Here is a 50579-nt window from a genome sequence, read left to right as displayed (position 1 = left end):
TCTGAAATTTCTAACGTATTTACTTATTTACTGTCAGTGACCGATTTGCCTTCATTCAAACAGGCTCCCATTTGCAAGTGCATCCGCCCGAAGACAGCCTATTTCAGGCATCATACATGAAAAGGGGGTTTTCGTCATTTTTATTGGAATAGGTGTGATTTGTAAATGAGGTGGTTCCAGAATACAAAGACCGTCCGGGGATAAACAAAAAAATGTAAATTCTGTCAAAATACTTTTGACTGGACCTGTAAAAATAGATGTGATGACCACTTGAAGTCTAAAGCCCATATGAACAAGGAAAAGCACTGGGTTAGCCAGAGCATGCCTCCTCAAGGGACCATTACTAGTAGGCTACAAGGACATCCGCAGATTCAAGACAAGGACTTATTCAGAACTTTGTGGCTGTGTGTGCAGAGTCTGCTATCTCCTTAGAAAAGCTAAGAAAGTACAACTATTTCTTGTGAAGCATACAAGCAAACAGGGGGAGCGTTGAATATGAGTCTGGAATTTGGGAAGAAATTTCATGAAGAAAAAAAAAAAGGAGGAACTCAAACTGATTTCATAGGGCTCTATAATCTTCTAATGTGTGCTAAGAATACATTTTTTTGAGGTTTTCGAGAGTAAGTACAACAAGCAATTTTTTTTATGGGATGATATTGTTGTTATATTGACTAAAATTGTATTTACAACCAGTCAAAAAACCCTGAGAAAAAATATGAAAAAAAACACCTATGGTTATTCTTGTGTCATATAAAGAAATAATTGTTGTTGTGTACACAGCCCACACAGCGTAAGAGGCCGTGAGTAGCACCAATAATATGCTGGTGTCCTAAGCACCCGAAAGTACTCACATCAACTCTTAGCCATACTGCTATAAGCCACTTACAATTGATACAGCAGTATACATTTACATTTTGGGCACTTAGCAGAGGCTTTTTTCAAAGTGACTTGATACAAATATTTGTCTATGTATAATATTAAGAGATATAACATGTACAATTCTGCATAAACACATCTGAAAGTGATCAACCTATGTAATAGATTTTGTAGAGTTGTGTACTTACATTATCCAAATGGTTTTTCAAACAATGCACTCAGAAATCAGTGGTATCACGGTACCGGTCTGTTTCAACTGTGTCTTAATACAGAGCAAACGATGGCTTTGAAGAGAGGAGTGCTGCTGCCTGACACCGCCTCCTCGGCAGGTTTACACCGTCAGACCCCCCCCCCCCCCCCCCCCCCCCCCCCCCTCCATCTGCTACCACCAAAACTATCATCTAACACTGTCATGTGTAGGTAACGTTATAAAGTTTGAACTTTGAAAGTCTGAAGTTTGAAGGTTTTTTTTGTATGATTGTTTTAAAGGCTATCGATAATGTTAGCCCACGTAACATAATAAACAGCATTTTGGGTAGGTCGATTAATCTAATTGCGAATTAACAAGTTAACGTTATGTTACTAATTTATCAGAATATGATATGACATGACATAACGTGATTAACACATTATAACTCGTCTGTGATCATTATTTCTCTTATCAGACAGAAAAGGCTTTGTACGGGATTTACTTTTTTCCATCCTTACCCAGCCATGCAAACCAACACCTTCTGATTTGGCTGAGGTTAATCTGTTTTTGGCATATTTGCATTGGATTTTGGTTTTACCTGAGACAACCTATAAACCTGACATTTATTTTCAGTAAGAGGCCAGACAGAGCTTTTCATGTTTCTAGTTGAGAGTGTAATCCTGCAGATTTGCCTTCAAAGCATTTTAATGAATACCTGTACCCTTTCATATGCGGAGTCACTGGTTGATCATTTCTGCCAGTCTGTTAGAGAATGGATTGCATAGAGCTGAGTTCATATGTTTTACACATCATATGTTTTTTTGATTGAAAGACAGATTCAGAGTGTGCCGTTATCAGTAAAAAAAACACACACATGGGAGATCCCATATGCAGGAAACAGACTCAATGACTACTATCGCTGAAGATGTGGTACTACTCATTAGTTAGTTAGTATGAGTAAGATAATTTTTGACCAGAAGAAACTGATGTTTCCCATTTTCGACAGTCTATATAAATACACTCCCATGGCTGCTCTGGCCACTTCCATGGGGGAACTGCCTCTTTCTCTGACACATTCCTGTACTTTGGGCATATTTGACCGCTATTCTCAAAGTCTTTAACGTCCTTATCAAGGCGTGTGCACTCTTTCAACAGTTAAGGTCTCAGTATCGTGGTATGATTATCCTTGAACCAATTACACACAATCTGCTTTAACTGTGTGTTCCACACGTGTTTCAGTGTGTTTTGAACTAATCTGAAACAGCTTTGATCGTACACACAATATTCATTCAATGTAGTGTGTGTGCGTGTGTGTGTGTGTGTGTGTGTGTGTGTGTGTGTGTGTGTGTGTGTGTGTGTGTGTGTGTATGTCGGTGATCACGCTTGCTGGGTCAACTGACTGCTGCTAATGCAGTGAGTGAGGTACCGAGCGTATGTGATGCTTGGCCGTTTTGTGGCTATGTAGGTGTCGTTCTGAGGAGACAATGTTAGGTTTGTAACTGCCAAAGTGTTTTTTATGCAAGACTATAAATATGGAGAAATTGGCAACAAGAAAATCCCATGCTGCATTTTGATTGACAAGCCCTATAGATAGAATGGAGGAGTTTGGGTCAAGCGTTGGTTAATGCACAGCAGGTGAACCTTAACCCTGAGCGTGGATACTGTGTAAAGTGTTCCACTGCTCAGGGGTTCTGGCTGCAATGCATTGTGGGGATCGTCCCACATCTGCTCAAACACCTGAACATCAGTAATGACTTGGTTAAAAAAAGTTGTGTAATGAATGAGTTTGAGACAGTTGTTTTGCTGGTGTTTGTTTTATCTCTGAAACGTCACTTTAGAAGGGGAGGAGTTTGCCAGCGCCGGCAGCCGAAGGTTCCGAGTGACGTAGTTCCGCGTGCGTTTATTGGCCGGGCTGATGGCTTCCTGGGCTGTAAGGTTCCTATTGGCTGATACGGGTGCGCGGGGCGGGGAGACCTGGCCGGGCTCAGGGAGAGTCCCTTGGACCTCATAGGTCCAGCGCTTGTCCGCACCCTACATGGACACAAACATGGAAGCAAACATGGCGGCCGGGGCAGTTAGTGCCACAACCTGGTTTTAAATAAAGACATTTACAGAATAAGATTCCCGTTGAGTTGAGATGCAAAGTTACATCTGCTTGAGGCTGAGAACAATGGAAGTATAACGTACATTTGTTGAACAACAAACAACCTCAATCCAAAATGCTGCACAAGCAAGTTTAAAAAGTGTCAGTAAACTGTTGAGATTATATTCTGTTTCATTTAGTGAATAGTAGTGCCTGTGGGTATCAGCATGTGTCTGTAACTGTGTGTGTGTGTGTGTGTGTGTATCTGTGTGTGTGTGTGTGTGTGTGTGTGTGTGTGTGTGTGTGTGTGTGTGTGTGTGTGTGTGTGTGTGTGTGTGTGTGTGTGTGTGTGTGTGTGTGTGTGTGTGTGTGTGTGTGTGTCTGTCCTGGGGGTGTACCTGGACCAGCACCAGATCACGGATGGGGTTGTGCAGATGGAGGCCCGCGGTGGAGCTGATGCCCGGGCCGGCCGCGGTGACGGCGATATCGTCATCAACCCCCTTCTCCGTGGCGACCAGTGTGAGGGGAAAGGTCCAGTGTGCGCCGGACACACACCGCACTGCCAAGAACACGGAGCACCTACACAAACACACACACACACACACACACACACACACACACACACACACACACACACACACACACACACACACACACACACACACACACACACACACACAAATGGTACGATACATTGCACTCCTTTTGCCTTGTCTCAGGGTGTTTAGCAGATTGATTATTGGTCTCACACACACACACACACACACACACTCCAAAATGAGTCTAACAAAATCCGACAATGTATTGCTGTCAGATCTCCCCTGGTTTTCTGACCCTCAAAGGAGCGTGAGCCTTTGAATGAGTGAGTGACTGAGTGACTGAGTGAGTAAGTGTGAATGTGCGTCTGTACTGGGTTACCTGTGGGGCCTCCGGGAGTTATTAGCGACTATTCTACCAGGGTGTCTGTGTGTTTACGTGTGAATATGTGCGTCCGGCGACGATTAGCGATGTAAAACCAGATGTAAAGCTAGCAGATGCAAATCCTGCATCACCTCCATGACATAGGAATGACTTTGAACTCCAGCAGCCAGTAGTCATCCCAAGGACCGGCTGTTGTGTATGCAATGCAAACAACGCAGTGCTGCTCTCCATCTCAAAGTAATAGACCTCTGAAGAATAAGTCCCGCCTCCGAGACTCTGGTTCCCTCAGTCAAATGTCTATGTTTAATAACATGGGGTTTAGAATGATGGTACATAACAAACTCCATCATTCAAAATGATTGAGTTTGGGTTTTTGGAATGTCGTTGCCGTTAAAGTAGCATGAATAATCGTTTACCACTTCAACGGCATCAACAATCCAAAAACCCAGTCGAAACTAGATGGTTATTTCCCATAGACATTTGACAAAGGGAACCGGGAGGCTCGGAGGTGGGACTTATTCTTCAGAGGTCTATAAACGGCTTAATCACTTATAAGTGACACATTATACCACCAGGTGCGAGTGGGATTAGCCGTTACTAGCCGTTTTGGAAATCCGTCTCCAGTGACATGATAGGTGGGCGTGTCCAACTAGATGTATGATGGATAGATCAGTCTACCAGCCTACCCAGTGGACTGTAGCAAACATTGCTCATCTATCAGTCATACATATAGGTGGATACGCCCACTTGTGATGTCAGAACGGTTGATGTAACGGCTAATCACACTCACACCTGCTGTTATAATATGCCACCTTTAAACGGCTACGTTCAAGACGGCGTCTGCCTTGCCCGACGCGGTGTGTATGAACAGAGTAGAGAAGGAGAGAGAGAGATTGTCCATTATCACAGTAAATCAAGAATAATTGGTTAGTTGACTGGTTGAATAAACAATATGCGATATTAGAACTAATTGCTGAATTGTATTAATAAACATCACTAGTGAATGATTGAGTGTGCGTGCGTGCGTGCGTGCGTGCGTGCGTGCGTGCGTGCGTGCGTGCGTGCGTGCGTGCGTGCGTGCGTGCGTGCGTGCGTGCGTGCGTGCGTGCGTGCGTGCGTGCGTGTGTGTGTGTGTGAACTGGGGGTACCTGTGCGGTCCCCGGGGTGTGTAGACCAGGTTAGCGGTGAGCGCTACAACGCCAGACTCGGGGTCTCTGCAGGCGGCCGCGACGGAGACCGCCACGCACTCGTCCACCAAGGGGCGCTGCTCCTCATTATCGCAACGCACCTCGCACTGGAAGTCGTCCACACACACCGCTGGGACGGGAAAGAGGAAGGGGGTGAAACAGTGCATTCAGCAGTGCAGTATCATGCGTAAAAGGTGCATGAAAGTATTGCCGACCACTAAGGGGCAGAAAGTGCTCTACAAGTATAAGCTTGGTACAAGCTAGTGCTGCAAGACCCGTTTTCCAGATTCAACAAGAACCAAGTCCAGCCTAGTCCAGGTAGGACTCGAATGAAGAGTTTGTTATTTTGCGATTTCGGCTCCTCCCCTACCTATACCTCCGAACCAATAAGCTTCGACCCTGCAGGGATTGGCGGTTGCAAACCGCAAGCACCCAAAACAACCCGGCAGCCCTTTAAAAGACCCTCGGTCCACACGCACCTCCTCCTTCCTGTCCAGCCGCGCCTCGGCCACCGGTGAGCCGGACCTCCAGCGGCTCCTCCAGACGGCCCCCCGCCTGGCACTGGACCAACCGCAGTGGCACCGTCTCCGACGGCGGCCCAGGGAGGCCACGGAAGGCATACGCCCAGCGGACGCTGGCTGCTTTCCCCTCTTTGATTTCTGCCGGCCTAGCAGCAACATTTGAGCAATAAAAAACAAGCATCATATTAAGATATCCTTTGTAGTTTATCTTTGAGGTATTATTATGTAGCAACCTCATCAGCTTTTGCCTTTGATGCCAAAGACTTTTAAAGAGTAAAATAAGAGTAAAATCAACCAAATTAATCTTTGGTTGATTTGGGTTTGGGTTTCATCAACATCCCCCCACCTGGTGCTGTCGGGCTGGTGGGACGCTGCGCTGGGCTCCGGGCCCTGGAGGAGGGGCTGCAGGGTGATGTAGAGCCAGGCCTGCTGCGGTTTCATGGTCTCGGGGGCGAACACCACCGGGACGTCCAAACAGGCCCCGGCCCCGACCCGCAAGCCTAGCGTAGGGATCACATGTGAACCAACCTTACCAACCAAAGGCTCCCAACCTTTCCCGGCCCGTGACCCAGACTTGGTAACTCTTTACATTAAAGTTTCATTCATCAACCATTCATAAAACTAAGTAAAAGCAGAAATAAGCATTATAATACGACATTAGCATAGGGTTTAGGGATACCCTATTAAATAAAGCATCCGTTGAATAAATTTGTCGCCACCTAGTGGAGAGGAGAACAAGTCCAGGACAAGGGTATTGAAATAGAGCCAGAGCTCACCTTGGGTACGTCTGAGAGGGACCCAGAATACCTGCTTATCTCTTTTAACTGCTTGGCCGCTGAAGGCCCCACCCGGGTCCTCATCTGGGAAGAGGGGACAATATGGGGATTTAAAAGGGGCCAAACGATGAGGTCAAACTTCAGGGAACGCACTGTCTGCGCTGATGGCACGTCGCCCACAAAAACAAGTGACCAGGGTTGCCATACCATCATTAATGATTTTATATTTCATGCAGTGGTCAAATGTCTTAGCTGTATGTACCCTACGGTGTTGATGCATTTATATCACCATGCGACGAGACCGTATGCGAGCGCATGCGTGTGTAGAGACCTGTGAGTGAGATGCTGAGCAGGGCTGGGTGCCACACCCACTCAACAAGAAACACCACGCTGTTATCTGAGGGGGGGGTGGGGTTGAGAGAGAGCCGTCAGTGTAAAAAGACACTTTTATGCAGAAAGATTACACAAACTACAATGTTAATCAAATGAGTGTGTGTGAGTGTGAGTGTGAGTGTGAGTGTGTGTGTGTGTGTGCTGCTCGACTGTGGTGCAACCAAGATCTGCGACACACACACACACACACCAACCATGAATAATGGCATTAGTTTGTGTGTGTACGTGTGCGTGTGTGTTTGTGTGTGTGTGAGTGTATGTGCCCATGTACACCTACGGTGCGTCTCCCATCCGCCTCCAGCTTGTAGTTCTTGGGGTTGCTGTTAGCGACCTTCAGCTCCAGAGACTCTGCTGTGGGGTTCGCCAGGACGATGGTCTGTCTGACCCACCTAACACACACACACACACACACACACACACACACACACACACACACACACACACACACACACACACACACACACACACACACACACTACCCAATGTGCTCTATTCTGGGCAGTGGGCAGCCAATCAGGAATCGATTCATCAGAGATCCCTTTTTCCCTTTTAACATAAACTTGCCCAAAATGTTCAAAGTATTTTCTAAAACTTTGGACAGGGATATTTTTTTGGTCAAAAGCAAGAACTGGAAAATACAATTGAATGTTAAACAATGGACGACTGGCTAGGCTAAAGGTAGCATTAGCAGGCTAGCTCTCCCTGGTAAGGCACCAGCTCTCTAATCGCTTGGCGGGGGTCAAAATGTGATTGCAAGTATCGAACATTGTATCATAGCATACTGCCAAATGTCTCAATGAAAGTACTTCAGGGTAACTTTGCACACTGAAGCAGATCGGAAAGATAGAACATGGAGAGAATAGTAAATCAATGTTAGATGTTTTATAACAATGCCAATGTGTTGTGTTAAATGCGTGTGTTGTTACTTGCATGTGTTGTTACTTAAATGCGTTTAAATCAGGGCTAGCGTCGTCTCTCGTCCCATTCCTGTTTTCACACACACTGATGTGCGGTTATCATTCTAACAGTGTGTGTGTTTGTGTGTGTGTGGGTGTTTGTGCGTGTGCATGTGTCTACTTACCTCCCAACCTCACACTGTACGGGGGGCAGTGTGGAAGGAGGGGGACTCACAGCGACCAGCTCCAGCTGGTACCACAACTCGCCCAGAGACTCTGACTGAAACACCACACACACACACACACACACACACACACACACACACACACACACACACACACACACACACACACACACACACACACACACACACACACACACACACAAACAGTAACATTTCAGGCTCCTGAATCTCGTCATGTATTCAATATCCTATATTGTGTGAGTGCGTGAGTTTGTGAGTGTATGTATATGTGTGTATATGTGTGAGTTAGTGGCGGCTGGTGGTTTTTAAAGTGAGGGAGGAAGGACTGCGCGCTTGGTTGCCATTGGCCTGCTTGCACAGTTGGTGTATGGTGGCATAAGAATGTGAGACTCAAGTTGGTTCAGGGTGTTTTGGTGAACTACAAAATAGTAGGGAGGGATAGTTATGTGAATAAAATTGATACAAAGCCACCAGTGGCATTCTGTAATTTGAAAGCTGGTGGGCAGCATGTCTTTGAAATGGACTACAAGGGCAGAAGGAAAGAATGCAAAGCCCATTAGCCAAATCAGGCCTACTCTTGATTTGTACAAGTCAATAATAAAACCTGGGCCTATTTTTGCCCTCGACTCACGACCAAAAGTGATGCCATTTAAAATGCATCATGCTCTGAATCATTCACCCTTTCCACAATATCAAACAGAACGGTAAGAGTAACAAACTAGTAAAAGAACGAGAACATTATTTCAAACAACCTGGGGTCTCATTTATAACCGTTGCGTACGCACAAAACGGGGCTGAAATTGGCGTACGTGACTTTTCACGCCAAGGTTGTGATCTATAAAAAACCAACTTGACGGGAAAATGTGCGCAGCCCTAAGCAAACTCTGACCCATGCGTACGCATGGTTTGGAGGAAAAGGAGAATTGGCGACACAGACGGTGTGGTGGTGAACTGAAGTCAGACCGAAGAATTGCAGAGTGAGAAGAACGATTATGTTTTATCATCGCCCTTCATCAATTTAATTTCAACCCGTATCATGCGTTAAATCCTAATCAGAATAATTTAAGTCCACTGCGTTATTTCTCAGTTATAACTCCAGAAATATCTCCTTAGAATAGAAATAAAAAGAAATTCTCTATATTTAATCCCGTCACTCCATACTGTCCACTGACGGCGTGACTGCATGGAATAAAGCATCTGTCCAACATGTGTCAATAACATAATATTTTTATGGGACACTGTAAACACCTGTAATCCTTAGCCCAAGTGAAGGAGTTCAAGTAGGCTACCTCGGGGTCTTGTTCGGGAGTGAGGGTATGGAGCGTGAGATTGGGCGGAGAATCGGAGCAGCGGGGGCGGTATTGCGTTCGTTTTACCGCACCGTTGTAACGAAAAGAGAGCTGAGCCGGTCGATCTACCGGTCGATCTTCGTTCCTATCCTCACCCATGGTCATGACTCATGAGGGCTGGGTGATGACCGAAAGGACGAGATCGCGGGTACAAGCGGCCGAGATGAGTTCTCTCAGAAGGGTGGCTGGCGTCTCCCTTAGGGATAGGGTGAGAAGCTCAGCCATCCGTGAGGAACTCGGATTAGAGCCGCTGCTCCTTTACTTAGAAAGGAGTCAGCTGAGGTGGTTCGGGCATCTGGTAAGGATGCCCACTGGGCGCCTTCCTTGGAAGGTGTTTCAGGCACGTCCAGTGGGGAGGAGACCTCGGGGAGGACCCAGGACTAGGTGGAGAGATTATATCTCAACACTGGCCTGGGAACGCCTCGGGATCCCCCCGTCAGAGCTGGTCAATGTGGCCCGGGAAGGAGAAGTCTGGGGCCCCCTGCTTGAGCTGCCCCCCCCGCGACCCGACCCCGGATAAGCGGACGAAAATGAGATGAGATGAGACTGTAAACACATAATCAAATGTCAATTAAATCCCAAGTGTGAAAAACCAAGCCACACTCATCACAATCGTTGTCCGTTACTCTTGATGCTTTTCATGAAAAATCAGCCATTAAAAAGGGGTTATGTTCAAGAACATTTTACGTAGGTGATTACAAACTGATTATCCTAGGCGTTCTCGTCAGTCTTATTACCGTAACCCTATAAATACAGAGGTGAGCGCCGGGGTAATGCTGCACCATGGCACTTCTGGCGGACCATGCAAATTGCATGATTCGGAGGGAGAGGGTATTTAGGGACCATAACGATTTATATAGGCTAGATACAAATATGTAACTCTATGTCAGACCACTTCTTTTTTTAATTCTGGGACAGTGCGCTCCGTGCTACTGACAGAGTTCACTGCTGCAGCAACATGTTGCCACTCACTCTGCTTTTTGTTGTTGGCGATCCCAATCCCGTGACCGCCGAACAAAACTACCTTTCGGGCCTCCATCTCACCCACAAGTGTCTCCACTTCAACCTCCGTGAAATTTCGCTTTTTTGATTTTCTCAGTACTTCTGCCATTGTTTCCAACAAGACATAATACCGGCATCTGAGTCTGTTTTATATGCAGATCGCATTCATGAGGTAATTTGCATTGACCATTTATGGTTAAAAAGGGGCGTGTAGAGGGCGGAACGTGAAGCTGATTCAGCTGCGCACAATTGTAGTCAGTATGTGATTTATAAAGCAAAGATTGCGTACAGGTGTGCGTACGCAGTGTTTTATAAATCCAAATATTTTTTGGCGCACGCAAAACTTGGCTTCTGGGCGTACGCACATTTTTAGTAACGATCCCACGCACAGTTTTATAAATGAGACCCCTGATCACAACGTTGTCGCCTTCTGCTGCTAGTGGTGGCGGCTTGTGCTGGCGACGGCTGTTGGTGGTGGTGGCGGCGGCGACTGCTGCGATTGTTGTCCTTCCTTTCGACCTGATGCACTTTACTATCCTTAACCTCAGCCTGATGTTTGTGTAGTATTTTCTTTTTTAAATTAATAACTTATAATATTCCTCCCTGTTCCTTCACTTTGTTCTTGTTTTACAAGTTAGACATACACGCACACCTGTTTACACATTTGCTGTTCTTGTTGCACACATGACTAACATTGTTTTATTTATTGATACCCCCTGGCTCTACTTTGCTGTTCTTGTTCACTTACTGTACGTTTGCTTTGTTGTTCTTAGTCCTTGTTCCCACTTGTTTTTGGTTCCACAAACCTCAGCCTGATATATCTGGCATCTCAAACACTGGGTCCAGCTTTACCATCGCCTACTCCTTTGCAGCGTGCAGATGTTAGGCAGTGGAATCTGCATTTGCTGCAGGGTTTTATAACCAGTGGTCCATTTTACTTGTATTGCTTTTTTAATTGTCTCCTTTCCTCACCGTATTCCTCTCTTGTCAACACTTATATATACAATATTCATCCCTGTTCCTTCACTTTGTTGTTTTTCAAGTTGGACACACACACACACACACACACACATTCTTGTTGTCTAAAAAAATACTTTCATTTGTTATTCTTTAATATATGTGATACTTTGTGTTCGGCTTAGTCTTAAAAGTAGCATGGTTGTGTGGTCAGCTCCTGCCTCATCAGAAGAAGTTGCCTGGAAACTAAATGCTAAATGGACTGTTGCTACTCTGCTTTCTCAATCGCTCTCTGACCACGGGTACGTGAATCGGAATTACAAGCAAAATCAAGAAAATGTAATAGTCCAGTTGCGCTAAAATGAACATCTTGAATCGTCTTAAATTTCAGAACAGATGTAAGGTTAAGCCACTAAAGTCAGTAGCCTAGTGCTACCCATGCTTACACGAACGTGAAGCTTTACCTCAAACTTAAAAACGTATCTAAGTAGCTTGCAGTCGTCACCCCACCACTCCAAATGTAAAACTGACGTTTACAAATATGCAACAATGGTCAGAAAAGTACTTGTGTTTTTTAATTTATATTTACCATTCAATATTGCAATCGCTGCAGGCAGTCCCATTGAAGAACACGGCAGCGCGGCCTGTTTTTGAACTATACAGGCTTACATGAACCACGTGATCAGAGATCAGAGAGTGTCGCGACCATAGATATATATAGAACACTAGATATGATAAAAAAAAAAAAAAAAATTATAAATGGCCTATTGTTAACATGGGCTATTAACATGATTGATAAATGTGTCTCTTGTTTTCTCTGATTAACAATGTCTCTGTGTTAAGGACAATTCTGGAGGAAATAGGCCTGCAGGGGAAGGTGACTCCCCCGCAGGCAAAGAAAAACTTTTGCTGAAATTTGTTTTGATACTGCTCTTGTTAACTGCCATGATTGATTTCCTCTGCCTTAAGATTGCAAGTATCCTGGGTCAGGAGAGGGGGTAGGTGGGAAACCCACTGCTGCCACTTGGCCCTGGTTTGTCCCCATGGATAAGGTATTGGATTGGGACAGAGGCATTCCACCAACCCCCCTGTCCTAATTGCATCCATCCCTGAGAACACACCAGGGCCAAGTACAGCAAGTACAGCAGTGGTAGATCAGGAGGTGGAGGACAAGGATCAGGAGGAGGAAAGACAGCGAGGGCCAAGGTCCAGACCGTACCGACAGCGATATATTGATGCACTTCTTATGACAAATGTACTTATTGTAAGTCGCTTTGGATAAAAGCGTCTGCTAAATGCCCTAAATGTAAATGTAAAATGTAAATGTTCCAGTTAATAAAAGAGGACATGAGGCTACAAAGGGCGGCAGAGGAGAGGAAAGCCCAGGAAAGCAGGGAAAGAATGGATAGGTTTTTCTCAATTTTGGAGCGTTTGGTGGACAAATAACTTATGTTCTGTTATATTTAACACATTGTTTATTATTATTTACATATTTATTGAAACTAACTTATTTAATTAACTATTTAACTAACTTATTTGATTAACTATTTATTAAAACCCTTACTAACTTTTTTGTATTGACTAATGTATTCGTATATAACTTATAAAACATATATACAACAATAAAACTATTTACAACAAACATTCATGTGACTACTTACAACAATTATTATGAAACTACTATATACAAAAACATAATGATCAATAATAATTGTTGTTGGTTTCTTTTTTTCGCGCTGTCCGGTTTAACTTCTGTTTACTAACAGGTCAGTTCAGCTGTCAGGGTTGCTAGGTGACAGGAGCAGCGTGGTCACGCAAGTGAAAGGGCGGTAACGGTTTGTTACGTAAACCAGAAATGCTCCGTAGGCTAGACCGTCCCATTTCTTCGGCCTTCGGAGTGTCCTTCGCGGTCTACGAAGGCCGCATCCTTCGAAGGACGCGGTCTACGAAGGATGCGTCCTATGAATTGGGACAGTCCATGCTCTGGCAGCATCTTTAGACGGATGAGGAAGCCGGAGTCAATACGTCATAGGCCACGCCTACTGGATACAAACGCAGCGCGGGAGTCAGATGAGGTCAGGAACGTATGGCCGTCCCGTTTGACGCGGCAGCGCCAAACATTTCACTGACGACTGCTTCCTCAACTTGGGCCAATACAGAGCTGGACTTGCTCATCGTCTGAAAATCAAGTCTGGATCAGTACCAACTCTCCTCGGCTCAGCTACAAACCTCGAAAAAGTAAGTTAACTAACGCCATATCATTGTGTTGCTTTACTGTATATGGTTACCTTGTTAGCATTATAATGCTGCTTTAGCATTAGCGCTACAGCTAACAGCCAAGTTACTGTCGCTAATGTTACGGTAGATAGTATCAGTTATGTGTGTAAATACCATGGACCTATTATAGAGAAAGGACAGTGGACTAATACATGGCCGCCCATTCATTCCTATAAATACACACACTGTAAGTCGAGTGTGCATCTCAGCAAGCATGGGGCATCACACGAGAATGGGCACAATTCAACAAAGGGGCTACAGGCACTTATCTCTACTGCTTGGATACCAGGGGAATGCAATGTTTAACGATGTCTGCTCATACTACAACAAACGAATTCAACTGTATTCTACCGGGCACTGGACCGCAGTAGTTCTAGCGTTTTACTGATGAGGAGATTGACCTGTTAAACTCATCCTAAATACATATGGTGCGTTCCAGGTAACCCGTGTTTTCGCCCCCTTCTACCCTCTTGTACTCCCAGATATAACTGGTTATTAACGGGCAAAAAAGTGTACATGAAGCGCACTATTATAGGCATGTTTTCCCCTTCACACCTGATTCAAATCAAAGGGTTATTAGCCGATTTCGGCAGAGCTTGATGTCATGGAATTGGGTTGTTGAGATGAACTATAAAATATGTAAACAAATCAAGGATGTAATATCATTTCATAGAACTCATTTTAAGTATCAGGCTAATGTAATTCACTAAACATGCTTCTCTTGTATCTTCTTACAACTTGCACCTGGAATACATACAAGGTAAAAAATTGAGTACTGATTTTTCTTTGTTCTCTCTACGCAGGCCAGCTCATCAAGTGCTTACATTCAGCAGCTTCTCTCAAGGGATGTTGCCTGCCAGACAGAAAACCTGGAAACGCATATTTGTAGGCACAAAGCTGTCCTTAAAGTCTATGCAGCCCCATTTTAAAAGTGAAGGTGTGTACATTACTCATTGAGTATTTTTTTTCTTTGATTTGGTAGATTCTAGGCAGCATAGATTCTAGGCTGATGCTAGATTCTATCTGTGCTAAAAAGCCTGGTAATCTTTGGAAAAGCATCAGGACCAGAGCCCTGCTAAAACACGAGTTAAACTTGGGAGTTGCATTTCAAAGATGGAATCAGTCAAGAGTCCAGAAGGGTTTCAAGACAGATGCCAATCATGCCACATGAGCTGGTTTATCATTCTCAAACATCAATGAATTCATAATGCATGAATGTTAGCTGATCAGCGTAGAGGGAAGGAGACGTTCTTTCTTTTTAGTGTCAAAATAGAATTATTGTGCTTGCCTCGCATGTCATGTTGTGATCAGATCACTTTGCGCTGGTGTTCGTTGAGTGTCCTTAACCTGGCCAACCACTTGAGCTTTGAGTCTAAGGAGGAGGGTGCTGGAGGTGACGTCCCTCTCCAAAACTGTGAATCTTTGTCAGCAGTACCCATTTTAAACCCTCTTTGTCAATGTTACATACATTTAAAGAGTTTCTTTCACATGTACAAATACACAATGCCTCCCTTTATGCAAATAATGTACCAAAACAATAAATTTTTCCTTTTTTTCTCCGTCTACAGAAGACTGCGATGCCTTTGGAGACCGTAGCACTCAGCGTGGCGTCACCTCAGAGATTCTGGGTGTGGTCGCCCCTGGCTCCTCCCACTGGTCCAGTCACAGCGAGGAACTGGTGGTTAGCAAAATAAAGAATATGTTTGCATTTTTGCACTTGTAAATAGTTAATCGCGTTTTAGCCTACATTCAGATGTGAACTAATTCTTGCAGGCGAGGGTCTTGAATCAAAATAAAAAATACGCTGGCAAGACATTGAAATTGCAGGGCGTGCCAAGCTGCGACCGAACCAGCTTGGCAGTGTAAAAACGCCCAATCTGTCGGTAGTGGGGATTGACAGCTATACTGTGAAAATGAAAGGATATGTCTTGTGTGTGTTTCCTTCTTTATGTGGAAAGCAGCAGACCCCAGACACCATTTCAATCAAGGTTGAAGAGGATATTGGTGGAGGCTTGCCCGCCGTGGGTTAGTATTACACATTGAATCTATGCAAGAAAACAACCTTGATCAACTGAGAATGTACTTGTTTCTACCTGCGCTAAAAGGCCTGGTCCTCTTTGGAAAAGAATCATGACCAGCGCCCTGCTAAAACACGAGTCAAACTTGGGCGTTGCATTTCAAAGATGGAATCAGTCAAGAGCCCAGATGGGTTTCACGACAGATGCCACATGAGCTGGTTTATCATTCTCAAACATCAATAAATTCATAATGCATGAATGTTAGCTGATCAGCTTAGAGGGAAGGACACGTTGCTTTTTAGTGTCAAAATAGAATTATTGCGCTTGTCTCGCATGCCATGTTGTGATCAGATCACTTTGCGCTGGTGTTCGTTGAGTGTCCTTAACCTGGCCAACCACTTGAGCTTTGAGTCTATGGAGGAGGGTGCTGGAGGAGACGGCCCTCTCCAAAACTGGGAATCTTTGTCAGCAGTACACATTTTAAACCCTCTGTGTCAATGTTGCATACATTTTTAAAGAGTTTCTTTCACGTGTACAAATACACAATGCCTCCCTTTATGCAAATAATGTATCAAAACAATTGATTTTTTCTCCGTCTGCAGAAGACTGCGATGCCTTTGGAGACCGTAGTAATCAGCGCAACGCCACCTCAGAGATTCTTGGTGTGGACGCCCCTGGCTCCTCCCACACGTCCAGTCACAGCGAGGAGCTGAAGATTCTGAGCGTCTACGGAAAAGGGGAGGGCCCACTGGCGGAGGACGGCCATGACACCCTCTTCACCGCGTCAGAAGTGGAGGCCCTGAACTCGCTGCCTGCGGACCAAAGCGTGGCCAAGAGCCTGGAGCGCGGCGAGCGGCTGGTCTGCCGCGAGGAGCTGCGTGTGCAGGTTGGAATTCATCTTCTCATTCACCCTCCAAAAGAGAGGCTTCCTCTGTTACGACTCTGAAAAACATGCCCGACTAATCTGTCGGTAGCAGTGGCGGCTGGTGGTTTTTAAAGTGAGGGAGGAAGGACCGCGCGCTTGGTTGCCATTGGCCTGCTTGCACTGTTGGTGTATGGTGGCATAAGAATGTGAGACTCAAGTTGTTTCATGGTGTTTTGGTGAACTACAAAATAGTAGGGAGGGATAGTTGTGTGAATAAATTTGATGCAAAGCCACCAGTGGCATCCATGTAATTTGAAAGCTGGTGGGCAGCATGTCTTTGAAATGGACTACAAGGGCAGAAGGAAAGGATGCAAAGCCCATTAGTCAAATCAGGCCTACTCTTGATTTGTAAAAGTAAATTTGGTCCTATTTTTGCCCTCAATGAATGAAGTTATTGGATGTAATTTAGCTATGTTTATTTTCAGATACAATTGTTTTAAGAAAAGACTGACCAAAAGTGATGCCATTTAAAATGCATCATGCTCTGAATCATTCACCCGTTACACACCATTTCCACAATATCAAACAGAACGGTCAGAGTAGCAAACTAGCAAACGAACGAGAACATTATTCTAGATTCAACCTGATCTATAGGCATGGCGCCTAGCAAGGAAAGTCGCATAGCAGCACCAACGTGAACTTGACACTACTCGTGGCGTTTGGTTGCCCTATCAAGATTTTTCACATCAGGGAAACCATGAACAGCCCACGTTGGAGATTTGCCATTATTCATTAGCAAACAGGGCCAACAATACAGTCGATTGCTAGTAATGCTACCAGTAAACCATGAGCAAACCATGCAAACCATGTTGATCCCACCACGACACTGACGTTGCCATTACCTTTGGTGATCTCGATTTTGCGAAGTGGTCTACCTTTTTCTTTGGTCGCTAACTTAGCACTGTAACCCAATGAATAGAATGCTTTGTGTAATTAAACATGAACAATGTCCTCTGTTTCCAATGTTTCCATTGTACACTTTCGCAAATGTTAGAATCTCGTTATCCTTCAGATGATTTCACCTGCTTTGCGAGCGGCAATGGGGACAGAGCGGGTTTGTTTGTTATCGACAGCGTTACCAGATTGGGTAAATTTCCCGCCCAATGATAATTTTCCCAGCCTAAAGCGGTTAAAAGTAGGCCAATTGGGTGGGAAATCTGCCCAATCTGGCAACATTGCTCACCAGCCAGGGATCCTGCTGATTGGTTAATAGCGCAGCGCGACTAGATGTTTGCGCGAATCAGACGCCTGTAAGGTCCCACCCACTCAGAGTAGGACTTTCCTCCGCTCTCCCATTGAAACCCATGTTATTCACCGGCCACCTGTACTTTCTGAGAAATGAATGGGAGTCAACGGAGGCTGATGGAGGACCTTCCTCCCTGAAGTAATTGTCAAAAGGCGATAGGGGGTGCTAATGTCCCTTTACCCAGGGAAACGAACATTATATATTCAAAGGCATTAAAATAGTCATATTTAAGGGCATTAATTCATAACGGTAGTCTGGGCCATCTACATTTTTTATTCTCAACAATGTTAAGGAGGATCTTCCTCCCTCTCCTCAATGGAGAAGCCTCCACTGATCGGTAGTGGATTGGATTGACATCTATTCTGTGAAAATGAAAGAATGTCTTGTGTGTGTTTCCTTCTTATGTGGAAAGCAGCAGACCCCAGACACCATTTCAATCAAGGTTGAAGAGGATATTGGTGCAGGCATGCCCGCCGTAGGTTAGTAATACACATTGCATCTATGCATGAAAACAACCGTGATAAACTGAGAATGTACTAGAATCTGCCTTCTCAGTATGAGCCTTTAACCCATGACCATCCAAAGGGCGACAAGGAAAATGCATAATCAACAAATAGAAGTTACAAAGAATGTCAAAATATAATTCTTACAATACACAAGTGTGTACAAAGTACATACTGTATACCGTACCTTTTGTGAAAATGATTAATTACTTTCTCTCTTTCTCTGTTTTCCTCTCTGAAGAAGACAATGACATCAGAGACTGCAGCACGCAGCGCGGCGCCACCTCGGAGAGTCTGCGTGTGGACGCCCCTGGCTCCTCCCACATGTCAAGTCACAGCGGGGAGCTGTGCATCCTGAGCGTCTACGGACAAGGGGAGGGCCCTCTGGCGGTGGACGGCCATGACACCCTCTTTGCCGCGCCAGAACTGGAGGCCTTGAGCTCGCTGTCCGCTGACCACAGCGTGGCCAAGAGCCTGAACTGCAGCGTACGGCTCGTCCGCCTTGAGGAGCTGACTGGACTTCAGGGCTGCCGCAAGGGCCGGCTCGGTGTCTTGTGTGGAAAGGTTATTCCCAACAATGCCAATATGATCGTCCACATGATGCCTCACTCTGGGGAGAAGCCCTACAAATGTGACCAATGCACAAAGTGCTTCAGTCGGACAAGCCACCTGAAGCGCCACCTGAGGACTCACTCTGGGGAGAAGCCCTACAAGTGTGACCAATGCAAGATGCGCTTCAGACAGAAAGACCACCTGAAGAACCACATGAGGACTCACTCTGGGGAGAAGCCCTACAAGTGTGACCAATGCAAGATGCGCTTCAGACAGAAAGACCACCTGAAGAACCACATGAGGACTCACTCCGGGGAGAAGCCCTACAAGTGTGACCAATGCACGAAGTGCTTCAGTGAGAAAGGCACCCTGAAGAACCACATGAGGAGTCACTCCGGGGAGAAGCCCTACAAGTGTGACCAATGCAGTAAGCGCTGCAGTCGGAGAGGTGCCCTAAATAGCCACATGATGATTCACTCCGGGGAGAAGCCCTACAAGTGTGACCAATGCACGAAGTGCTTCAGTGTGAAAGGCACCCTGAAGAACCACATGTGGACTCACTCCGGGGAGAAGCCCTACAAGTGTGACCAATGCACGATGCGCTTCAGACGGACAAGCTGCCTGAAGAGCCACATGAGGACTCACTCCGGGGAGAAGCCCTACAAGTGTGACCAATGCACGAAGCGCTTCAGACGGACAAGCTACCTGAAGAGCCACATGAGGACTCACTCCGGGGAGAAGCCCTACAAGTGTGACCAATGCACGATGCGCTTCAGTCAGACAAGCCCACTGAAGAACCACCTGAGGACTCACTCCGGCGAGAAGCCCTACAGGTGCGACCAATGCAAGAAGGGCTTCAGTCAGACAAGCCAACTGAAGATCCACCTGAGGATTCACTCCGGGGAGAAGCCCTACAGGTGTGACCAATGCAAGAAGTGCTTCTGTCAGAAAGGCAACCTGAAGATCCACCTGAGGACTCACTCTGGGGAGAAGCCCTGCGTTTGTCTGCAGTGCAACGCCAGCTACAGCGACCCAAGCAATTTGCGTGTGCACATGCTCAAGCACAGTTTGGCACGGGGTAACGGGACGCTTTGATTGAGACCTCTGTCTGGTATTGGTTTAAATTACTGCTTTTAGTTTTTCTTTTCATCACGATTAAACGCTTTCAACTTTTGATTCGCTTTCTGTTTTTATTAATAATCGATGTCTGTGTTGAATAACTTATTTCTAGGACACTTCTGACAGCAAAATATTTGATTTAATGTAGAGCTTGATCAGGGGAAGATACAGGCAGAAAAGTTACCAAGCATACAGTCAATGAGACGATGGGTGTACATGATTCTTATAGGAAACGTTCACATCGTGGGTAAATACAAAGGTCAGGGGGAGGGGCCTTCGTGGAGTTTAGGATTGGCCAGAGGAGACACCAAGTTAAATTGTAAAGAAGTCTGTGGATTGGCCTCAGTATCAAACTTGGTGCCCACAGTTGCAAATGCAAACTATCTAAACACCTTTCAATTAGAGAGGGCGGAAGGTATCTCTAGCGATCTGATTGTATCATAAGCGATAATGGTTGAAGATGATCCTTTTTAAAAGGTCCCTGGTTAAATGTCTAGATCTCAGTGATGCTCAGTTTAGGCCGGTCCTCCCTCTAGAATGCAGCATTATTCTAACGGGACAAAGTCAGAAGATTCCTAGCATTGGTCCCCCTTCACTCCCTGTTTGCAGCGGCGGCTGGTGATCCAATTCGTGGGTGGGGTGCAGTAATGGACGGGGGTCCTCCCCAAGAAAATATAGAATTGGTTTCTGGGATGCCCACTAGCTAAAAAAATATTCTGATTCATAGCCTACATCCTGACTTGCAGGGCCTGGACAAGCTTACACTGCTTTCACTTTCATTCCACTAGCCATTGCTATTTGACCCATGGTTGTTATTCTGATATTGAGGCATATCATGATCAATGTCCTATAGTGTTTTACCGGAGTCTCATGTGTATTTCAAATGCAGTTTGGGACCGTTGTGTATATATTTTTTATATGCTACATGCCAAATGACTTAATTAATATGTAACTTACTTGTTCCTTTTAAGTATAACATTGCATCTTTGAGGAGTCCAATTCCTCCACTGAAATGGGTAGAAAGTGCTTTTACGGCTCTCTGCTAATTAACAATCTATCACTTCTCTCTGCATGTAGTCATGTTTCGCAATGCACGAATGCTGCTGAGGGAGGTAGCCTATTAGATTCATTGGCTGAATTGTCCAATCAGCTCCAAATTACTACAATTAGTTGAAACACAAGACACAGTGTAGTGTCAAGTGTTTCTTTAATACTCTTGGTAGGATAACAAACCTACCATGATTAATCGTTCCTTATGTCGTGTGGTCATGTACAGGGGTTGGGTTTGTGTCGGGTCTCCTCTTTTTCTGTTTACTAATTATTTTGGTCTGTCTGTCTGTCTGTCTGTCTGTCTGTGTGTGTGTGTGTGTGTGTGTGTGTGTGTGTGTGTGTGTGTGTGTGTGTGTGGAAAGTTCCTAAGCCAGAGGGAAACTTTGAACCACTGCAAAAGGCTTAAAATGTACCACTATACCAAAACTAAAAAGACACTTTAGAAAAAAATAATGAATTGTTATGAGCTGGAGCAGTGAATTTCTGTTTTTCTTTTTTTGTTTGATGGTTTCGGTTAATCTGTTCAAATATTGTGTTATTGTTTGGTCCAAAAGCTTTGATTTCTTTTAACAAACGAGCTGAACATCATCATCATAATTATAAAAAACGGTATAATTTGAACTTCATTATTTATTGCTTAGGATTTTTTTTTGCATTTATTCTGTTTGTATTATTTTTAATCATGTTTAATAAAAAAAAAGGGAAATTACGGGGAAAGGTTACCTCCCCTTTCTCTTATTTTGCCCGCCCAGATTATTTGTCCCGACCGCCCATGAGAAAATGAGTTAAGAACGTGTACACACAGTTCTTTCCTTGAGAGACACCGTGGCCGTGTTCCAATACCCGTACTGTCCGTACTGCGTACTCAAAATTTGAGTACGCAGTACGTTCCAATTCAGATCCGGCGAAAATAAGTATACTTCAAGGACCCGGATGCCGTACTCAAAATGGGCTAATCGTGAAGTGTGGATCGAAGGACACTCTCCGTACTCAACGGCAGCCATCTTAGCTAAGTAGCGGAAGAGGCGGAGCCAGGCTGAGCCAAAGTCGGCGCATTTTCCACATAGCCTGCATTAATAGTCATTTTGTAGTTTTTAAAGCTTTTTATAGCTGCTAGGCGTAAAGAGTTCACCGTTCAAAGCGGGATGTTTATTGCGGGGGAGGAGCCGCGGCGGCAGTCGTGATCGTCATTTCCGGTAAGTGAACCACAGAGTACTCGATTTGGAACAGCACTCACATCTGAAAAATTAGCGTACTCAAGTGAGTACGGATAGTGCAGATAGTGTACTTCCTTTAAGTGTACTCATGGAAGTACGGGTATTGGAACACGGCACGTGGCTTGCAAACGAGCGAATCATCGCAGTTGCTCAGTGTTTGGATGTAGAAAACCTCGAAAAAGTAAGTTAACTACGCCATATCATTGTGTTGTAGTGTATATGGTTACCTTGTTAGCATTATAATGTTGCTTTAGCATTAGCGCTACAGCTAACAGCCAAGTTACTGTCGCTAATGTTACGGTAGATAGCATCAGTTATTTGAGCAATAGATCAAGCCAGGCTGTGGTATGTGCTCATTATACCACTGTTAAGGGGCGTTGTCCGGCCCCGACGCGCAGCGACTGCGGTCAAGTGAGCCGCCATTCGTTCATCCGCGGTTAAGCCAGCCGTCACACAAAATCTTCGTGCGCCTTTACTCTAAACATCCTTTGGTTGGTATCTCGCAACGTTTTCAAAATAAAAGCCTTCACCTACGTGCGTAGATATATAGAACACTAGCTGTCTTACGGCGGCGTCTAGAATGTCCGCACTTGCGGACATCTTGCCAGTCAGCTGCTCACCCATAACATTGTGTTGGTAGCGGTACATGTACTTTTTAAATAACCATAACTTGCTACATTTTCAAACGGTTTACCAACGGTTTGCTTTCTTACAAACATTATTAACGTGGTTATAATATTATACCTATTTTAGAACATTTAAACTTTTTAAAAAATCTAAAATAATTATTCATCAGTATCAAGTATACAGTGCCGTAACTACATCTCTGATATTTATAACAAAACAAACTGTTTGAAAATGTAGCATGGTGGTTATGGTTATTTAAAAAGTGCATGTACCACTACCAAGTCAACAGTGTTATGGGTGAGCAGCTGACGGTGGCAAGTTGGCCGCCAGTGCGGACCTTCGAATCCATTGACCAGCAGAATATGCATGCGTACGTTTTTCAAATGACATTTTCTCTAAATCTATACAGTAAAATCAAATGGTTCCTTGTGTACAAATAGTCAGCACACCGGTTAATATGGTAATATCAGTCAGTGCCTGAACTTATGCGAAATTCTGTCTTTAGCTCACTTCAAAGTGCTGACATGATGCAATTTGCAAAGGTGAGAATATGCATGTGTACGTTTTTCAAATGACATTTTCTCTAAATCTATACAGTAAAATCAAATGCTTCCGTGTGTACAAGTAGTCGGTACACCAGTTAGTATGGTAATATCAGTCAGTGCCTGAACTTATGTGAAATTCTGTCTATAGTTCACTTCAAAGTGCTGACATAATGCTATTTGCAAAGGCGATAATATGCATGTGTACGTTTTTCAAATGAAAATTTCTTAAGATCTATACAGTAAAATCACATGGTTCCTTTTGTACACGTAGTCAGCACACCGGTTAATGTGGTCATATCAGTCGGGGTTAGGGAACCCTAACCCTAACTACTTGTACACAAGGAACCATGTGATTTTACTGTATAGATTTAGAGAAAATGTCATTTGAAAAACGTACACATGCATATTCTCGCCTTTGCAAAATTGCATTATGTCAGCACTTTGAAGTGAGCTATAGACAGAATTTCACATAAGTTCAGGCACTGACTGATACGACCATACTAACTATTTTACCGACTACTTGTACACAAGGAACCATGTGATTTTACTGTATAGATTTAGAGAAAATGTCATTTGAAAAACGTACACATGCATATTCTCGCTTTTGCAATATTGCATTATGTCAGCACTTTGAAGTGAGCTATAGACAGAATTTCACATAAGTTCAGGCACTGGTCGATATGACCATATTAACCGGTGTGCCGACTACTTGTACACAAGGAACTATGTGATTTTACTGTATAGATTCTGAGAATTTTTCATTTGAAAAACGTACACATGCATATTCTTGCCTTTGCAAATTGCATTATGTCAGCACTTTGAAGTGAGCTATAGACAGAATTTCACATAAGTTCAGGCACTGGTCAATATTACCATATTAACCGGTGTGCTGACTACTTGTACACAAGGAACTATGTGATTTTACTGTATAGATTTAGAGAAAATGTCATTTGAAAAACGTACACATGCATATTCTCGCTTTTGCAATATTGCATTATGTCAGCACTTTGAAGTGAGCTATAGACAGAATTTCACATAAGTTCAGGCACTGGTCGATATGACCATATTAACCGGTGTGCCGACTACTTGTACACAAGGAACTATGTGATTTTACTGTATAGATTTTGAGAATTTTTCATTTGAAAAACGTACACATGCATATTCTTGCCTTTGCAAATTGCATTATGTCAGCACTTTGAAGTGAGCTATAGACAGAATTTCACATAAGTTCAGGCACTGACTGATATGACCATATTAACCGGTGTGCTGACTACTTGTACACAAGGAACTATGTGATTTTACTTTATAGATTTTGAGAAATGTTCATTTGAAAAACGTACACATTGCATATTCTCGCCTTTGCAAATTGCATTATGTCAGCACTTTGAAGGGAGCTATAGACATAATTTCACATAAGTTCAGGCACTGGTTGATGTGACCATATTAACCGGTGTGCTGACTTCGTGTACACAAGGAACTATGTGATTTTACTGTATAGATTGAGAAATGTTCATTTGAAAAACGTACACATTGCATATTCTCGCCTTTGCAAATTGCATTATGTCAGCACTTTGAAGTGAGCTATAGACAGAATTTCACATAAGTTCAGGCACTGGTCAATATGACCACATTAACCGGTGTGCTGACTACTTGTACACAAGGAACTATGTGATTTTACTGTATAGATTTAGAGAAAATGTCATTTGAAAAACGTACACATGCATATTCTCGCTTTTGCAATATTGCATTATGTCAGCACTTTGAAGTGAGCTATAGACAGAATTTCACATAAGTTCAGGCACTGGTCGATATGACCATATTAACCGGTGTGCCGACTACTTGTACACAAGGAACTATGTGATTTTACTGTATAGATTTTGAGAATTTTTCATTTGAAAAACGTACACATGCATATTCTTGCCTTTGCAAATTGCATTATGTCAGCACTTTGAAGTGAACTATAGACAGAATTTCACATAAGTTCAGGCACTGACTGATATGACCATATTAACCGGTGTGCTGACTACTTGTACACAAGGAACTATGTGATTTTACTGTATAGATTTTGAGAAATGTTCATTTGAAAAACGTACACATTGCATATTCTCGCCTTTGCAAATTGCATTATGTCAGCACTTTGAAGTGAGCTATAGACAGAATTTCACATAAGTTCAGGCACTGGTCAATATGACCATATTAACCGGTGTGCTGACTACTTGTACACAAGGAACTATGTGATTTTACTGTATAGATTTAGAGAAAATGTCATTTGAAAAACGTACACATGCATATTCTCACCTTTGCAAATTGCATTATGTCAGCACTTTTAAGTGAGCTATAGATAGAATTTCACATAAGTTCAGGCACTGGTTGATATGACCATATTAACCGGTGTGCTGACTACGTGTACACAAGGAACCATGTGATTTTACTGTATAGATTTTGAGAAATTTTCATTTGAAAAACGTACACATGCATATTCTCGCCTTTGCAAATAGCATTATGTCAGCACTTTGAAGTGAGCTATAGACAGAATTTCACATAAGTTCAGGCACTGGTCGATATGACCATATTAACCGGTGTGCCGACTACTTGTACACAAGGAACTATGTGATTTTACTGTATAGATTTTGAGAATTTTTCATTTGAAAAACGTACACATGCATATTCTTGCCTTTGCAAATTGCATTATGTCAGCACTTTGAAGTGAACTATAGACAGAATTTCACATAAGTTCAGGCACTGACTGATATGACCATATTAACCGGGGTGCTGACTACTTGTACACAAGGAACTGTGATTTTACTGCATAGATTTTGAGAAATGTTCATTTGAAAAACATACACATTGCATATTCTCGCCTTTGCAAATTGCATTATGTCAGCACTTTGAAGTGAGCTATAGACAGAATTTCACATAAGTTCAGGCACTGGTTGATGTGACCATATTAACGGGTGTGCTGACTTCGTGTACACAAGGAACTATGTGATTTTACTGTATAGATTTTGAGAAATGTTCATTTGAAAAACGTACACATTGCATATTCTCGCCTTTGCAAATTGCATTATGTCAGCACTTTGAAGTGAGCTATAGACAGAATTTCACATAAGTTCAGGCACTGGTCAATATGACCATATTAACCGGTGTGCTGACTACTTGTACACAAGGAACTATGTGATTTTACTGTATAGATTTAGAGAAAATGTCATTTGAAAAACGTACACATGCATATTCTCACCTTTGCAAATTGCATTATGTCAGCACTTTTAAGTGAGCTATAGATAGAATTTCACATAAGTTCAGGCACTGGTTGATATGACCATATTAACCGGTGTGCTGACTACGTGTACACAAGGAACCATGTGATTTTACTGTATAGATTTTGAGAAATTTTCATTTGAAAAACGTACACATGCATATTCTCGCCTTTGCAAATAGCATTATGTCAGCACTTTGAAGTGAGCTATAGACAGAATTTCACATAAGTTCAGGCACTGACTGATATGACCATATTAACCGGTGTGCTGACTACTTGTACACAAGGAACTATGTGATTTTACTGTATAGATTTTGAGAATTTTTCATTTGAAAAACGTACAAATGCATATTCTTGCCTTTGCAAATTGCATTATGTCAGCACTTTGAAGTGAGGTATAGACAGAATTTCACATAAGTTCAGGCACTGGTTGATGTGACCATATTAACCGGTGTGCTGACTACTTGTACACAAGGAACTATGTGATTTTACTGTATAGATTTTGAGAATCTTTCATTTGAAAAACGTACACATGCATATTCTTGCCTTTGCAAATTGCATTATGTCAGCACTTTGAAGTGAGGTATAGACAGAATTTCACATAAGTTCAGGCACTGGTTGATGTGACCATATTAACTGGTGTGCTGACTTCGTGTACACTAGGAACCATGTGATTTTACTGTATAGATTTTGAGAAATGTTCATTTGAAAAACGTACACATGCATATTCTCGCCTTTGCAAATAGCATTATGTCAGCACTTTGAAGTGAGCTATAGATAGAATTTCACATAAGTTCAGGCACTGGTTGATATGACCATATTAACCGGTGTGCTGACTACGTGTACACAAGGAACCATGTGATTTTACTGTATAGATTTTGAGAATTTTTCATTTGAAAAACGTACACATGCATATTCTTGCCTTTGCAAATTGCATTATGTCAGCACTTTGAAGTGAGGTATAGACAGAATTTCACATAAGTTCAGGCACTGGTTGATGTGACCATATTAACTGGTGTGCTGACTTCGTGTACACAAGGAACCATGTGATTTTACTGTATAGATTTTGAGAAATGTTCATTTGAAAAACGTACACATTGCACATTCTCGCTGGATTTAGGTCCCCCGTTCATAAACACACTTATACAACGGGGAACCTAAATCCAGCGATCTGATTGGTTCCCAACTGTTGTATAATGAGCGTATACATAACTGCTATGACGCCCGATCATTTTGTGAAAGTTTGCATATCACTCCGCGCCTGGAAGTAGAAACAGTTACAAAGTAAAACATATGTTGGATGATGGAGAGGGTGTAAATGTTGTTACTCCGGGAGTGAGCAAGGCGATGGAGAGACTAACGAAAGCTTAGGCACACGGCCAGTGAACTGCTCCATAGGATAAATTGCCGGCGAACCGCTCTATTGGAGCCTTCTCTCGGAGGGACGCTAAAGTGTGTTGCATAGCGACCGTCGATGCATAGCGGCCGCCAGGAGGGACTACTTATTTGTATTCTTTATTAAAACGGCTACTTTGACTTTCTTGGTTTCTTTTTAAATGTAGTGTGTCTATGACTTTCGTTTCGCCATAACAGTAACCGTTGTATAAAAGCAATAGATCACTTCAGTCAGTGGCATGTGCTCATTATACCACTGTGAAGGGGGTCGCCGGCCCTCCGCTGCGCGTCGGGGCCGGACAACGCCCCTTAACAGTGGTATAATGAGCACATACCACAGCCTGGCGTGATCTATTGCTTAAAAATACCATGGACCTATTAAAGAAAGGACAGCGGACTAATACATTGCCGCCCATTCATAATTATAAATACACGCACTGTAACTCGACTGTGCACCTCAGCAAGCAAGGGGCATCATACGAGAATGGGCACAATTCAACAAAGGGGCTACAGGCACTGATCTCTACTGCTTGGATACCAAGGGAATGCAATGTTTAACAATGTCTGCTCACCATACAACAAACGAATACAACTGTATTCTACTGGCCACTGGACCGCAGTAGTTCTAGCGTTTTACTGATGAGGAGATTGACCTGTTAAACTCATCCTAAATACATATGGTGCGTTCCTGGGAACCCGTGTTTTCGCCCCCTTCTACCCTCTTGTACTCCCAGTTATAGCTGGTTATTTACGGGCAAAAAGGTGTACCTGGAACCCGGGGCGCAGTTGGGATTTTTGAACTGGGGGGGACCAAGCTGTCAGCAAATGATTTCAACTCAATACGTTATTTTTGTGTAATTTGGGCATTAACTAGCACTGAAGTAGTTACTTTCGTAATAGCCTGTGGGCCAATGTTTTGCACTAAAAAGCCATTGGAGAATTCTTATTTGAAATCATGGATAAACAACAGTGAACATTGTTAAACAAAGGCCTACTTGATCAACACTAGCCATATATGATGAAACTGTTATTTGTCTGGAATGCCAATCATCCACAAAAACGTCATGCCCTGGGCAAAATAGGTTTTATTTAAACATTTATGTATACACTCAGTGTAAACAACAACATATTTACATGAATGAAAAAAAAAGCCAAACAAATTTACTGTCTAAGCAGACTCACTGAAGGACCCAAAAACATCTCTCCTCCTTTCATTACCCTGAACATACTGCCGGGCAATATCTTGTCTGTCCAGTCTGTCTAGCCTCTATTGGTGAATATGGCACACAGCAATGCCATTGAGTCTTTTTTGCGTAATGGTTGATCGCAACCATGTCTTCAAACTAGCTAAAGAGAATGACAAGGTATTAATATATGGGCCAGAGCCAGGCACACTCATAATTTCTTTAGGAATTTTCTAGTTAAAGGGGTAGTTCGGAATTTTGGACATAGGGCCTGATTCCGAAGTGAGCATTGGTATTCTATATCACTGGAGACAGTTTTCAACACATTTCATTCAGTCCTTCTAGTTGCAGAGTTCGCTCGTGCTAGGCTAGCGCACGTCAACGGGCAATGCTAGCCTGCTATTAAAAACCGTCTTACCCACTCCACAGTACACCCGAGGTAAATCAATTATAACGACAGACTATAAATCTAAATGTCTGTTTGCACCTTACCTTACCTTGCATTGCATTGAATTTTGAGGGAATTGCGGGGTCTCAGCAGCAGTGTTTATATTCCTGTACGTAGGCTACGGCAGCGGCGGACTGATACCTAGGTTACCTGCCGCTGTCATTGCTACAAACGCAGAGTACAGTGAACGAAGGAATTCTATAAGCGTATTCAATTAACAAGATATGGCCACGTTTGGAGGAGTTAGCAATGCATCTGCTTTTGAAGACGATTATGAGGAATTTGTTGTATCCAACGAACCGTACATGTACGAGCCGGTGTTTTGATGTCAAAGCCAGCAGCAACAAGCCACAGTTGAGTCCTTTCTGGATCTCGCACTGGAAATTGGTGGAAACTTTGTGGTGCCCATCTGTACCGTTTATTTCTACAATTTCTAAAAGCACACTGAACCATCATGTTGCCTAGTCGTTCAATTGCGCTTCTGTCCCACGCTTCTCTGTTTACGTTCTTCTGTCGTGATTCGGTTACAAACCTAACCAGCGCATAGTAGAATTCCGCTTCTGCTGAGAAAGTAGTCCCTCGATGATTCATGCGATGCAAGGTTAGTTTTATTTCTAACATTATTCAATCAACACAGACATTTAAATCTATAGTCTGGCGTTAAGGTGCGGCCACACCAGACGCGTATCTCGCGTACTTTGCGTATAAAATCGCCATTTTTTCCATAGGGAACCATTGGTTTACGTGCGTATGACGTGTTTCACACGTTTCGCGCGTATAAGCAACATTTTACGCGCGTATGAGGCGCGTATATTTACGCGCTATACGCGCGTATATCGCATACATTTCAAGAGTTCAAAAAATTGAACTTTTTACGCTCATACGCATGACGATTAGCCGCGTTGCCCAATCAGCGTTGAGCTTGACCCGACGTCACTGGCAGAGAGTAGTGAGCTTGGACAGAAGCATACGGCCGACATCTTTCTTTATTCTGTGTGGAAATAGTAACATAGTTACGCCATTAAATGCTTTTATGGAAACATTTCTAGCGAGAAATGTGCATTTTACTTTCATAATGTTCGCTCGGTGAATGTGAAGGATGTTTGGTTTGATAGTTATGACGAAGAGGGAACGCTCCGTTCACTTGCATGGACAGAGTCTCTGGTTACTAAGCAACCTCAACGTCTTGGCGGACTATATATCTGCTGATCAACACTACGAATGCTGGAAACACACCAGACACACCATGTGAAGTTATTTAACCCGATTATTGTTATTTATATCCGAGATTATTTAATCTAACCCGATCTAAACTCTATCACCCAAACACGGCGGCGTTTGGGTTTCCTACCTCGGACTCCAGCGCAGGCACGGCCGACAACTTTCTTTATTCTGGGTGGAAATAGTAACATAGTTACGCCATTAAATGCGTTTATGGAAACATTTTTAGCGAGAAATGTGCATTTTACTTTCGTAATGTTCGCTCGGTGAATGTGAAGGATGTTTGGTTTGATAGTTATGACGAAGAGGGAACGCTCCGTTCACTTGCATGGACATGGACTCATCTAGGCGAGTGACGTAGGCGCGTATGGCGCGTATGCGACCATTTTTGACACAAAATGGTCAAGCAACATTTTACGCGCGTATCTCGAGTAAAAATTACGCGAGATACGCGTCTGGTGTGGCCGCACCTTTATAATTGATTTACCTCGGGTGTACTGTGGAGTGGGTAAGACTGTTTTTAATAGCAGGCTAGCATTGCCCGTTGACGTGCGCTAGCCTAGCACGAGCGAACTCTGCAACTAGAAGGACTGAATGAAATGTGTTGAAAACTGTCTCCAGTGATATAGAATACCAATGCTCACTTCGGAATCAGGCCCTATGTCCAAAATTCCGAATTACCCCTTTAAAATAAGATTATGCATAAAAATGAAAAAACATTAAAGCTATTCACCCACGGCCTGAAAATACTTTTATTTTACATTTAGCCTACTTCAGGTAAGAGCAAATGCCGTTTATTAATGTTCGTGCACAACTGGAACGCACCATTAGTCGTAGCACACAAACGCCGGGCTCTCAATGCGCACTGCATGTAAATTAGACCAACAAACTGAACATTAATCATCCGTTTTACCAACAGTGTTTTTCGCCTTATGTAGTCTAACTAACGGAACATTAATTAAAAACAATTAATGTCTTACCGGCGATGTTTGTCGCCTTGTGTAGGGACGAAGTGGGGGGGGGTCACTATGAATCTGAGGGGGACATGTCCCCCCCGTCCCCAGTGCCATCTGCGCCCATGCCTGGTACGCACTATTATAGGCATGTTTTCCCCTTCACACCTGATTCAAATCAAAGGGTTATTAGCTGATTTCTGCAGAGCTTGATGTCATGGTATAGAGTGGCGAAGTCACGCCTCTTCCGGTAGAGCTCATGGGACCTATGAGATCGAAAAATATGAATGGGTGTCAATGGAGAGAAAATAATTATTTTCTGGTCCCAGTCTTTATATGACCTGGATTACACATATGTTGTTTGTGGATTTGAATGATAATTTTTCATGCAAAGAAAACTAAAAATTTTCGTGAAGAAGATTGATAATGTTAGGTTTTATGTGAGGCCGCTTTGTGAACTACAGCTCTTCGCTGCTCTCGACGCATATGATATACGTCACAACACCCGCACTTGGAACTCGGCACAGAGATGGCGATCTCTCTGCCCCACTTCACCGCTGTTTCCAAGGGGAGGATAAAAGCATCGAAAGAGGTGAAAACCATCATAAGTCGGGGCACGTGCAGAGTTTGAGTTATGCCGATGGGAAGATTGTCGGTCTTCTCCACGCCAGTCGCAGGGAGCGTGACGTCACATACGAGCCGTGTAGTCTTTCTCATTGTGTTTTCTCTACAGCCTTTATCTGAACAATTGCACAATAAACGGTTGAACTCTTTGCATGAAAAATTATCATTTAAATCCACAAACAACATATGTGTAATCCAGGGCATATAAAGACCGGGACCAGAAAATAATTATTTTCTCTCCATTGACACCCATTCATATTTTTCGATCTCATAGGTCCCATGAGCTCTACCGGAAGGGGCGTGACTTCGCCACTCTATTGAGTTGTTGAGATGAACTATAAAATATAAATACAAATCAAGGATGTAATATCATTTCAAAGAACACATTTTAAGTATTGGGCTAATGTAATTCACTAAACATGCTTCTCTTATATATTCTTACAACTTGCACCTGGAATACATACAAGATAAAAAATTGAGTACTGATTTTTCTTTGTTGTCTCTACGCAGGCCAGCTCATCACATGCTTACATTCAGCAGCTTCTCTCAAGGGATGTTGCCTGCCAGACAGAAAACCTGGAAACACGTACTGTAGGCACACAGCTATCCTTAAAGTCTATGCAGCCCCATTTTAAAAGTGAAGGTGTGTACATTACTCATCATTGAGTATTTTTTTTTTGATTTGGTAGATTCTAGGAAGCATAGATTCTAGGCTGATGCTAGATTCTTCCTGCGCTAAAAAGCCTGGTCCTCTTTGGAAAACCATCATGACCAGCGCCCTGCTAAAACACGAGTCAAACTTGGGAGTTGCATTTCAAAGATGGAATTAGTCAAGAGCCCAGAAGGGTTTCAAGACAGATGCCACCTGAGCTGGTTTATCATTCTCAAACATCACTGAATTCATAATGTATGAATGTTAGCTGATCAGGTTAGAGGGAAGGACACGTTGTTGCTTTTTAGTGTCAAAATAGAATTATTGTGCTTGCCTCGCATGTCATGTTGTGCTCAGATCACTTTGCGCTGGTGTTCGTTGAGTGTCCTTAACCTGGCCAACCACTTGAGCTTTGAGTCTAGGGAGGAGGGTGCTGAAGGAGATGTCCCTCTCCAAAACTGTGAATCTTTGTCAGCAGTACACATTTTAAACCCTCTGTGTCAATGTTACATACATTTAAAGAGTTTCTCTCATGTGTACAAATACACAATGCCTCCCTTTATGCAAATAATGTATCATAACAATAGATTTTTCCTTTTTTTCTCCCTCTGCAAAAGACTGCGATGCCTTTAGAGACCGTAGCACTCATCGCAACGCCACCTCAGAGATTCTGGGTGTGGACGGCCCTGGCTCCTCCCACATGTCCAGTCGTAGCGAGGAACTGCTGGTGAGCAAAATAAAGAATTGGTTGGCATTTTTGCACTTGTAAATAGTTAATCGCGTTTTTGTCTATATTCAGATGTGAACTCATTCTTGCATGCGAGGGTCTTGAATCAAAAAAAAAAATAGGCAGGCAAGACATTGAAATTGCAGGGCGCGCCAAGCCACGACCGAATCAGCTTGGCATTGTGAAAACGCCTAATCTGTCGGTAGTGGGGATTGACTATTCTGTGAAAGTTAAAGAATATGTCTTGTGTGTGTTTCCTTCTTTATGTGGAAAGCAGCAGACACCAGACACAATTTCAATCAAGGTTGAAGAGGATATTGGTGGAGGCATGCCCGCCGTTGGTTAGTAATACACATTGCATCTATGCAAGAAAACAACCTTGATCAACTGAGAATGTACTCGAATCTGCCTTCTCAGCAGGAGCCTTTAACCCTTGACCATCCAAAGGGTGACAAGGAAAAAGCATAATCAATAATTAAATAATAAACATTGCATTCACGTGTACAAATACACAATGCCTCCCTTTATGCAAATAATGTATCAAAACAATTGATTTTTCCTTTTTTTCTCCCTCTGCAAAAGACTGCGATGCTTTTGGAGACAGTAGCACTCAGCGCAACGCCACCTCAGAGAGTCTGGGTATGGACGCCCCTGGCTCCTCCCACATGTCCAGTCACTGCAAGGAGCTGAAGATTCTGAGCGTCTACGGAAAAGGGGAGGGCCCACTGAGGGTGGACGGCCATGACACCCTCTTCACCGCGTCAGAAGTGGAGGCCCTGAACTCGCTGTCTGCGGACCACAGCGCGGCCAAGAGCCTGGAGCGCGGCGAGCGGCTGGTCTGCCACGAGGAGCTGAGTGTGCAGGTTGGAAATAATCTTCTCATTCACCCTCCAAAAGAGAGGCTTCCTCTGTTACAACTCTAAAACACACCCATAGAAAGCCCACACCTTTATGATTCAGTAGATGTTTTTACACTGCCAATTATGCCCGTCTTATGCCCAACTAATCTGTCGTTAGTGGGGATGGACATCTATTCTGTGAAAATGAAAGAATATGTCTTGTGTGTGTTTCCTTCTTATGTGGAAAGCAGCAGACCCCAGACACCATTTCAGTCAAGGTTGAAGAGGATATTGGTGGAGACAAGCCCGCCGTAGGTTAGTACACACATTGCATCTATGCAAGAAAACAACCTTTATCAACTGAGAATGTACTCGATTCTGCCTTCTCAGCAGGAGCCTTTAACCCTTGACCATCCAAAGGGCGACAAGCAAAATGCATAATCGACAAATAGAAGTTAGAAAGAATGTCGAAATATAATTCTTCCAATACACAAGTGTGTACAAAGTACATACTGTATACCTTTTGTGAAAATTATTAATTAAAAACAACACTTTCTCTCTTTCTCTGTTTTCCTCTCTGAAGAAGACAATGACATCAGAGACTGCAGCACGCAGCGCGGCGCCACCTCAGAGAGTCTGCGTGTGGACGCCCCTGGCTCCTCCCACATATCAAGTCACAGCGGGGAGCTGCGCATCCTGAGCGTTTACGGACAAGGGGAGGGCTCACTGGCGGTGGACGGCCATGACACCCTCTTTGCCGCGTCAGAACTGGAGGCCTTGAGCTCGCTGTCCGCTGACCACAGCGTGGCCAAGAGCCTGAACTGCAGCGTGAGGCTGGTCCGCCACGAGGAGCTGACTGGGCATCAGGGCGGCCGCAAGGGCCGGCCCGGTGTCTTGTGTGGAAAGGTTATTCCCAACAATGCCAATATGATCGTCCACATGAGGACTCACTCCGGCGAGAAGCCCTACAGGTGTGACCAATGCATGAAGTGCTTCAGTCTGAAAGGCAACCTGAATCGACACATGATGAATCACTCTGGGGAGAAGCCCTACAGGTGTGACCAATGCACGAAGTGTTTCAGTCGGACAAGCCACCTGAAGATCCACATGAGGACTCACTCCGGGGAGAAGCCCTACAAGTGTGACCAATGCGGAAAGCGCTACAGTCACAGCTCCAACCTCAAGATCCACATGAGGATTCACTCCGGGGAGAAGCCCTACAGGTGTGACCAATGCAAGAAGTGCTTCTGTCAGAAAGGCCACCTGAAGATCCACATGAGGACTCACTCTGGGGAGAAGCCCTGCGTGTGTCTGCAGTGCAACGCCAGCTACAGCGACCCAAGCGGTTTGCGAGTGCACATGCTCAAGCACACTTTGGCACGGGGTAACGGGACGCTTTGATTGAGACCTCTGTCTGGTATTGGTTTAAATTACTGCTTTTAGTTTTTCTTTTCATCACGATTAAACGCTTTCAACCTTTGATTTGCTTTCTGTTTTTATTAATTGATGTCTGTGTTGAATAACTTATTTCTAGGACACTTCTGACAGCAAAATATTTGATTTAATGTAGAGCTTGATCAGGGGAAGATACGGGCAGCAAAGTTACCAAGAATACAGTCAATGAGACGATGGGTCATGGGCGGAGTTTCTGGGGGGTCAGGGGGGGCCCTGCCCCCCCTGACCCCCCAGAAGTGACCCCCCCAGAAGTGACGTTGACTACTGTTTCCGTCCGCTACTTGGTTTCCCGCTCTCAGTATCAATCTCGCTAGCCAGTATGTAATAACATAACAATTACAGTTGTAGCCTGATGTAAGTATTGCAAACTGCAAATGGATATTCGACGTTTTTTAAAACGTCCCATGACCTCGGCCAACACTCGGCAAGAAGTCGAACCAGAGCCAGTAATTCTACCAACAAATGCTGATGACCTGGAAACACCTGGAACCAGCTCGGCAAACCCAGGTAGTGCTAGCTCACCATCGGATCTTGCTGGGCTGTCGTCTGGGTCAGTTAGCTTGCCTAGCAGCACTAGCTCACAGCAACTACCAAATGATCTTGGCGACAAGCACTGCTGTCCTAAGAAGCCTATTCTTCCGGAGTTTCCTTCAAGGTTGTTTGGAAAGACTAAACGAGCCTTCTCCACGTACTACTACAACAAGTACTGTTGGCTTGAATACTCGGTTTTAAAGGATGCTGTCTTCTGTTTCGCCTACTTCCAGACTGACAGCAGTGTGGAGGAATCGTTCCGAAAGGGCGTAAGTGACTGGAAAAAACTAAGCAGCAAACTGGAAAAACATGCAAATTCACTGGCCCATCAGAACTGTATGGTTAAATGGGACAACTTCAAACAGCACATCTGGAGGTGGATCGATAGCTGCCAAATTGTCGGAGAGCAACAACGCTAATGTTGAGAAGAACAGATCTTATCTTTTTAAAGTTGTGGATATCGTGAGATTGCTGTCTGCACTTGGAATGCCTTTGGACACAGGGAGGCTATCGATTCAGAGTCTCGTGGGAATTATCTTGAGGTTTGCAAATTTTTCTCGAAATATGATCCCGACTTTCAAAGTATGCAGTCTAATTATTTCAATGCTACAAGTCCAGATTTTCAGAACGAAATAATTGAGATATGCGCAAATTTGGTTTGTGCGGAAATTGCAGAGAAAGTGCAGGACACTAAAGGTTTTCTAACATAAATATGAGTTCCCCTAGCCTGCCTATGGTCCCCCAGTGGCTAAAGCTTGCGTTTGGTGTAAAACGAGCACTAGCTGTTCTGCTCGCCTTTGAAAAAACGGAGGCTCAAGCACGCTGATTTGGAATGTCTGTGCTCATGACGTCATGAGGAATCTCAGCTCCTCCCCTTACTCTGCCTGGCCCGCCCAGAGACGTTGGCCCGCCAATGAGACTCGACCGTGCGAGCGGCACATGTGTGTGTGTGTGTGTGTGAATACACACACTGTAACGCAAGTGTTTCTTGTCGGTTCTTTGACGTGTCTTGTATTTCCACAACGAGACTGTCGTGGGGGTTATCTGAGCCATGGTTGAGAAGGAATTGGGGGAAAGGAACTTTGGTTTGACTCGCTGAAGTACATGAACTGCGACATGCCGCCGGTTGCCGCGAGGCACCATCGCCCGGCAGCGGGCAGCCGGCAGCGGGCAGCGGGCAGCCGGCAGCGGGCAGCCGGCAGCGGGCAGCCGGCAGCTGGCAGCCGGCAGCCGGCAGCCGGCAGCAGGCAGCGCGCGGTCCAGTCGACTTCAGGTTGATGTGAAAGTGGAAGAACCAGAGACGTCGCAGAACCCGACAAAGTCGTTTGTGATTCATAATATCGTCTGGAGGCGCACACAATATGTTATATGATATAGATATCTATGTATTATATGATATTATTTAGATATAGAGCTCCAGGACTGTAACGCAAGTGTTGTACACGTCCTTGTTATTTGGATAACCGTTCTGCTGTTGGTGTGATGGCGCATTACACGTCAGACTCTCGTCTCTGGTATTTCTACAACGAGACTAGTATTGGGGGTTATCTCAGCCAAGGTTGAGAATGAATTGGGGGGAAAGAACTTTGGCTTTTGTTGGGCAAAATAACCTGCTGAGTACATCACATGTACATTATAAATATAGCTAACTCCTACCCTAGCTTAATGAGCACATCACATGGCAGTCACCTTACAATATAGTCAACTTTTAACGCATAACACATACATGAGAATATAGTCAGGTCAGGGCCGGAGCCAGGGCCCCATTTCTCCTCCCGGCAGATGGTAGACACTCAGACAATGCACCAGTCATCCTCAAGAACGGGAGGGCCACAACAGGAGATGCTCTGAAGCTCTCCCCCGTGAGGAGGAACACAAGAAGATATACATGCATACACTAGTGCCTGGGAGCCAAGGTCAAGTAAAAACACACAGAACCACACACATCTCAAACGCACACACCTCATCACGAGGAGATACAGCATAAGACTGTATCACACTGAGACTCTTCACCTTCTTCTGAAGCGGACCTTCCACGGAGGCAAAGCTCCGGACGAACCATCAGCGCTGATTAGGGACTTAGACATATTCGATTTCTCACGCTTATGACTCTGTATAACCGTTGCCACTTTACTTAATAAATCCAAGGTCCTCGTGCCGACAGACTTTATTACCTCTCCGTCTCATTTCATCTGGTCCAGTAACTAGACAGACCGTTTTTCCCTTCAATTTGGTGACCCCGACGTGATTTTTTTCTGAATTGGACCGCAACTGGGAAACGAGAGACGGAGAGCGGCACGGCCTCGGGACCCCGGAGCACCGGACCGATTCCTGCAGTCTCACCTCGGGCCCAGCAAAAGGTAGGCAGAACCTGTTGATAAAATCCAAACTCTGCATAGTTATATAGGAACCACATTAGGAGATGAGACTGTGAGAACGGTTCGCTACGGGATATCTCGTGGGGACGAATAGGACTGCACCCCAGCATTTCCCCATAAGCCCCGATTGACCCTGAACGCGTGACACATCGAATATCGGCTCGTTGCATGGTGAAAGAATACCCTCGAGACCATAGGGCCTATAAGAATCGGTCATAGTGATACAAGACTACCGATGGCCAAAATAATAAATGCCTGGGCCATAGAGTGGACCCAGAGGGATGCCTGGACCGAGGGTGGACCCAGAGGGAATAATAAATGCCTGGGCCATAGAGTGGACCCAGAGGGATGCCTGGACCGAGGGTGGACCCAGAGGGAATAATAAATGCCTGGGCCATAGAGTGGACCCAGAGGGATGCCTGGACCGAGAGTGGACCCAGAGGGAATAATAAATACCTGGGCCATAGAGTGGACCCAGAGGGATGCCTGGACCGAGGGTGGACCCAGAGGGAATAATAAATACCTGGGCCATAGAGTGGACCCAGAGGGATGCCTGGACCGAGGGTGGACCCAGAGGGAATAATAAATGCCTGGACCATAGAGTGGACCCAGAGGGATGCCTGGGCCGCGAACGGAACCCAGAGGGAAAGAGAGAAAAAAAAAAAAAAACTAGGCTCGTTGCATGGTGGAAAAATACCCTCGAGACCCTATAGGGCCTATAAGAATCGGTCATAGTGATACAAGACTACCGATGGCCGAGTATTGGATGTGTATTAAATAATTCTATGTGGTAAGAAGGTTAGAGTCCTTTATCAGGGTTAAAGTCCCTTTGCAGAGGAAACAGTGTGTGTATGCGCGAGTGAAAGAGAGACAGTGTGTGTATGCGCGAGTGAACGAGAGACAGTGTGTGTATGAGAGAAAGAAAGAGAGCGAGCGTATTTTTGGGCCGGCTAAAATTGGAAATAAATAAATTGGTGATAACCCGGCTATGTGTGCAACGCTTGCTTGCTTTGCTATGCTCAACGCTATTTTGCCGTGTCTAATGATTGTGGGTGCGGGACACAGAATGAGAAGTCTGTCGATATGTTTCTGTGTGCGTCTGCGAGAAAGAGGGAATCTGTGAGTGAATCAGTGAGTGTGTATGCGTGGTCCGCTCTATCTTTGCCCGTTAAAACGGGTAAAAGTAAGAATAGATAGATTGATAATAATGAATAATGTCTCTCTGACGTATTACGTTGCTCTATGGCGTAACCTGCGGAAATAGATAAATTGACAATGATAAATAACCTTTTTTACTGTGTCGCTTCAATTTACTGTTTGAACCGTTAAAACTAGACCTAGACAAGTTGACAAGGATAAATGATATCTCTTTTTTCTCTGTGTTTCTTTGAATTACTGCCGGACCTGTCGCATTGATAAACTACGATACTAAACAACATCTCTTTGCCGCGTTGGTTGACGGTTTAGTCTGTTGAAGCAGATTAATCAATAAAGATAGATAACGATTATTGGCTATGAAGAATATCTGGATGTATTGAATAACGTCTTTAGGCCCTGTTGTTGTTTTTTGCTTCCCTCCCCCCTGTTTTTTCCTCCTTTTTTCTCGTTCTCCTCCTCCAAGAGTGACAAGAGTTACCCCCTAGTCTCTCATCCGCTCTCGTGTGTTAGACAGGCCACACAGAGTTATAGCATCACGGCCGCCATTTTTTGAGTTCTCTCACTCAGTCCCAAGCCACACCTCCCCCTCCGCCAAATTTGGACCACTCCAACCTTACCCTTCCCCAACTAGACTGCCCCCTACTGGACCACTCCAACCTTACCCTTCCCCAACAAGACTGCCCCCTACTGGACCACTCAACCTTACCCTTCCCCAACTACAGCGCCCCCTACTGGACCATTCCAACCTTACCCTTCCTCAACTACAGCGCCCCCTACTGGACCACTCCAACCTTACTCTTCCCCAACTACAGCGCCCCCTGCTGGACCACTCCAACCCTACCCTTCCCCAACTACAGCGCCCCCTACTGGACAACTCCAACCCTACCCTTCCCCAACTACAGCGCCCCCTACTGGACAACTCCAACTCTACCCTTCCCCAACTACACCGCCCCCTGCTGGACCACTCCAACCTTACCCTTCCCCAACTAGACTGCCCCCTGCTGGACCACTCCAACCTTACCCTTCCCCAACTAGACTGCCCCCTGCTGGACAACTCCAACCTTACCCTTCCCCAACTAGACTGCCCCCTGCTGGACCACTCCAACCACAGTAATGATAATCTAATGCAATTGGACTAAAGAAGGTGTTGCTATTAACTGAGTGATTATTATTATTTTCACACAGGAAAGAATAATTGAATAAATATGGATATGATAAAGATGAGGATAATAATTAAAAATATATACATAAAGTAAAAACGTAATCTTGATAAACTGTACAAGTAGGACTACACCAATTAAAATATAGGGTAAATCTCTTTGGTCAAGGATGACGGGGATTGGCGCTACATCTGCTGGGAAGGGATCCTACATGCTATGTTGTCAATTTGGATTAGGAAGTAGTGGGTTTACCTTTCAAATGGCACTACTGCTGCTGCAACACTTTAATAATTTTAACTCTGATAAATGACTTTTTGTTTTATAGTTTCCCTGAGGTGTATCTTTTACGCACACACACGCTGCATAGGGCAGAAGCGGCTGAAGACTCTGTCTCCATCCCTCCACCTTGCGATCTATACCACCATATAGGTGGGGATTGATCGTATCCCAGGTACGGCATCCTGCAGCGAGCCAGTATGGGAGGCTGGTTAGCCAACGACGGGTAAGATCCCACCTTGACACCCGGGACGACCTAAGGCAGGCACAGTCACGATTACTTGGCAGAGTCGCTGTGGGCACTGGCTTACTTGATCATGAAGTCACAAGCTGCAACAATCATAGGAAGTGCCGGGTGGGGTGTAGGGTGGAGGAGGAACAGGAGTCAGATATGTCAGCTCTTGCAGCAGAGGTGGTGGAACAGGGGCCAACAGGGGTCTGCCACACCAGACACTCGGGGATACTCCCGGAGTATCCCTCGGCCCAAAGGGCTGAACTCACAGCCATGGTCGTAGCCCTCGAAGCCGCGAAGGGCCTACGCCTCGACCTTTACACCGACAGCAACTACGTGTACGAGCTCTGCCACCTGAACGCTACCCAAGCAGAAAGGCGGGGTATGCTGACCTCTACAGGGGCGCCCCTGAAGCACAGGGACCTCGTCGTCCGCCTACTCCTCGCCATCCAGCTACCAGAGTCTGTGGCCATCATCAAGTGCCAGGGCCACACAAAAGGAGACTCCCTGATCACCCGCGGTAACAACGCCGCCGATGCCGCCGCCAAGAAGGCGGGGGGCTACACACCGCCGCTAGTCCTTTCCCTGCTGGACCCCCTGGACGGGGAGCCATACCCAAGGAGCATGAGCGACTTCCTGATATACCTTGGCGAAATGCAAGAACACGCCGGTCCTTATGAGAAAAGCTGCTGGATCGCACGAGGATGCACTCAGGACGAATCCGAAATCTACCGCTACTCAGATGGCAAACCGGCACTCAGCTCCCGAGCTCTCTCTCTCATGGCTCGGTCACACCACTCCCGCACCCACCAGGGCACCACCGCGACAATGGAGACAATCCGGCGAGACTGGTGGCACCCCGAAATGAAAGCCAGCATCCAGGAAGTGATCAAAGACTGTCACGCCTGCCAAATACACAACCCACGCCCAGCCCACAAACCCCCTCGAGGAATTTTCCCGGTTCCCCAACTACCCTTCCAAGAACTCTACATTGACTATACCGACATGGGGTCGGACAACCGCGCCCAGGGGAAACGCTACCTCCTGGTGATCGTCGATAGATTTACCAGATGGGTAGAGGCCTTCCCCACCAAACGTGAAGACAGCGCGTCCGTGGTCAAAATTTTGCTGAATGACATCATTCCCCGTTGGGGCTACCCCAAGCTACTCTGCTCAGACAACGGGTCCCATTTCTCTAACGCCAAATTGCAGAAGGTAGAGGCCACGTTAGGAATAGCACACCGGTTTGGCTCCGTCTACCATCCCCAGAGCCAGGGACTGGTGGAAAGGGCGAACCGGACTCTCAAAAGCGTGATTGCGAAGGCAGTTCACCCTGGGGACACAGGTCCCCAGCAGCAACAACTGCTGCAGGAAGAGCTAGCGGGCTACGCCTCTAAGAAAAAGATGAGCTGGATAGAGGCTCTCCCATTGGCATTGTTCAGCGTGCGCTCCCATCCTAGTTCCCGGTGCGGGCTTAGCCCCTTCGAGTTAGTGACAGGTAGACCCATGCCCGGGCCACATTCTCCCCCCAGGGGCCCGGTACTTGACCATTATGATGAAGCCCTCTTAGAATATGTACAGGCCCTGACTCTCGCCTCCCGAGCCTTGTACACACAAGTCACCTCCCTCCCTACCCCCGCAGATCCCGACCCCGTCCTCGTTAATCCCGGGGATTGGGTTTGGGTCAGGGTCCACAAGAGACAGTGCCTTCAACCACGGTGGGAAGGCCCCTATAAGGTACTTCTGGCCACTCCCTTCTCTGTCTCCCTTTCAGGAAAGAGCGGCGCCCGCTGGCACCATCTGTCTACCACCCGCAAGGCCGACAACCCACATGACCGCACCTTGGCGACCGTTCAACGCGACCTCACCCGGCTGCACCATGAGGCCACCACTGACGCCACAGGAGGCCCGGACCAGTAGACGTTGCATCATCGGCATGGTAGGAATAACCGGGGCCATGATGGGTTTCTTCATCCTGTGGGGAATGGACTTCCATACGGCCGTCCCGGGGAAGTTCTCCAACGTCACGGAGTCCTCCAACATCACGTCCCCGTCTACGACGATACAACCCTCATCGGGACCCCCAACCCAGGGTCCACACCGCCACAAGAGACAGACACCCCTGCAAGCCGCCAAGTCCCCCAGCGACCCCTGCCTCAACAAATACGGTGGGCTATCCCTAACCTACACTTATGGTTCCATCGCCGCCTATACCTTCCTCCTCTGCGACATCATTCCGTGCGTGGTTGGACCCGCAGCCTGGGAAAAGTACGATGCATACATCTGCGATGCTCCCAAGGGTTCCTTCGCGGGAGTCCAGGGCAACGGGGTAATGGTGTCCCAGGACAACAGCCAGGGCTGGTGTCGTGGATGGGGAAATGTACTATGGATGACAGGGAGGCACCAGGGGTACTATGTGACTAACCGCTCTCAGACTCTCCACAGGCCTGACGTGACGGCCGCGCTGCAGGCGAATGGCTTCCTCTCGGGAGGCAATGGCAGAATTACCCTTACCCTCAGGAACATCACCAGCAACCCGTACCAAGGATGGGGCAACCCCAGATTAGGGTCGACTCGGGCGTGCGGAGTAAACACTGATTCTGCCTATTTCGTGTTCGGGGTATCCTTTTCCGGCCCGGACCCGGCGGCTTTGTTGAAAATAAATTTCAGAAAGGCTCCCACCACACCCACCGCACCAGCCTCCAGGGCTAACACGACAACTCCCAAACCCCCGGCCCGACCCATCATGACTCGCGACGGCCCGGTCACGATTTTTGATTTAGATTCCGTGGGGCGGCTCCCCACCCACGATTCCATCGCGCTCGCGACCGGCTACGCAGACGATAACGCATGGCTTAGCTGGATTGCTGCTACGGTCCGATTCCAGGGGCTGTCCGATTGCGTAGCCTGTGCGTCAGCTCGCCCCCATCTCATCTCGACCCCAGTACTGTTCAATTTTACCAGCGACCCCATCGGTTCTCACTGCATGTTAGCTCTGTTCGTTACCCCCGAACCGGCCGGCTGCGGCCTCCTCAGCTCTCTGTTTCCAGCCGGCCTTAACGACTCAATTCCCCCGGTGTACTCCCCCGGGGAGTACACCCACTCTTGCATCACCAGGGTCGGTGCGGTAAATGTTGGGGCGGTACCATCATCATGGTGCCACTCCATCACGAACGTTACGCTTTGGCCCAACATGACCGAACCGGGCCTAGGACGCCAAGACCTATTCTGGTCCTGTGACAAATTCACCCTTAGACTCACACTCCCGGCACAATGGTCCGGAACCTGCATTATAGTGCGCCTACTTATGCCCATCACGCTCTTTACCCGGGGTTCGCACGGGCCCCATAACCAAACTACCTCTCGACACCGCCGCAACACCGCTCTCACCGACCACTTTGACCTGACCAAGAACACCCCCACGTACATGGATAGCATAGGCATTCCCCGGGGCGTTCCAAACCAGTTTAAGTTAGCTGACCAGATTGCCGCGGGTTTCGAGAACATACCCCTTCTCTCTGCCATAATTCCAATCACCCCCAACAAAAACGTAGATCGCATTAATTACATTCACTACAACGTCCAGCGCCTATCCAACCAGACTCGCGACGCGGTAGAACGGTTGGCCTCACAACTGGCCGCCACCTCTCTCATGGCGTATCAAAACCGTCTAGCCCTGGACATGTTGTTAGCAGAGAAAGGGGGGGTCTGTTCGATGTTTGGGGCTCAGTGCTGCACCTTCATTCCCAACAACACGGCCCCTGACGGGTCAGTGACAAGGGCCCTGGCCGGCCTTCGAGCTCTTTCCGTCCAGATGGCAGAGGACTCTGGGGTCGACAACCCCATGGAGAAATGGATGACTGACATGTTCGGCAAGTGGAAGGGCCTTCTCATGGCCGTCCTGTCATCCCTGGCTTGCTTTGTCGGGATTGTGGTCTGCTGCGGGTGTTGCTGCATCCCCTGCGCTCGCACCCTCTGCTCACGCCTCATCACCACGGCCCTCGAGAAGGAGAAACAACAGCCCCCTCCCTACTCCGAGGCAGCCCCCCTCATGCCCCTGCTGGATTGCCTGGACCAGCTTCCCCTGGACGACCAGATGGTGCCTGCAAACTTTGACGGTGAGTATGGCCTCCCTCGGCCTGCAACCTCTGACTTTGAGGACGAGCTCCCCTACACACTCCCAACCTACGCCTCCGAAGAGACACTCCCAGCCCCCGCCGACGACTGTGTCCCCGCCGAGCCGGACATCTACCCGTGAGTGCTAGTGGCCTCTCCAGGTGCACGGCCCCGGCGTCCTGTTTCCACCACCGTATGCTGCAGCCCCACCACCACACCCCCCTCCCCCCCCCCCGCCTGTGACGTGCTAGTAACCTCTCCAGGTGGGCTGCCCCATTCCCGTCCCCGCCAACGGCATCCCCCCCCTCCCACCTGAGGCACCCACGACGCCCGGACCAGGGATCTGCGTTCCGGTACCAGGGGCTGCGGCCCGTTCCCTTAAGGCTTGAGGGCGCCCCTGGCTGTATTCGCTTCTGTACGCTTCACTGTTTTTAGCCGCTCCCATATCTATGCCCGCGTCTACGCAACCAACGCCGGGAACGTAAATGTTGTTGTTTATATCACTGTCCCACTAGATGGCGCTCGGGGATACACACAGGCGAGATTCCAGGGGCCTTGATTGCCCGTTTATCAGATGAGGTCCTGAGCGCAGTTGAATAAAAGGGTCTAATGCTCAGGTGGCGCCTTGCGACCACCTGCCCGTGATGACGCTCAGGACTATTCCGTGGTTTCAGTTGTTCCCGTGCCCCGAGCCTACCCTGAATACCCCATGCGTGTGATCGCTTATTCTTACACGACCAGTCAACTCCTCCTCACGTCCTTAGTGTGTGGTCATCTAGGGATGGGTTGAGGGGGATTGCCATTCGTTATCTACCTCATATCTTTCTGATATTATCGCTATTATTTAGGGACACGTTTCATGGTTACATTTCTTTCCTGTGATTGTTAGTGTTTGTGTGATTGTTGCATTTTTATATTGTTATTGTTTTCGTCTTATTGCTGCTTTTGCTGGTACTGTTGTTGTTTGGAGTTTGTTTTATTGTTGCATTTTGTTGTTATTGTTATGGTTTGGTGTTGGTTTTGTTATGTGGCCAGCTTTGTTGTTGGTTGTTGTTTTTGGTGTTTGTTTTTGCATTATTGTATGTTTGTGGTATGTTTTTTGTGTATTATCTGCTGCTAGTATTGTTGGTATTGTCTGCTCGCGATGTAAGGCCGGGGTGGATGCCACCCCCTAGGTGGGGTGTGTATGGCATGCCCATGTCTGAAGCATGGGTGGCGTTTCTCCCACGTGGTTCCCCATACACCCGGTCCAGCGAGCTGTTTTCGTCCCAGGCTCATGGTTATTTGTTTTTATGGTCATTTGCCTTCTTTCTGTTACTTCTAATAATGTTATAATGGTAGTCCCGCGCTGGAGTCCTATCCCTCGTACCCCTAATGAGTAAAAGTCGTCTTGCGACGTCTTGAGGGGGATATGTTGGGCAAAATAACCTGCTGAGTACATCACATGTACATTATAAATATAGCTAACTCCTACCCTAGCTTAATGAGCACATCACATGGCAGTCACCTTACAATATAGTCAACTTTTAACACATAACACATACATGAGAATATAGTCAGGTCAGGGCCGGAGCCAGGGCCCCATTTCTCCTCCCGGCAGATGGTAGACACTCAGACAATGCACCAGTCATCCTCAAGAACGGGAGGGCCACAACAGGAGATGCTCTGAAGCTCTCCCCCGTGAGGAGGAACACAAGAAGATATACATGCATACACTAGTGCCTGGGAGCCAAGGTCAAGTAAAAACACACAGAACCACACACATCTCAAACGCACACACCTCATCACGAGGAGATACAGCATAAGACTGTATCACACTGAGACTCTTCACCTTCTTCTGAAGCGGACCTTCCACGGAGGCGAAGCTCCGGACGAACCATCAGCGCTGATTAGGGACTTAGACATATTCGATTTCTCACGCTTATGACTCTGTATAACCGTTGCCACTTTACTTAATAAATCCAAGGTCCTCGTGCCGACAGACTTTATTACCTCTCCGTCTCATTTCATCTGGTCCAGTAACTAGACAGACCGTTTTTCCCTTCACTTTCTGGCCCTCAAGTCAAGAACATGAACCACGACAAGGAGGAGAAAGGGATCTTTGCCGGGCAACGCTTAGGCACCTCCGCCTCCGGCGGTGGTCCCTCAGCGGGGCTCAAGCGGGAGACATTCGCCGCCAACAATCCCTTTCTCCTCCATGTCGTGGTTCATGTTCTTGAGGGAGTCAAAGCCAAAGTTCCTTCCCCCCAATTCATTCTCAACTTTGGCTGAGATAACCCCCAATACGAGTCTCGTTGTAGAAATACCAGAGACGAGAGTCCGACGTGTTATGCGCAGTGGTGTAGTCTACGTGATACGCAGGTATACGCCGTATACCCACTAGGAACGCACCAGGATTTGCGTATACCCACTTAAAAATATGCACGGATACGTAAAGGTCCCATGACATGCTATTTTATGTATTCTTTAATATAGGTATTAGTGGGCAACTAACACAGTATTCAAAGACGTTCCTGAAATTCAGCCGTGGTGCAGAGTTACAGCCACTCCGAGCCAGTCGCACATTGAGCTTCCCCTAAATGCGCTGTTTCGGTGGGCGTGTCAAGGAGGAGGGTGGGGGTGTGGCCCTGAGCAGCTTGCAGCCACGGACGGTACCATGCGCTCTGTTTACAGTGGATGTATCGCAATGGCGAGGCGCACACAGCCTTTAGCCGTGTTCTGTAAATATTCTAGAACACACGGGAGTCCTGGAGCTCTATATCAAAATATTATCATATAGCCTACACAGATATCTATATCATATAGCCTAATATATATTATCACGGCCAAAAGCTGTGTGAGCCGATATTATGAATCTCAAACGACCGCGTTGGGTTCTCCGACGTTCCTGGTTCTTCAACGTCCACATCAATGTGAATACACACACTGTAACGCAAGTGTTGTACACTTCCTTGTTATTTGGATAACCGTTCTGCTGTTGGTTTGATGGCGCATAACACGTCGGACTCTCGTCTCTGGTATTTCTACAACGAGACTCGTATTGGGGGTTATCTCAGCCAAAGTTGAGAATGAATTGGGGGGAAGGAACTTTGGCTTTGACTCCCTCAAGAACATGAACCACGACATGGAGGAGAAAGGGATTGTTGGCGGCGAATGTCTCCCGCTTGAGCCCCGCTGAGGGACCACCGCCGGAGGCGGAGGTGCCTAAGCGCTGCCCGGCAAAGATCCCTTTCTCCTCCTTGTCGTGGTTCATGTTCTTGACTTGAGGGCCAGAAAGCCAAAGTTCTTTCCCCCCAATTCATTCTCAACCTTGGCTGAGATAACCCCCAATACGAGTCTCGTTGTAGAAATACCAGAGACGAGAGTCTGACGTGTTATGCGCCATCACACCAACAGCAGAACGGTTATCCAAATAACAAGGACGTGTACAACACTTGCGTTACAGTCCTGGAGCTCTATATCTAAATAATATCATATAATACATAGATATCTATATCATATAACATATTGTGTGCGCCTCCAGACGATATTATGAATCACAAACGACTTTGTCGGGTTCTGCGACGTCTCTGGTTCTTCCACTTTCACATCAACCTGAAGTCGACTGGACCGCGCGCTGCCTGCTGCCGGCTGCCGGCTGCCGGCTGCCCGCTGCCCGCTGCCGGCTGCCCGCTGCCCGCTGCCCGCTGCCCGCTGCCCGCTGCCCGCTGCCCGCTGCCCGCTGCCCGCTGCCGGGCGATGGTGCCTGGTGCCAATTCCTTCTCAACCATGGCTCAGATAACCCCCACGACAGTCTCGTTGTGGAAATACAAGACACGTCAAAGAACCGACAAGAAACACTTGCGTTACAGTGTGTGTATTCACACACACACACACACACACACACATGTGCCGCTCGCACGGTCGAGTCTCATTGGCGGGCCAACGTCTCTGGGCGGGCCAGGCAGAGTAAGGGGAGGAGCTGAGATTCCTCATGACGTCATGAGCACAGACATTCCAAATCAGCGCGCTTGAGCCTCCGTTTTTTCAAAGGCGAGCAGAACAGCTAGTGCTCGTTTTACACCAAACGCAAGCTTTAGCCACTGGGGGACCATAGGCAGGCTAGGGGAACTCATATTTATGTTAGAAAACCTCACAAAGTGAGATTTTCATGTCATGGGACCTTTAAATGAATACTCCTAGCAACCACGTTGTAATGTAACAACTGGTGTTGAACCTCATCTAAACTTGTGCCATCATGCGAAATGCGCTTTGTGTGTGTGTGTGTGTGTGTGTGTGTGTGTGTGTGTGTGTGTGTGTGTGTGTGTGTGTGTGTGTGTGTGTGTGTGTGTGTGTGTGTGTGTGCGTGCGAACATGAGTGAGAACATGTTCGTGTGAAAAAAATTGTTTTGCCCCCCCTGATGCAAAAGTGAAACTCCGCCTATGCGATGGGTGTACATGATTCTTATAGGAAACGTTCACATCGTGGGTAAATACAACGAAAACAAAGGTCAGGGGGAGCGGGCTTCGTGGAGTTTAGGATTGACCAGAGGAGAGAC

At 46.0% G+C, this 50579-nt stretch overlaps 3 protein-coding genes and 1 long non-coding RNA gene across 5 annotated transcripts; 3 read left to right on the top strand and 1 right to left on the bottom strand.

The window, feature by feature from the left end:
* Nucleotides 1-2605: 2605 nt before the first annotated feature.
* Nucleotides 2606-6834, bottom strand: LOC115541741 (cilia- and flagella-associated protein 47-like). The gene is made up of 7 exons (XM_030353589.1): nt 6822-6834; nt 6555-6638; nt 6125-6278; nt 5737-5924; nt 5219-5387; nt 3548-3728; nt 2606-3097 (listed from the first exon to the last, which is right to left on the bottom strand). Exons 1-7 carry the CDS (start codon nt 6832-6834, stop codon nt 2882-2884), a joined length of 1005 nt encoding a protein of 334 aa, XP_030209449.1. The 3' UTR covers nt 2606-2881.
* A 6639-nt stretch (nt 6835-13473) lies between these two features.
* LOC115542410 (uncharacterized) lies at nt 13474-15716 on the top strand. Of its 2 annotated transcripts, none has more exons than XR_003976517.1 (4): nt 13474-13595; nt 14438-14571; nt 15203-15315; nt 15593-15716. It is a non-coding gene; the product is annotated as an uncharacterized LOC115542410 (long non-coding RNA). The 2 variants fall into 2 exon arrangements; XR_003976516.1 differs by having other exon boundaries at nt 15596-15715.
* Nucleotides 15717-18579: 2863 nt separating this feature from the next.
* LOC115542340 (zinc finger protein 501-like) lies at nt 18580-20052 on the top strand. The gene has a single exon (XM_030354594.1). The coding sequence runs from the start codon at nt 18651-18653 to the stop codon at nt 19971-19973; it is 1323 nt and encodes a 440-aa protein (XP_030210454.1). The 5' UTR covers nt 18580-18650; the 3' UTR covers nt 19974-20052.
* A 15610-nt stretch (nt 20053-35662) lies between these two features.
* Nucleotides 35663-36215, top strand: LOC115542395 (zinc finger protein 239-like; the record flags this gene model as incomplete). The annotated part of the gene is made up of 1 exon (XM_030354661.1): nt 35663-36215. A coding segment is annotated over one exon (474 nt), but the record flags the coding sequence as incomplete, so codon positions are not given.
* Between the last annotated feature and the right edge of the window lie 14364 nt (nt 36216-50579).

Source organism: Gadus morhua, chromosome 4, assembly GCF_902167405.1.
Source record: "Gadus morhua chromosome 4, gadMor3.0, whole genome shotgun sequence".
NCBI classification, from domain to species: Eukaryota; Metazoa; Chordata; class Actinopteri; order Gadiformes; family Gadidae; genus Gadus; species Gadus morhua.
Note: the sequence above shows the minus strand (reverse complement) of the source record. Positions and strands in the feature narration are given on the sequence as shown.

What these genes read in the sequence shown, in the direction of transcription:
- LOC115541741 (XM_030353589.1), bottom strand. An exon ending in GGCTGGACAGGAAGGAGGAG is followed by an intron (nt 5,388 to 5,736) that starts GTGCGTGTGGAC and finishes TTCCCGTCCCAG; the next exon opens with CGGTGTGTGTGGACGACTTC. An exon ending in ACACCCCGGGGACCGCACAG is followed by an intron (nt 3,729 to 5,218) that starts GTACCCCCAGTT and finishes GTGTTTGTGTAG; the next exon opens with GTGCTCCGTGTTCTTGGCAG.
- LOC115542340 (XM_030354594.1), top strand. Translation starts at nt 18,651, where the DNA reads ATGTCAAGTCACAGCGGGGAGCTGTGCATCCTGAGCGTCTACGGACAA.